Raw genomic sequence first — 68,412 nt, 5'->3', positions numbered from 1 at the left:
CTGACCAAACACAATAAGATTTGTGAGGAGCAGTTTTTAGTCAGACAGAAAGTGTTATTGGAAAGTAATGCCCCCCTGAAGACTAATGTAAAGAGGTGTGGTGATGGATCCTAGCCAGAGTGTTTGTGCAGCAGCTGGCAGGGAAGAGCGTGTCTTTTTTTTTTCCCTTAGCCACAACCTTCAGAGCTCAGCACAGGCCTGGCCACTGTGGCCCAGCAGCTGAAGCACAGGAAAACCACTGCAGGAATAACAAGTCCAAAATGTTGGATAAAATCAAGTCTCTATCCACAAAAGTCAAGAATCAACATGAAGAATGTCAATGTTTGCACAGGGGGAGAGAAAAAAACTATTAATATATACATTTATTCAGAGCCCGTGCAAGATCAAACAGCAAAATTGATCTGCTCTTCCTTCAACCCTTGCTCCTCTCCCTCTCCTCGATTCCCCTCCTCACCAAGAATCGACTTTCTACATGGGCCATCGCCATGACGACTCTGACATGGCCTGCTGTCACCTCTCTTCAGCGCAGAATGAGAGTTCATTTAAGTGCCTGGGGCTACAAAGAAAGAGTTTGGAAAATTGTAATCAGAGGAATGAATGGCAGCCAAAACAGCAAAGCTCAGCCAAACCCCCTTTTTTTTAAACTAAAAACTTGGTTTATTTAAACAAATCTGTCCAGTACTCGCTTATTGTTCCTGAGAAAGAGACATGTTCTCTAAACTCAAATCCCTGTTTATTTTCACTCCGGGTGGAGCTTGTTTTAAAACAATCTAATTAATTAAATTAATTTATAATGCATTCATCTAAATTCATTTAATATTTGACAGAAGTTCCCCAGCAATAACAGAACTCTGCAGCTGCAGTTTTTCATGGACGTTTCTTTAGATGCGATTAATGTTTGTGTCAATAATTTTTTTTTCCTTTGTTTGTTCATTAAAATGAATGTGTCACACACATATAGACACTTTGGTGAAATTAATATTGACCAAAAAAATTAAAAGAAAATGTAATAATTACAATATCTGAGTCTAAAATGTGTCCAAAATTGAATTGCCATGAGTCTGGTGGATAGTGGATGCTGTTCCATCAGCTGCATTTTCATTTAATTGCAAATGAAAGGTTTATATTCTGCAAAAGTAGCTTTGCACTTCGACAATAAAAAACATTTGTTTGTCGTGTTTCTTTAAAACGTGCAAAAGCCAAGCCTCCAAAACATGCATCAAGCAAAACAAAGTTCATATTTTACTAACATTTTTTAAAAACGTTGACTTCAAATGGGTTGAAATAAGACAGGGTTGGCAACATAGCAAAATAAGTATATGATGATCGAAGGCTCGTCCAAGTGAAAATCATTGGGTCCAGCCACTGGTTTCGTGAGTAGAAAAGGGAACGTCAGAGACAGCGTCACTAGTCCTATTAAGTGACCTCAACCCCCCTCTACTGGCCAGAACTCATCAACGCTGCATTTATTTTTAAAGCGACTCCACTGGCTCCACTGATCTTTGCTTCCCAGTCGTTGATTATCCATGGCAAGCCCCGAGCCATGTGACAGTGAAGAAGCCCGCTGACCAGCGTGTGGCCCCCGTGAGAGGCGGCCCTGGAGGTCAGCTGGTCGTTGTCCCGACGAGGCAGCCCTGCCGTGGGTCACCTGCTGGCCGCTTGCCTCTCGTTATTTATCTCTCCCTGACAGTCCATTGCTCTTCCTGTCATGGCCCCTTCCTCCTCGTGTCTTCCCCGAGTCTGGCATGGGCCATTCCATTTCCTTGCCAGCGCTGGATACCCAGGCCAAGGCGTGCAGCGCTGACCGACTGCAGGTCACATGACATCCAGCTTCAGTGGCCTCTTTACCGATGAGGGCGGGTTTGTCCGAAGAGCCGCTGTGGGGCTGCTCTCTCCGGGCCGTCAGAGGTGCAATTACTTCCCCAAGTTGGGCCGGGAACTGGACTTCTTGGCCCCTCATCTCCCCGCGGACGGCCCGGGACGCAGCGCCCCTTTCATTAGCGGAGCACTTTTTGGAGGAAGAGCCTGGAAAGTGGACGTAGAGATGCCTTGGCTGGCCGGTGATAAATTGCTCGCCTTGCAGACAAAGGCGGGGGCAGTTGGAGGATGACACTCAGAGGACATGAAGGGGATGAGGAAGTCACAAATACAGAGCAAGTGATGTGGGATCTTTTTTTTTTTCTGTAGTTAAAAATACCCCCGGCAGAAGGCAGCGACGATGAGCGCTTCATTTGGAGCCATGCTGCCTCTCTTTGACTTTAGGCCTTTAAGCCAGGCACACATCAAGGACAGCGCCCAAAGTGTGAAAAAGCGGCGCGCATTAACATCAATGTAGTGAAGAGTAATCACAGGAAAATAATTGCCCTGCTTTTTGCCCCGCCATTTAGACGTGAGAAAGTCTGTTGCTGATTCCTGTACGTTCCACGACCCCTCAGTGATCAGAGCCTCTAAGAAAGCGACATGGTGAGAAGAAAAAAAGAAGTGAATTTCTAATTAACATGTGGTCTCGCGAAAGTGCTCTTTGATTTATAATTCAGCATAGCAAGCATCTCTGCTACCCAAGGGGAGGCCATAGCTCGGAATTAGACCTGCGACTGGGAGTCTGCAGCGAGAGGAGCGGAGAAGCAGACTAATTTGTGCTCTGTTTGAGGTGCGTTTGAAAGGGAAGGAGACGTGAGGCCCATGCATACGTAGACCGGCTGGGCATTGATCATATGTCTCTGTTGGAGTTGCAGAAATTTCTACAAAGTTCCTCTCATTCTTTCTAATAAAGTCATGTTTAAAGAGCGACTTACCTTTGGAGGTAAGTTCGGAATTTCTTTTATCTCTGTTCAAAAGCATTCCTGTTCGACGGTCGTGTGATTCCTACATGAATCGCAGGTGTGTTTTGTCGGCGTGACTGAAACACAAGTGAATTTCAAATGAGCGTATTTTGAATGCACAGCAGAACTATTGAACGCTTAATCGACCGGTTCCATATTCAGGGGCCCTAAAAGAGCAGACTGTACCTGGACCAAGACAAACACCGTCCCACTTCCTGCGGTACTGGGCAGTCACAGTAAACACTGATCATTGAAATACTTACAGTAGGAAAGTAATATTTTATATTCACTTTTCGATATCTTTATGTTAGTTGACTTAAATATTTTTATATCATATCATTTTATTCTTATTTTTTATGTGATTTTTACAGCCTCAAATCACAATATTAATACACTTATGCTCTATGTCTTGTGATTATTGTGGTATATTTTGCAATGAAATGTAATTTATGCCCTTAGGCATAATAAAATACCACGCTTTTACTCTTGTATTTGATGCAATTGAGTGTTCTATTTCCTTTATTTTACATGTTTTATTATCTTGATTTCATCAGGCGACTTTAACAAACATGTATCGCTTCATAAAGATATTTATACGTGTTAATTATATTGCCTTTCTTCAGTCTAACTTCACCATAATATAATTGCTTTTATCGCTCTGAAAGTAGAAAAATATACTCTCATTTGCTATGATATGTGTCAGTTCTTTATGGAGCTGTGTGGTTTGAAGAATTTTTTTGGCCAAAGAAAAAGGTATTTCTCTTTACAGGACAGTGTTGCATCAGGAGCTTGTGACAGAACCCAAAGTATTCTCAGTTTCATGAAGAACTTGTTGCTGTATGGAAGTGTTTTCTGTGGGAATTGAAGTAACACCACATCGACTTCAACTGCATTTTTGATCAGGAAGTCTTCTCTGCCTGCAGTGGCCTCGATTTCCTCCTCTCGCTTTGGTACATGTCGGATTCTCTCTGGCTCCCCATGGGTGCAATGATCCCCTGATCATCCTATACTCTGACGCCCTTATAAAGCTAATGTGCTGATTTTACGTTTTGAACCTGCCATGATCCCCCACAATCCCCTCTGTTCCCCTTGGTTACGCTTTCAGGGAGGATCCGCTGGCCCTTTGATCAGAGTCCCCCGTTAAAGATTTAAAACGTCTCAATTCCTCACGATTGTTGGGGCCTCTGTGGTTTACTTTAAGCAGTTCCCCATGCCCCCTGTCCAAATTCAACAATCCTAAATGAGGCACCCTATCTCCCAGCTTCCCATCCCAGCGCTACTTTCAACTTCCCCCTGTTTAGGTGCCGCAACAGTAAGCCCTAGATTTTGTCTCCTCCATCTTTGTCAAGCCCATTTGCCAAATACAAAAAAGACCCAATAAGCTAGGTCTTCATCGCTGCTCTCCTAAGTAATCCTCAGATCTCCCACTCTCCCCCAAAAATCAATTCAAAGGTTGAGACGAGGTGAAACCGCATCTTAACTCATCGAGCTGGGAAGTGATAAAGTCTTAGGACCACTTTTTTTCTAAGCACCTTAGTTCCATGATGAAACTAATTGTCCTATTTCGTGGATCCTGGCGGATTTTTCTAAAGTGTCCTTCATCCACGCGTTGACAAGGGCGGGATTGAAGCAGATTACGCTCCGTACGTAGACGACTGGATCAAAACTTTACTAGGCAATTTTCACCACGGAGACAAGTTGCCGGGTCAATTGTTTTGGTGAAACAATAAAGTGTGTATTGACGATGAAAATGTCAAGTATGAATGTATGGGTGAAGAAACGGTGGCGTTTTGCAAAGTCAAAGAAGCACCTGAAGAAGAAATGTCAACACACATTTTTCAGGATCTCATTTCTCCTAACTTTTCTCTTAATATTTGGAAGCTGTGTTGAGGCTTCACACACTTTACAGGTCTGGCTGAAGGAGGGTGGTGTGCTGGGACAGCGGTAAATGTGCCAGCTGAATTTGGCTGGTGTCAGCCTGACAGAGCTTCAGAAGCAGTGGGGTAGGATGTTCCACTACAGCCCTCTGCCCTATGGTCCACCTTGATAATTAATATGTTGTCGTATCAAAGTTGAAGTCTCCGAAACGTCCCACTCTCACCCCTCTTATTGAAGAGCTGACCTCCAAGCATCTGAAGGTTGCTCGGCAAACTTGGCACGTGCATGAGCGAAAAACATCTGCTTTCCTCACAGGCAGAACCGACGCGGACCCCACGTCTCAGCTGGTTCCCACAGCCCAGCGAGAGAGCCCTTTCCCTGTCCTCGTGCGCTGACCCCTACATTTATAATTCCATCCCCACCACTGCTGAGACCCTTTAAGCCTCAGGCCCAGACCAGGACCTCTCCATCACCTCGCCGGTCGGCTGTCCGCGTGTAGCCGAGTGCCAGTGCGGTCACTTTACTGCTGAGAGGACTGCTTCTGTCTTGTTATCCCCACATCAGAGCCGGGCTGGAGAGATGGAGGGATGAGAGGGAAGAGTGGGGGAAGGCATCTGTGCACTTCCCACAAAGCGGCGACTGTTGGAACACGGACAGAAGCATCTGTCATCCCCTGTCTTCACACACTCACCTGCTGTCCAAGGGCCTGACTCTTTCTGTCTTCCTGCTCTTTACACCGCATACCCTCACCCCACCCCACCTGCTCCCCCCGTCAGCTTTCTCACAGCAAAGTGCAAAGCTCTTGGACGCCTCCTTTAGAAACTGCGTTGCGTGTCTATCATTTCAGCAACTATAAAGCTGTCGACAAAAACTATATAAATGGTGATAGGGCAGTTCAAATGGCCAAGGAGAGCTAGTTTGAACTCAGATGAACAGTTTCCATTTTAAATATACAGCCATGACGGCAAAGTTATTTTAACGTCAGCAGCACTGAAGGAACTCTGCTCATTGTTTGTGTTGGAAGAAGCTGCAGTTGATAAGAAGAAGTTTATGGGTCAGACACGATAGATCCAGAAAGAAGAATTTGGAGTGTCAATTTGACTTCATGTTGAATATTCATTTTTGCATATTGGTGACAAAAGCTTTGCGATTAATTCATCCTTATGAATCGCATTTTTTTTAAAAACACACATAAGGTTAAACGTCAGGAGAATCTGCTGCATAATGGCCACAGAAGTTTTTTGTACTTTTTTTAATATAAATGAATTTAATCATCATGGTTGTTATGGCTATGACGCCATCTTGTATGGTCTGGTGCATTTCCGTTTTATTTGTTAATAATAAGCCTTACTTTATACTTTTAAGTGGAATTAAATAATGATCATATTTAAGTCTGAGCTCTAATATTTCCATGGAAACATATAATTTCAAATAGCATTGTAGCTTATTTTCTTTTTCAATGTCTTCACACAGAGACTAAAATATGTTTCATGTTCTCTATTTCAGATAAACAGACACTTCTTTAACACGCATCTGATAGCTGAACTGTATTATATTGAGATACAGCAGCGGTGATGCGGCCCGTGCTTTGCCAAGTCCTCGGCAGTGAGGCAGTATTTATCAACAAACATGAGGTGTTAATGAATGTAATGACCTGCCTCGCCACTACTTTATCAATCTTCAGTGGCACGGCTGTCCATTGCCATAACATGCTAAAGTGTTGCCAGACGCTGAAAGGGAAAAATGCCAATCCCTGTTTATGACACACATAAAATACACACTCACTCTCAAGGACACCATCGCTCATGTAGGACCAAGAAGGTGCCCTTCTGCTGAGGCCAAAAATATGATTTAAGTTTGAGGGAAATTCATACTAAATGCTATTTCGTCCAGTGGTTTTAATAAGCACCTTAAGCAACTTTTTATTTTATTTATTTAACTTAACTCCTCTCAACGTAACAGAGACAAGTGATGGCTGAAACTCCTGTAGAATGACAAGCTGTGAGGAAGGGGTTTAATAAATAATGAATGAATGTTTTCGATACCGTATGTGACCATCTCCTCCAGATTTTTTTTCATCTTTTATTTTATGCACCTTTTTTTGGCAGTACCATATGCATTTACTGTAATTTCTGGACAATGATCAGATACTTTTTTCTTACGGCTTATAAAACAATGTGGCTAATATATGGATTTTTACAGGCTAAAGAGCGTCATGCTGCCAAAATATTGAACTGACTTTTCTACAGACAGCGCTGCTGCAGCTTATGTATGAACAAGATCTGTTTTCCTTCTTATATTTAGTAGGTGTGGCAAATATTCCGGTGCGCTCTATAGTCCAGAATTTACGGTAGTCCTGTCTAAACACAGGACTTAAAAAAGTCAACATTCATTAAGTTGAAAATAAATGACCATTTTTAAACCCATTAAATCCAAGAGTAACATTCAAATAATTCAGGCAAGCTGCGTTTGGTCCTCAAACTAATCATCACCACGCAGACTAAGAGCTTGTTTTCCTCAGTTGAGACTGTAACTTGGCAAAGTTGCCTCACCGCCATGCTGACCAGAGGTCAGTGCTAAAGAAGGGCAGCGATGTTTGAATGGCACTGGTCGTGGAGAAAGCAGCTTCTCTCAGCGTGTGACCGAGGACGTTGTGAAGGAACGAGTCAGGTTAACAAATGAGTGAGGAAATAAAGCAGGACTCTGTGGCCCTCTGAGACTGAGCGGTTTGGGATGCTTTGCCAACGTATCGTCTGGCAGGGTGAAAGATACACATTCAGTCATGTCCGCACACACACACATTGTCATCTCACGAAAGCTTCCTCCCCGGTCTCCTCTTGTTATGTGTCTGAGCAGGAACCCCACTAAGCTGGCTGGGGTCCAACACCAAGGTCTCTCACCTCACAGGCTGGGCAGGGGGCCTGCTACCTCCTCTGAGTTATTCCTGGGCATGGACCAGGCTGTACCTCTTTTTTTCTCATTTGCGCCCCTTTGGCCTCCTGTTTTCCCTGAACCCCCCTCTCTGGGACCATGGCTGTCCTTCATCCATCAGCACCTTCCCTTTTCTTGAGAACTCGCTCAGGCACACACACACACACTCAGACTCACTGACCACAAGTGAAGTTACCCTCATTTGTCCCCACCCAAACACCAGACTTTTGAAGAGATTTCAGTTGACTTTCATCTCCGGTTCGATGTCTGAAATACAAAGAGTTGGAGTTGAGCGCTTTATCTTTGTTGGCTGTGCAGTGAGACACTGAAATCCAGATCGCCATGAAGATATTGAATTAAACTGCAGTCACACTTTATTCAAAAACTGATTCTGTTAATTGATTTGTTTATTTCCTGATAAATTCTGTCCCTCTCGAGACGATGTCTAGTGTACTTTATTGATAATCTGGGGGTTTAATAAATAATAAATGAATGTTTTCGATACCGTATGTGACCATCTCCTCCAGATTTTTTTCCTCAAATATTTTATGCACCTTTTTGGCAGTACCATGTGTATTTACTGTAATTTCCAGACTATAATCAGGTACTTTTTTCTTCCGGCTTATACAACGATGTGGCTAATATATGGATTTTTACAGGCTAAAGAGCGTCATGCTGCACACAGGCGTTATATTGACCTTAAGCGCTTATCTTTGTTGGCTCTGCAGGGAGACACTGAAATCCAGATCACCATGAAGATATTGAATTAAACTGCAGTCACACTTTATTCAAAAAGTGATTTTGTTAATTGATTTATTTGTTGTTTATTTCCTGATAAATTCCGTCCCTCTCGAGACGATGTCTAGTGTACTTTATTAATAATCCAGATTTTTTTCCTCAAATATTTTATGCACCTTTTTGGCAGTACCATGTGTATTTACTGTAATTTCCAGACTATAATCAGGTACTTTTTTCTTCCAGCTTATACAACGATGTGGCTAATATATGGATTTTTACAGGCTAAAGAGCGTCATGCTGCACACAGGCGTTATATTGACCTTAAGCGCTTATCTTTGTTGGCTCTGCAGGGAGACACTGAAATCCAGATCACCATGAAGATATTGAATTAAATTTTTGTCACACTTTATTCAAAAAGTGAATCTGTAATTATGATTTATTTGTTGTTTATTTCCTGATAAATTCGAGATGGCGTCTAGTGTACTTTATTAATATTAAAATATTTCTAAGCACTTCAAGAGTGATTTTTATTCCATTCCAGGGGGAGCTCATGCAAACACGACTTATGAAGTGAAAGTGCCATGACAGTGACCGATTACTGAACGTCATTTTCCCGAACTAATCGAGAAGTAACTTTTTTAGGTCTGAAGTATGCATTCGGTTCTTCTCCATAGACGATCTATGTTGCAGCACAACCCCTTGCGTGTGTGACATCACGTTAATGACGCAATGAATATCATAATTTTTACGTGTTAACCTTAATCTATATGTTAGTCCTTAACAGCTAGCTCTTTTAAATAACGCTTGTCTCACGTGAATCTCGAGAAACGAACATAGCTGCCACCCCGTGATCCACATGAATGGTACGGTCCAGTGACGTAGTACTCGGGCGCGGAAAGCGTGTGTGTCAGAACGGGAAGGAGGAGTCGTGCGTGTTCTCTGGGTCCAGCACAGCAACGATATTGCGAACAAGTAACTTTTATTTGTTGTCTTTAGGACTCATGAAGAACTCTAAAGTCCCGCAGTGGGTTATTATGCGGGTTATGTTTGTCTGGTACCGCTATTAGCCTGCTAGCATCACCTAGCATCACCTTCCCTTTATTCACTTTGTGTTGTTTTGGTTCTCTAACATGTGTTTTCGCAGCACTGCCACCTTTCTACTCGGGTTTTATACACAACTCTGCTTACAGAGACGGCGTGTATGTGCGTGTGTGGATACATTGAACGTACCTGAATGTCATGCGTGTCTCCATCACCATCGCGTCGTTAATGTCTCGTCTGTTCTGATAGACGATAACATGGCTCGGGATTGGAAACCAGGCGATTTAATCTTCGCCAAGATGAAGGGTTACCCGCACTGGCCTGCAAGAGTAAGTCGACTGAAACAGGTGGTGACTATTCACGCCCCCAAAACACCACCTCAGCCAGGTGTGGTTGAGTTCAGGAGGGCGTCACCTTAGGTTGGATGAGAAAGCCGTTATTCCTCCCGCAAATTGTGATTGTGCTGTAACACTGAAACTTGAAAATTAATGTTTTAAAAGCAACTCTTAGCCATGATGTAAAGTATTTTGCAGAAGTACTTGTACTAGGATAGTTGATTATTGGAACTACCTGTTTTCTTTTTGACTCATGACAGCGTGCCTTTCATTTTAATGACAGTTATGATACTAACTGAAAGTGCCGTGTTTTTATTTTTAAATAAAATCAGGCCTTTTAAGACTTTTTATGGAATACTTTGTAATTCCTTAAAAAGCGTCCTGTTACCTAATTCTTTGCGCACAATGTTTTTAAAGTTAGACAAGACGTTATGTGTACAACATATGCAAATTGAAGCCTTTTTTTATTATGTAGTGTTTTGCAACCGTGAATTCGTGTCACTTGCGATCATGTTATCTGGCCGCTAGATGTCGCCATATCACAAACTATTAGCTGTCAGTTTCCATCCGTCTCCGTTCATTCTTTGACTTTGTATCCCGGCAGATTGAAGTCCCAGATGGTGCAGTGAAGCCCTCCAACCTCAAGTTCCCCATCTTCTTCTTCGGCACCCACGAAACGTCAGTGAGCAAATCTTCAACTTTATTTTAATGCTTATCCTCTCATGTGAATACGATTAGATTACACATTGGAATTGAACTGTCACTTGTGGCTCTGTGTTTCTACTGCAACACTTCATAGATTCTGTTTAATTTCAATTGTTGTCTGCTGTCCTGCAGTGCATTTCTGGGCCCAAAGGATATCTTTCCCTACCAACCAAACAAAAGCAAGTATGCGAAACCAAACAAGAGGAAAGGCTTCAACGAAGGATTGTGGGAGATTGAAAACAACCCCAAGGTTGAGCTCACTGCACCAAAGGTACATAGTCCCCATTGTTTTGTGTTGAAAACATTTTGGAACATTTCAAGATGCAAGTTAATTGTTGTTTTTTCTCAAGCCAACTCCGCCGAAAAATTTCCTCGATAAGTTTGGTGTCGCGAGCCCTGAAGACGATATGGACGACAAGGAAATGGAATCCAAAGTGAGCTTCGCATCTGTCCTTTAAGCCAGTTTGCTTGAGCTCCTTATTAACATGCTTGTGCTTCTTCACCTCAGCTTCATGTCTTCTAACATGAATCATCTGTCTCCTATTGACTCACTAATAAATCTGTCACCATGCTGGGAGGAATCACTCCAGACTTGTTAACCCTATCACACTGCATCCTGCGCTTTCTGGGGTGCATTTAGGTTCCAGGAAGTGAGACTAAGCTCGAGGCTGAAAATAAGGATGAGGAGGTGGAGGAGGAAGAGGAGGAGGAGGAGGAGGAAAGGTCTCAGGTTCCTGAGCAGGGTGCCCGTAACAAGGATGTAGGTACTGCATTTTGGGAGGCTTCACAGGTTTCCTTGCGCCTTAGGGGGGTTTGACGGTTTCACATTTGATCTTGTCTGTAGACCAAAGTTGCATCTGTTATTTAAAGGAAAGTGTTTTATTTACTGCACGCAATTATCTGCTCATGCTTTCCATTTCCTTTTCTCTTTATGTTGCACATGACTAACCTGCTGCTTACCATCGTCTGACCTTTTTGCACCATTTTTCCTGCAACGAAAACAAATTTCTTTTTTAAATAAAATTACAAAATTAGGTTAATGGCCCTTCAACTGCTGGTCGTGTCAAATATCAATTTCAATACCAAGAATTTGTAAATATAATGAAAGAAATAGTTGAATAACACATTATTTCCTATTGTAATTCATCTAGAGAGCTGTTGTTCTTTTCTGTCTCCTGTGTATATCCTCTGTTCAGAGCTATGCCGTAAAACAATTACTTGTTGGTGAGGAACCAAAATCCTTTCATGTTTCCCTGAATTTAAAATAGATTATGAATGTAATTTGTTATAATGGCTGATTCAACAAACGTGTTTTTATTTAAGTATGTGCAACAGGGTGAAAATATGTTTTCTTATAGATGCATTTTTATCAACCCCCGGAAAAGGGAAAAAAAATCTTTAATCTGTAGTTCTCCTTTTTAAACACGAGATGGTGTTATAACCACAAAACCGCGAAATGATTTCATAGACGCTGGATCAGCGACTATTTAGAATTAAAATCAAGTGATTTTAATATTATTATTTTCATTTTTTTGTGTTTTCAGAGTGAAGCAGAGACAGAGAAGGAGGATGCCTCAGCCCAACCAGCTAGTCCGTCTGGTGTGTGCAGAATAGTACGTTCTCGTTCAGAAGTCCACTGTATTGATGGCTTTTGTTTTTGTGTGGTGGAGCAGGTGAAGATGGTCCTCGACGAAGAGGAAGGAAACCCAGAACAGAGAAGCTTCTGCAGCAAGGCATTGGGAATGAAGTGTAAGCACACTCACGCCTATACAACAGCAGAAGTTTTCAAGCCATGTAAGAGATGCGCTCTGTTCTTCCATCCCTCAACGTCAGTGATCAGTCTGAGTTGGACAGGAAGCGCAAGAGGACAACCGATGACAAGTCCAAAGGTGAAGAGGAGAGGAAGAGGGATGACAGTAAAGGAAGAGACACTGAGGGCAAGGAACCTGAGGCTAAAAAGAAGAAGCAGAAAGAGGATTCTTCTGGCTCTGACGATGAAGAGGTGTCTTTTTAATGTCGACGCAAATCACATGAAACAATTGCTTGTACAAATGAGCTTGGAAATGTTTTCAGTGTGATAAGCAAAGGTGAAGTCTTAGTTTTCATGGAAACATTATCCTGCCACATCCACCTCAAAATACTTTTAATGAGGCTTTTCCCAGAAACATTTGTGATTTGATTTTCAGAAAAACCGGAGCCGAAAAAAGCACAATTCAGAAGTGGATAAAGACGGGAGGCGGCGGAGAGCTGAAGAGTAAGCCTTGGTTTGATGGTCTTGGTTGGAAGTTCAATCCAGTTGGTCTCCTTAATGCTGCACAGACCAAAACAACTCATTCCAAAATGTCCTTCGATGACATCTCCTCTGTAAGACAGCCTCTGTTGTTGCTGCTGTATTCTAGGTCGAGCAAAGACGATGGAAGAAAAAATGATGAGAAAATCGGTGCCAAGAAAAAAGGTGAGTGAACCTGTCTATATTTCCATTATTTTTCAATACTTCCATTTCGTCACTGAGTGATTTTGGTGGTGACATCAACACTGTTGTGGTACAGTGACTCCTTGAGATAAAGGAAATGTAGGAGAAACTTCATTGCAGTATGTCCTGCAGTCTGCTGGGCTGGAAGCCATAATAAAATGTGGGGTTCTTCCCCGCAGAGATGTCGACCGATTTGAAACTCCAGAGGCTTCACACTGAAATCAAGATATCACTGAAAATCGACAACCCTGTGAGTCACCCTCAATTGACTGCAACTACATTGTTTTCTCTTTTCTCCTGTAGTGAATTTGACCGGGTTCATTTTCTTTAATGGGAGGTGTAATGCAGGTTTTGTAGTTGGGAGGATGGGTCCTGCCAGCTGTGCCATCTGAAACCAACCCTCCTCTGGGAGTGTCACGATGCTAAAATCCAAAACAAAATGAGCCTACAACCATTGAGGAAAGTTGTTATCAGCTGTAAATGTTTCCAATGGATTGTTTCCAGTGATTTTATAGATATGAAAATTATGGATGCATATCTTTATGTAAGGCAGGGATACATCATGAATAGAGTATTTGTCTTGTATCCTTATCAATGAACTCCTACATTGAGTTTTTGCCTCATTTCTTTTGACTAAAAAATAGTTTCTCTATCCCGTGGTCTGTAGCAGAGTTTGCCCTCTGTGGGGAGTTGTTTTTTGGAGCTATTAGTCAGCACTGTTTTGAAGCAGTTCACAGTTTTCAGCATGATTCTAAACTCTTCAGTGACACCGGGCCTGCAAAGCAGACGCATAGTTTCTCTTTTTCATCGTTGCATGAGAAACACTCATGCGCTCATGTCTCAGACTGTCAGTGTGAGTGATCTCTTCTGCACCAGTGCTAATGTTCAAAGAGCATTTTAACTATTCATAGCATAATCATGTGTGTGACTCAGCGGTGTGTGACCTTACTGATTCGCTTGTACTTTACTGACATGACTAACCGACCTGACCACACGTGTGAGGAAAGTATTAGCAGGACAGACGATCAGTTAGTAAAGTAGCATGAGACCAAACTTCCTACTTCCTGTGTCTGTCTGTGTGTGGACCAATTCTTGACAAAACACTATCCTTGTGATGGCTTTGTGGCCACACTTGGTCGGACCCCACAAGGTAAAGCCTCAATTTGAGGATGAGGACTTCAACATAGCATGGTTATTATAATTGGGTTTCAGTTTGGTTCAGAGTCCTGGTTAAGTTTAGCAATGTGTTTTGGATGGTTAGGTTTAGGGGGAGAGGCAGGGGAAAGGAAAGGGCTATGGCAAAATATGACTGTGTCTTGTCTTGAGCACAAACAACACTGCAGTCGTCTGGATGCTGCCCTGATGCCTTTGATCTTCTGTGTCGTGTAAAATAGTCCTTTGATCCAAGGCAACTCCCCATTGATAGAAAGCTTCTCTCTCTGTACGAAGGATGTGAAGAAATGCTTGGACGCCCTGGACGAGATCGGCGCTCTACAGATCACGACCCACCAGCTGCAGAAACACACTGAACTATTTGTCACACTGAAGAAGGTGAGCTTACTTCCGTCCATGGTTCTCACTGATAAATACTTGGAATTAACTTTTTTTTTGCGCAGATTCGCAGATTCAAGGCGAGTCAGGACATCATGGACAAAGCCACCATGTTGTACAACAAGTTCAAGACCATGTTCCTGGTGGGAGAGGGCGACTGCATGCTCAGCCAGGTGCTCAACAAGTCTTTGGCGGAGCAGCGCCAGTACGAGGAAGCGAAGAAGAGAGTGGAGCAAGCCAAGGAAAACAACCAAGGTGCTTTGTGTTGTGGCAGTTCAGTGGCTTTTCACGCCGCCGAACTTTTCACTTTTATCGGGTCGCCAGTGGAGCGATCAGAGTAGAACACTGGCATTTAGCTTGGGGGGCGTCTGCAAAACATGAAAAAATGGACATCCGCTTCTCGATCGTAGCTTGGCTACCAGATGCTGCCATGTATCGGCGTAATCTCGTGGCCAAGCTACGATCGAGAAGCAGGCGTCCATTTTTTCATGTTTTGCAGACGCCCAGATGCCCCCCAAGCTGAAAGACTGGTAGAACACAACAGAGAGCAAATGATATTTATAAAAAGCAATAAAATGAGGAATAGACTTTGATAAAAAATAATAAATGCATAAAGTATAATTATATAAATTTATGGCTTGGGGAAGAAAGAGCTGAGTTGAAACGGTGGCGCTACTGTGATTCTACTCTCATTCATGGTCATGAACTTCTAGTCAAGGTACCAAAATTTGGCGGAAATTCTTCGTGAACTTAATGACCTCACCGGCCGCCACCTCCTACAACGCTTCCTCCGTTTCCTCTTTTGTGCAAAACTTCTTCCACAGCCGCCATGTTGGTTTTGGAGTGTGTTGCTGTCATAAGCTTTTGACTCTCGGATGCTCCCCTCCAATGTAAAGGAGCGCATGCAAGCATGTGCTCAGTGACGGTAACGTTGTTTGAAACAGATGGAAAAATGCACTCGAAACATAAGCTTCTATGAAAATCTAAAAGAGGACTGTGGGCTTGTATCTTGGAAAAACATCAGGCTTTTAACAAGGAAAAGGTTTTAATCTCTTCAATGGAGTCACTAGATCATCTGACGTTTTAATGAAACACTACTGAGGGCAGATGAGAAAGTTCATTGAAGAGTGGCTGTGTTTGCCGTTGAGTGTGTGAACAGCGTAGAAGCACATGTCCAAAAGAGTTTCACTGACTGGATGATGGCGAATGGTGCCACCGTCTTTTTTAGCCATGACCTGAGAAGTCCCACGTAAGACAGCGACCCTCTGTGGCCCCATGGCCCCCGCAGGATGTCACAGGATCTCTGAGGTCGACTTCTTGCCAGTGACTGGCTGTTATCTGCCACATCCTCACTTTTGTTACTCACATTCTCAATGGAAGCCCTCGTCCCATATCTGGCCTGATGTCGGCTGTGAAAAGGTCTCTTTCTTGCGCAAGGCACGACGAAAGGATGCTAATGGAGATTGGTCGCGGTGATGTCTGAGCCCCACACGTGTCATCACATGGTGCCACTGCAGGGGATTTCGGTGGAGGTTCTGACTTCAGCTATGTGCGTCTCTTTGCTGCAGACAAGACGGCTGACGGAGATGCAAGCCCTGAAGACAAAGCGCGGGAGAGCGAGAAGATGCAAGTTGAAGCTGCAGGACAAACGCTCAGGTGGCCGACACAAACAACTGAAATGCATCTGAAAGATCTGAGATAAAAGTGGATGGTGAAGACACCAGGCCGTTTCCCTGCCGAGGTTCTCCAGGCAACAGAGTAGGCCTCAGGATAGACAAGATTCTATCAGTTCTCTGGATTGGGAACTCCTCGATCGAGGACAGTTAAAGCATGTCATTTAGCGTTGCATTCCTGTAGCAGCCTATTGAAATGGCAGCATTACTAGATATCCTTCAGTAATACATGTTGCGAAAAGCCTATACGTTCACACCAACAGTCAAGCGACTGATATACATCTAAAGTTAATGTAGTGCTGCAATGCGGGCGTGGGGGATTTTTTTTTTGCACCCCCTATTGCCGCAAGCTTCAAGCGACATTCGTGGAATCAAAAGCTGAATTTGTGATGTTTTAGCCACTGAGATATGCAGGTAGAGAAAATGTATGACTAGATGAAGAAGGGGAGCTAATAGTAGTGGTGGGAATTTTCAATCTGATAACCTGCATCTTTTTTAGAGGGATGTATGAGGCGGGAGGAAAGTGGTTTTGGTGGGTTATAACCTGCGACTTCTCCGGGGTGAAGTTGCATTTGGAGTGGGCCTCCTGGTGTCTGATGAAGAACTGCATTTGCACCCTCAAGCCAGACCTTGGACACGCCCAAGTACTATACCGTGCATGTCACAAAGCAGATGATGTAGTTTAGTGGTTGCTTCTGAGCGTGTGGTTCTCACCAGGAAACAAGTGTTGCTTTAAGTGGTGTAAAGTTCTGGCATGTTCGGGGGAGGGGGGCGCTCTTGGGAGACGAGGGGATAATGGTGAACAGGATTGCCCGCTGAGTGTTGACGTACAGTGAGCTGAGCCAGAGGACGAACTGTGCCTTTGTTAGATGGCTGACGGCGAGTAGCATCATCCCTCAAAGATAACAAGCAGAGCTGCTGCCCCCTCACCCACTGCCTTCCACCACTCTTGCCTGTCAACCTGACCTCAGATGATAGAGATGTGTAACAACGATCTGGTTGCTTACTTTGTTTTCCAGCTGAACTATTGCTTTTCTCCGCAGTGTCTCCGAAAGTCTTGGGGAGTCGGTTTAAGAGTGCCATCATGCTGAAGGCCAGTCACGCTGCCACTCCACTGCTTTCCACCAAGCTCCTTAGGTTTTAGTTTGTGTGCCTGAGCTGTAAGTGAATAGAAACTAAATGATGTTCCGCGACCGTAGTGCTCTCACGCCATCAGCTTTCAACCATACGTTATTGAAATTCAACTGTTCTAAAACCAGAATTAGTCAAGCATGTTGAAGTGTTATTTTTAATATGTGACGTGTACATAAGAGTATTTTGTTGTCCGAGCTATTAACATGGAATAAAGTTGCACATGGAAGCTGGTCTTCATACCACTGAGCAATAACGGTATCAAGTGGGACCCTAGTTTGGGTCTGTTGGGTCACATTTAAGTTTTAATATGTCAATATAACTGTAGCTCAAAGTTTCAGAAGCAAGTGATGCATCATGAGAAAATGAAAAACTGATGTTGTGACCACATTTTGAGGGGAACATATCGGATTGATCCGGTGCATACTGTTGATGCAGTTGTACCATGGAACCAATACACAATGGCAGGTGACACATCGAAGCACAATTTATATTTGAGTGAAGTGAAATTTGAAAACATGCTGGTAGATAATAAAATAAAATAAAATCTGTTGAAAGTTTAGTTTGAAAGTGTGTAACACCTTTTGTTGGGATTTCCTAGTCCTTGGCTTCAACCCCACAACTCATAAGGCTGGAAATTAAGAACAATTTGGCCCACTACTTTAACTCTCAGGGTCTTCAAAGACAAAAAGTATGTTCCATGTGTAGCCAAAGTACTTGCGCTCAAGCTGTAGAGAAACATCAGCTCCGCTCCAAGTGCCTTGAAGTAACTCTTGACACTCAGTCTTCTTGAAAAAATAAAGTTTATTTCTCTCCCCAACGTAACACATGACTGCTTGAACAGAAGTTGCTTGAAAATAAATAGATAATTACGGGGTTCTAGTTGAAAGCTCCGCGGTCCACGTAGGCGAAGGCCTCGAACGTCCCCAGCTTGTTACCGTCCTTGTCGTAGTGCAGCATTCGAAAACACTTGTCGCAAAAGATACACGGATCGCTCGGTGCAAATTGGTCTTTGGTCGTGTACCACCTGCAAACATTTCATCCACCACGGGTTAGGGGTGTTGGAACCACTTCAAAGTCGACTCATATTCAGAGCCACTGAGACGACGTGTTCCAGGGCTCAATGGAAGATCAGGAAAATGGCTTCTGACATCATTTAACTGAGCATAACGTGGAATACTTGAGGCACACATACCCGCCCCATCTCTTCTTTTATTCCACATATTTTCCACCATATACATTATTTATTTGTAAAAATAAAATAAAATAAACGTATAGGCTAAAGAGAGTCATGCTGCCAAAATTCTGAGCCCCGTCACATCAAAACCGATGAAATCGCCGGTGTTTTATTGACCTTAAAGCGTTCAAAATGCGCCGGGGAGACGAGTAGCAGCAACTGAGACTGGCACATTTCGAGCGCTTTAATGTCAATAAAAGATGTGAGGATTCCGTTCAGATCACGGCCCAGTTTGTTTCATGAGTCGGTCTCCATGCTGGAGCCCACTTTCCAAACTAGTTTCGAAGTGATCCTCTTGCATTTTGAAGAGCCACTGACCTTTCTACGGTGCAGACAGCACCACTGCACCTGCGGCTAATTTATGAAGAAGATCTGTTTTCCTTCTTAAAGTGGGTGCACTCTATAGTCCGGTAAAGACGGTAATAGTATTGACAGCGCGAACCCACACTCACCTGGCAATGAATGTGTAGCAGACGGCGCACTTCTGCGTCACCGCTCGGTGTTTGTGAATGACCAGAGGATACTGCTGCTTGTCCAGACAGTCGTTCATGTGTAAAATTCTGCACCAAAGCACAGACAGACATTTCAGATGTGCGAAAGCAAGATTGGTCTCACATTTGTCATCTCACTCTGTGGTTGCCGTTGCTTACGACAGTGGAGTAAAGTGGGAAAAAAGCCAGGGCCAAACTGAAAGAGGGACGAAGGCTACGCCCCCATGAAGAGCGGTCTTGTGAAAGAATCTGATAAGTGGCTGACAACGAAGCGCTTGATTTCAAATGAGCGTCATGCTGAAGTGCTGTGAGGCAGACGGGTGGCCGATATAGTGGCGTTAAAACCACTGTAACATGACGTTAGAAACACGGTTGTGATTCCACCTCCACACATGATCGTGTGTGTTCCACTTCAGAAGCAGCTGCGACTCCTACCTTGGAGCTGCTTCAAATATAGAGCTGAAATCCTGCCGGTTAGTTACGGTGGCGTGTGGTCGAGTGTTCTCACACGAAAGGCTGAGAGGCGCAAAATACCAACATAACTTGTATAATAAAATCACGACTGATCACCGTTTGTTGACGCGTGAAATGAAAACTTCAACTCCTCAGTCAAAGCCCATCTCATCTAATCCTGACTGAATGAGAACCTAAAGAGTCAAAGAGCAACATCAATGAGAAGGCTCTTAGAAGGCTTGAGGCTTAGGCTTTAGAATAAAGCATTTTTTCAGAGCAGAGATTAATGTGGATTATAGTACAGCTTTAGCTAGAAAAACCAGTTTGTAGACAAACTGGTTTGAGAGTCTCCCCCCCTGGCAACGCAGCATTACTACACTTGCTCTTCTCCTCAGTCAAATAGCTTTGTTGAAGCAGCTTAATGCTTTAAAGAACTCCTCGTACTGAGATTCATGGAAGGTGTCCTTTGATCTCTGCTCGTCCTTCACAAGCCAATATCATCATCACACACCACTGGTATCCACTCTCACACCTGCCGAGGCCTCCATGCTACAAAGAAAGAGGGGTTCCCGTGCAAGATGCTCGCTTGTCGCACCTACAGCCAGCAGTTTCTGAAGACAATTCTTATCAAGCCAATCTGACTCCCAAGTGAGTCAAACAGCGTCGATTGTCAAGTGACTTTTGCGTCCTATGTTGACGCAGAGAGCAGCTTTCAGCATGTTTCAGGGCCCGCTGACAGGAGGGTTCACTCTGCATCGGCATCTCGGGGCCAAGTGAACCCTCTTGTCGGTCATGTTAGCCTCAGTTCTTGAGGAAGCGAGACTCAAGAGGAGAAACACATGACAATGTTGAGAAAGTAAAGGGAGGCAAAAAGACCATGAGAAATGCGCAGCCCTGGTGTGGGAATACATTGGCTTCAAACCTGCTGAGCGAGGTGAGCGCAGCTAGTTTGTCGAATCAAACGTTCAACAATCAATTAGCAGTTTCACTCGGTGTCCACTTTATTTACTGAGACAAGGAATGCATTTTTTTATTGTAGTTTAATGATTATCATTATTTTTTAAGATTAAGTATTAAGTATTTAAAAGACATGTTATGTCATTTTATATATATATATATATATATATATATATATATATATATATATATATATATATATATATAAAGCTTCAGTCCTCCCTCAACACAGCATAATTCCAAAAAAATGTCCTAGATCTACATGGTGATCCGGACCCCTCCCAAAGTGGAATCATCTGTGCCATTTTTGTGACATATTTCCTGAAAATTTCCTCCAAAACATTTCAAGCTTTTTTGAACACAGACAAACCAACCGTTGGAAACGTAACCTCCTCGGTGGAGGGATTTACCTGACGTCGGTGATGATGACCAGGTGCTCACAGTCCCCCTGGTGGCAGTACAAATACGGGTACCCCACTTTGACTTTCAGGTCCAGGAACCTGGTCTCCTCCATCTTGGCTTGCTGAAACTCTGGGAAGTTGTGGGATTTTGCCCATTCAATGGTGGTTCTGTGTGAAGAGTGAAGTGCTATCAGGTTTGCTTGACAAACAGTTTGGGATTTGAGGTGAACAACAGAATTTCCGGACTTTAAGATGCCACTTTTTTCTTGTGGTCTGAACCCTGCGGCTTATACGACGACGCAACTAGTGTATGAATTTTTACTGGCCTAATAGCGTCATGCTGCCAAAATATTGAGCCTTGTCACATCAAACCGATGACGTCACAGGTGTTTTATTGACATTAAAGCGCTCAAACTGCACTGTCTGCAGCTCCACCCAAAGAGCCGATCTCCTTAAGGACCGGAGACGAGAAGCAGCAGCTGAGACCGGCTGTGGTGTCTGAACTTCGGACATTCTGAGCGCTTTAATGTCAATAACAGATGTGAGGAGTTGATGATTCCAGTTCAGAACATGGCCCAGTTTGTTTCATGAGTCGGTCTCCATGCTGGAGCACGAAGGCTTACGTGCTGATGTCTTGGCACTCAGGAAACCTCATGTCGTTGTAGAAAACCCCCTCAAAAAAGAAGAACGCCGACTTGAAGAGATCCTGAAACAGAAAAGGAAGCTTCATTTATCTTGTACGTCTCCATGAAAGCGGGAAAGATGGCGGTTTTACTCACCTTGCTGATGAAGTCCGGTGCCACGTCAGGCGTGTTGCTGAACTCCCCGCACACCTGGATGTCACTCACGCAGCAAATGGCGTCCCGAAGGTCAGTCAGTGTGTGGGAGCCCATGACCAGGAAGCATGTGTGCGGCCTGACGATGGCAAACTGGAACAAAAGCTTCGAGTCAGCAAAGCCGCAGCACAAAAACGTTGGCAAGTCTCTGCTTACCTTCTCCCCGAGGCCTGGGTGGTAGACATTTATGGTGAGAAGAACATCTCCTTCTGCGACCAAGTCACAACCTCTGAAGGTTTGTCCGCGAACTACCAGGCGTTCCTGCAAGCAAAATCATATTATTATTATTATATAATAATAATTTAATTATTATTATTCCAGGGCTATTTATGACAGAAAACAATGACAAAAAAAGACTGACAATGAAGAGTGAAATAGTCTCAACTTATTTCAGCAGCAAAAAAACACCAGTGAAAATAAAATAAACCTGTGTTTCATGACTGGTATTGCATCCAGTGCTACCACAGTCCCACAGTTTTATTTTAATGTGCCTTCAGTCACAAAACCTTGAGGTACAGCAGCTCACCCACCATCTGCTCAGCCAAGTGGTCGTGTCTGTTCTTGCCAATTTTTAGCGACGCTTTGTAATCCTGTTTCTTTTTTCGTTGTCTGTTTCAAAAAAAAAAGAAACGGTAGTGAAACGGTCGGCTGATGAGATTTCAGTTTCACGTGAAGGTACTAGTCATACATCAGAGTCTTCAGTGTCGGGTTTGGTGGCACCACATCCGTTTCGGGCTCCTCGCCCTCCGGATGGCATCGGAGAGAGTCGAGACTTGAAAGGAGGAAAAAGATGAGTGAAGAAGTTGTGTATTGGAGACACCTTTGCCAGAAGACATTACACAACTGTGCCGTTTGTTTGATGACTCAAGTTCAAAGGGGTTTTAAATGAGTGGATGATGATGTCGCCTCAATGGTTTGGTAACTGACTGAGAGTGGTGAAATGCATGTGGCAGCACATGGCACTTTCAGGTCGCAGGGGAACTGATCTGAACATTCAATAAGATCATTGCTTATTTACTGTCCATTATGAGGAATAATGGCGTGATTTAGACTGATTTATAATGGTAAACTACAGGCTAATATGCTGCTAATACACTTATTAACCTCTTTGATCTGGGGCCCCACCTTTCCCAGAACATTTTATTTGTCATCAACAACCATATTTAATCTACTTACACGTAAACAAACCAAAACCTTGTGAAGTGACATGAAACCACGTGATCATCGCAAAGATATTTCTCATAGAAAAGTCCAACCAGCAGCAGAACCAGGTACATTTACTGAAGAAAAACAGAAGAAAAATACACTTGATGCAAACCGTTGAAAAAAAATTTTGAAAAAACTGAATAAAACCCTAAATAAAATAAATATAATAAATCCACGTCTAAATATCATAAAATAAAAATAATATATTTTATTTAAACTCCATAGAAGATTTAAGTAAGTGTAATTCAAAGTATCGCCATAAAATATTCTACCGGAAATTACTTTTAAAACTGCTTCAACAGGTGCTTTCATGAACTGTTTTCAGCAGCGGCATCACTTTCTTTATCATTTTTTCTTTGCATGAATTTCTCCATAGTTGGTAGCTATCACAGATTGCAATTCAGTGACACACTACTGTCATGTATTACTCGTGTATTACTCATGTATTAAAACCGAGCATCTGAGCGGCCCAACCATGGGCCCTGGCCGTATGTTTAAGAATCACTGGTCTAAATATCATCAATGGCATGTTGTTCTGTTCAAATTAAATATGAATTACATTCGTAATTTAGCAATAAATCCTTTTCACTTTGATAAAAATGTGGGGAGCGACTTGGGACTGATTTTCATAACAGCATTATATGAGAGGAAAACAAGTTTCAAGATGTGGCCAATGACCATCTTGATCATTCCATGATGAAATTCAGAACATTAGACAACAACAATCGGAGTTGTCTAGGAACTGGCGCACGATTCATTTCACCATTTCTTAAACTGAGATCAACATATTCACTCTTAACACAAGGACAACGAATGTAATTCCATGGCTGTGTCCGCACCTAAACCAAACCACGATGTTTGTTTTGTTTTTTTATCTAGATGAAAGAGGTTTTCAGTGGAATATTGGTAATGACAACTTTTTCCCCATTTGCTTCAGTTTGAGTAATACATCTTTGATGTTAGGTGATAAGAGATTATGAAGCGTGAAGCAAGCAAAACTACTATGAACATTGTTGTTGAATATATAGTAGAGGCCAAGAGTTTAGACCCACCTCTCATCCAATGTCTTTTCCTAATTTCCACAACTATTTACATAGTAGATTCTCACTGAAGGCATCAAAACTATGAATGAACATGTGGAATTATGCAGTAAACAAAGAAGTGTGTAAGTGCTCAAAACATGTATTCATATATTTCAGATTCTTCAAAACAGCTGCCCTTTGCTTACAGTAGGTTCCTACTTTGCTCAGTCTTCTCGCAATGAGCTTCATGATGTTGTCACATGATCAGGTTTTCCAGCAGGTGACTCCATCATGAAGCTCATGAAGGACTTCCAGCGTTGCCAACAAAGCAAAAGATCGGCACTTCGAGTCATCAAAAATATGAAACATACTTACAGTTATTCAACATTTTTTTTCTTCGCGACATCATTACATATATCCTGCTTCATATATTTGACGTCTTCAGTCTATATTTACAACGCAGAAAATGAAGAAAAAACACTGAATCAGAAGGTGTGTCCAAACCTTTGTTCTGTCCTAAAATGGATGAATGAAATGCAAGATAAAATAGAGAGGGAAGAAGGGATATCGTGAGGATTTTTTCCTCCATTTGATGTGAAATAGGTGGCGCTGTCACTGGTTGAAAATCAGCGTAGGGGATCCAATCCGAACCCCCTGAAGCCTAAGACCCCTACGCTCAACTGCACTGGCAGGAATCACTTTGACGGAGACTGTGCAGGGAAGAGTAAAGAATATCTGGAGAAGATCTATTCTGGGCCAGAAGAAATGAAAATTCATTGGAAACTCCGGTGGAAAAAGTGGGCCACAATGAGGAGTTTATTATTCACACAGCCCAGTGGACTGGTCAGGTTCTTATGCAAGGAAAATAAACATAACTCATTGTCTTCATAGTCCACGGATCTCCTTTGATGCAATTTATTACGTCCTGTAATTCTAAGGGACCAGTGTGCGCTTCTCTGCACAAAGCATTAAATGACAGCAATAAAACAATGTTTTCTTCTCTCTCTCTCTCTCTCTGTTTTATAAAAGTTATTCACTCTTCTGACAGCCGACGTCCCTTTAACAAAAATAGACATATTTTATGTGCATTTTATTTTTATTTTTTTATCATGGTTATGTATTGCTGGTCATTATTTTGTACTTTCAATAGCTGACTGATGCTCAATGAGCAACTTGTTCATACAATTTCTGATGTCCATAAGCATTTGTCGGGATGATGGAAACAGACAGAAGAGAAATAACCCGCCCCTTGTCATTCCTGATATGACCCTGGAATCTTGGATGAATTGAGGTCTTGAAATAGACCCGGTGCTCCTCAGATGGAAAACACCCTCCAGCCCTGTTGTCAGTGAGCTTTCATGGATACATGCACCGCTCCAGCGAGGCATTCCTGAGGTTCATTTCCGACCGAGGTTCACCACAATGTGATTTGAATTACAACTCGTCGGTCTATTTAAGCTTCTCTGTGTTTAAAGTCGCCTTGCGCGTTGAACACCGAGAGCACGACCGTGTTACTGTGTGGCCAGCGTCACGCGAACGTCGGTACCTGCAGACGCTCTTCAGCTCCGCCATGGTTTCGCCACTCAGCCCCATGTCTGCAGCGAAGTTGGCATGGAAACTTTCCTCGTCCTCCTTTTGGAACGAGTAGTGCCATGGCTTCAGTCGCTTTAGCCACTCGTTCCGAAACGACCCGATGTGAAACGGCTTGGTGTTGACGTCTATACACTCAAATTCCGGGATGTTTGACTCCGAGTCTGACGGCGCCGGCGGACACGCCGCCATGTTGGATAAACAGGAAGTCAGCTCACGCGATGGGTTGTGGGTAATGTAGTCGGGCGTACAGTACGATCATAATGTATTTTTTTATGCTAAATGTTTTGAGTCAGCCAAAAGTAGACGTATAAGAAAAATAATCCAATTATTGATTATTTATTGTTATGAATGTTGCCGTTCAATTTGAAACACTTACCTTGCGGAAAGGTGATTAGCCAAGAAATGTTGGTAGAATATAAGTCACAGTAACACAGGAAACATTGCCAAAAATGACTACTATACTTCAAGGATTTAAACTTTTTAAGTGCATGCAAGAACCACCTTCAGACAGTGGAATGGAATTTTATTTTATTTTTATTTATTTATTTATTTTTTAGTTCACTATAACCTTTATTGATAATACAACATCTGAGTCTAACTTTATCATTGACACCATTGACATTTCCCAGACAATTGTGTTTCTCCTTCCTTCCTGGTGTCACTTGCCTTAACTATTTGGAAGATTTTAAAACAAGATTGTTTTTAAATTATTCAAATAATTGCATTTTCCCATAATTATTTTGTGTGTCATCATAGTAGCATGAACACAAGCAATGGTGAAAAAAAAAAACTACAACCGGCCAGTTTCTCACTCCTGTACTGTTACTGGTTTTGCAGGCTTTAAAAAGCCTAATCCTAAAGTTTGTATTTGTTAAGTTGTGGGGTGAAAGGCGACAAAGCTTTCTTCTTGTCTTGTGTTTCTTATCATGACATGAGGGACCCGAATCTTTCCAGGTGGATTTTGCAGTCCTGTATTAATCATTGTCAACAGGTGGATGGTTCCAAACATGGAGAACAATAACAACAACCATGTCAAGTCCAGTATCACTGCTGCTGAAACTCTGGCTATAAATGCTGAGACAATTCCACCTTTACAAATTTGACTTCTCATTTTAAATTGCTCTGCTACACAAAACTCAAGAGCATCAGAATAAGTTTGGTCATTTCGTATTGGGACCAATTCAGAGGGCGATTTGTCATTTCCAGTTAACTAAGCTAATTCTGTTAAAAGCACTTCAGAGTAAGTTTGTCTTGCAGTCAGACCGATTCTCAGCTGTTTCCCAGATTTCGACTGCGTTACGAGAGGCACAATTGTATACCGTTCCAGCCAGTTATTATTACTATTTTTTAAATGGAAATTACTTCTTAATTTGGATTTCCCACAGAACTGAAATACATCAACTCTTGCGAGCGCACATCCAGTTGCATTTTCCCAGCTGGATGGAGTGGTCACTTCATTGCACTGTGTGGCTGTGATGTCACCCTCGGGGACTGCAGTTCTCTGTATCAGAGAAGTACAAGTGCGTTACGTGTCAGAGCTCAGGAACACAGGAGACTTCATGCTATGATGGATTATTGGTTTTCACTTGGTCAATTCATGCACGGTGGCGGGACATTGTCTTTTGAATGAGCTTCTAAATAACATTTTTGTAAGTTATATTTGAAAACAATGGAGGGGAGCAATACCAATTTTTTTTTGGCGGGGGGGGGGTGCATAAGGTACAGTCCTGAGTAATTTCTTGATCCAAAAATCTTCACAAAATCTTTCCTTTTTAAAAAAAAAAAAGGCGGCTGGTTACCTTCCTCCATGAGTAACCACAGAATGGTTGTAACTAGGGCCAATACTAAAATGTTTACTCACTGGAATTCACTTTGTAATTATTTGAAGGAGTTCACTGGAGTTCACCTTTAGGTGAGTCTTTCTCATGTGTGTTTGTGTCAGCCAAGATCAATAGGTCAGTCTGAACCTGGTTTGACCAGTGAAACAGGAAGTGCAGTGAAAAAGCCATGTTTTTTTTTTGCAGGATTGATCCAGTTCTTCAGTCTGAAGTGGAATTTTCCACTTTGCATGGACTTGCATGACGAGGTTGACTCCACTGACATCTGGCAACTGTCCTTATCAGCAGATCACCAGGCTTCACTGTGAGGTCTGATGTCTTCATTGGACAGGAAGTGGCCGACCCATGATGAAACGCTGACCATGGTTTTGAGAGATTATTTGACATGTGACATTAACTTTGAGTGGTGTGTTGGAATACCAGTAAGAGTGTTCAGCTTTCTACGTCCTGTCAGGATTTTGTGAGGGATGTGTTATTGGAGCTGGTTCAGGATTTACCAAGGGCTGTTTGGCCTTGTTTAGCACCACTTTAAACTGAAGTTTAAGTAAACATTTTTGAAATTGCACCTGTGTTATTCGGCTTCAATGCTTCAAGAGTTCAACAGGGATATTGTGCACCTGACTCGCCAGGACGCGTGAAATCGGCATCATCCAGTGAAGTAGGGAACACAGCATCTGCAGCGCACTGAAGATCACCAGACTATGGTTTGACTTAGGCTGCATTTGTGCTACAGTTATGTCCTCAACCTCTGCCGTGGCTTAGACATGCTCCTAAATCTCCAACAGTCTGGATCCGTTTTGGGAGATCCGCCTTCCATTTAAATAGCTGGTACCTTCTTAAAAATGCCTGTGTATCAGTAAATGCCAGATGAAACTCCGGGTGGGAAATGATGTTCCACACAGGGCCGCAGCACTGCAGGTCTTTGTTCAAACCTTTTCACCAGTCACGTGTCTGTGTGTGCTGGATAGGTTGGAACTGTCACCCGGCCAGACGGACACGGGGTCCTTGTCAGCACCAGCAGTAAAACCTCTCCTTGCGTCAGGTTGTTGACAGGATGGATTGCTGAAACAGGAGGTTCTTGATAATCACTGTACTCAAGTATAATGGTAATTGATTTGTCAGGTTAAAGTACACAGGGCTCTTTCAGGGGGAAGCTCAGCTCTGCAGGAGAGGAATAAAATCACGGATTTAGGATTAATTATTAGTATGTTTTGGGATAAATTAAGAGCAAATTATTGACAAAAAAAGTGTACCTCCTCAATAAAGTGACAGAAAACAGTATTCATTAAGGTTTCAATAAAGAAATAGAGTAAAATGATATGAAATGATATCAACGAAAGGTTGAAATGCAGATGCACGTAGTAAAAAACAAAAAGGTTCATTGTTAAAACCTATTTTTCTGCAAAGCGTTCGTATCAGATGATTTTTTTTTTATTATTATGCAACCTTCAGTTGAAGGTTATTTCAGATGATATCGAGAAAAAAAACATAAGGCAGACACCTCCCAGAGTAGGCTGACACGAATCACTGATTCTAAAAAATAAGATTTGTATAATGAATAAAAATAGCATTTGAAGACAGAGGGGCCACTATTGCCTTCAATCACTTCCAGCACAGCTCCATCAATGCATATTGAAAGCGGTGGAAAAGGCCCAAACCACCGGAAACAATCGGTTAAGCGGCGGCATCACATGCAGGCCTCGGTAACGCAAGGTGAGGGCCGCGCTCCAGGAGGGGGGGCGCTGTTTGTGCATTGACTTTTCCAATTAGTTTCCCCGTGTTTTGTAAGCGAGGTGTAGCCAAACTGGGGAGCGCATCCGAGGGAAGGGCTCGGCAAACCCCTCCCAAATTCACGCGCTTAAGTAGTGATCGGTCCCGGACGGGCTTCTACTGGACTGTCTGACTCGAGGCTGACACGCAGCACCGAGGTGATCGGTTGACTCACGATGGAGACGCTCTCACACACACAGGTAACGCGTTTCTGCGGTCTATTTCCATCGGTCCAGAATTAAAAGACAGTGTTCTCAGAGCCATTAGCTGCGTCTGGAAACACCTGCTGCTCCTGGCTCAGTGTCGGATTCCCGCGTTTTAATACAATTTCTGAAGCATACAATTCCTAAAATACGTTGTTTTTGTTCTTTCAGGTGGATTCCAAAAATTCCAAGCGGTATGTATTTTTGCACTTGCGTGGGTTTAATCCCCTTTTTTATTAAGGCACATTTCAGGACGTCACACGCTAAATATTTTTTCATAGCGTTTTAGTTCTTTTTCTGTACAGCTTTGTTTAATAAAATAAAAATGTGGCTTGCTTTTACTAATGTAATGACTTGTTACACATGAATGGGGGAGAAAAAGTTTTTTTTTTCTGGATTTGGAAGTCGCCACATTTAAGGCTTTTTATATTTAATATTGAGCAGCTGCATGAAAATGAGTCAGAAAACCAAAATCTGCGCTCATTATGCTGTTTAGTTCCCTTTTAAATAAAGAGCGATTTATCTTGAATGTCTTTTAATTTAATGGTTATTGAAATGAGAAATTTTCAGTGAGGCTTTTTAGTTTTTTTTTTATATCTGTTGCTCAATAGTTGCTTTCATCACACCACCAAAATGATTTGATCGTAATCAGCCGTTGTGCTTTGATCTCCATTACACAATTAAGTGTCTCACACCTCATTTAGTCATTGGACCTGTGTCATTGCCTCAGGTGAAACTCAACAATGTCCAAGTTTGTTTTTCACTTATTATGTCAGATTGAAATATTGTGAAGATTGAACGGCAATTGAGCATCAGTGAGGCGGTGCAACGTGTGGCAGCCAACAAGGCCTGAGATGTTCACCATTGAACACCTTCTGCTTTCGCCAGGACTCCTGAAATGGCCTTGGAGGACTCGTTGAAGGAATGCACCACCGCCCTGGAGCTTTTTCTCAACAACAGATTTGCTGATGCACTGGCTCTTTTGAAACCCTGGTACGCAACTCCGCACTTACACTCTTGTGTCTTTAATATCATTTCACAGCTCTTGAGTTTTGCAAAGGTCACAATGTCTGTGTGAAAGGAGTGCCTTTCCCCCCCCCTCCATCAGGAAAGATCAGAGCATGTACCACGCGATGGGCTACAGCAGCATTCTGGTGATGCAGGCAGGGATGACTTTTGACTCCAAAGATATGAACGCCGCTATGTCATCGCTGAATGAGTCCCTGCAGACGTGCCAGAGGTGAGGCTCGCTCAAAGCAATGTGTGTCCGTCAGATGCTGGAGTTCTTGTGACTGAAAGTGACACCGACACTTGCTTGAAATGAAAGGGTCCAAAAAAATGGAGGTGTACAGATTCACGTCCTTTACTTCAAGATGTCAATGATGTCCAGTGGCAGTGAAAACTGCACCTGGCTGAAATGATTTAAAGGCCTTTCAAAGGGTGTGTTCTGTATGAGCCGAAACAAAATCTTCATGGTGAGTTAGTATTCTGCTGACAAAGGCTGGAGGCAAGAGTTGTATATTTAAAGCCAGAAATGTATAAGAGGAATGTAGCCAGAGGAGGTTAGTGTGTCTGGCTGGAGCAGAAGGTGACTTCTTGCATGTATATATTGCATTTATATTTTAATGAAAATATACCATGGTTGAGGCTGTGTGTAGCTATGTAGGTAAATGGGGATAAAATCATAGGATTATCTAGTCAGACAATGAGTGACCACCATAAAAAAAATGTAATTTTTAATAAACACACAAACGCCTCCTTGAAAAAGAAGTCCCGTGATATTGATGGCACCTTTTTTAACATTGTAGATTCCGAAAGAGAACCGGAATAATGGAGTCTCTGGCCAGCTTCTGGTATCAACAGTCAACTGAAAGTTTCACTGAAGGTAAGTAATTGCCTTCAAGCCTTCCTTCAGTTGCAGGTGTGGCATTCTGGACTTTTACTGCAGTTCAATGAACTGCCTTGGTCTAAAGACCCCATCAACCTGTCAATGTTATTGGCAGTCTTTTCCGGTTATTGCCCCATATCTTCTTTGTTTGACATTCCAATTGGATTTTTGTTGTTTCTCACTTTGCGTGTCCTTTTTTAAAGGCATATTCATCTGTATCTCTGCATCCTGTCTTTTGTTTTTCATGCAGGCCTCAATACTGTCTGATATTCTTTGATATTTCACTCGCGCCTCTGTATAATGGTGAAATGCACAACAAATGAAGGTATCATTTTGGAAAAAGTTTCACCCATATTTCTTTATTGAGAAGAACTTGCTCCTCAGTTTTCCCTTTACTCTCCAGCTTAGGAGGCACATGTTTTCCGGTGAGGTTTAAACTAGTGGTGGGACTTTAACAAGTTAATTGCAACAAAAAAAAAATGCGTTAAAATATTTAATAATTTATTTTAATTTAACAGTTTGCTCCCCAGACAACATGGAACCTTTGTCAGTGCAGGAGTTCCTGGTCCACTGATCCCACTGATGCACAAGACACGTGGCAGCTAGGATGAGAATAACATCAACAAACATGGAGGAATCATCCCTGAACAAAAGCAAATAAAAGCAGCTGTTTGCTTTTGTTCAGGGAGGTTTTTCACTACAGAATGACCAGGGTTTCCACAACTCTGAATGTATTTGAAATTCTTATACACATATTTTCAAGACATTAAAAGAGCTTTAGTTTAAATAAGGTGATATAAAAACTTGAATATAGCCACCATCGTGATTTATTGTGCTATTGTCAAACTGATGCAAAATAAACAATATGTTTAAATGTATGTATGGCTCCATCATTTGATTCAGTAATATATCAAATTGTACAAACATTAACAAATTCTTTTATCGAATCCTGCATAGTTTAAACAAATTCTCCAACAGTTGTATTAAACTGCAGTTTGCTTCATTTTTCTTCCCCCCCTCCTGCAGAGGAGATGCACGCAGAGCTGTGTTATGCGGAGGTGCTGCTGCAGAAGGCCGCCCTCACCTTCTTGGGGGAGAGTATTATCAGCTTCATCAAAGGCGGAATGAAAATCCGAAACAGCTACCAGATCTACAAGTAAGAGGCAACACCTGCGGCTGCAACAACAGTAGCTGAGAAGTGCCATTTTCCCCTCCAGGGAATGCCAAGCCATGGCAAAGGTGGCGAGAGTGGAAAACAAGAGCTTGCGCAATCACTTCACCGGCGGTGTCAGCATGGGGATCGGCTCCTTCAATCTGGTGAGAACATTCCTGCCTAATTGGCGGAGCATTTGACTGATGCTTGATTGGGAGCAGTGACAAGAAGCTTGTCTCTGTATCACATGAATATAAAGAAGTGTTTAAGTGGCGACTAATGGAGTGTTGCTGGCTGACGCAGATGCTGTCTCTGCTGCCGTCCAGAGTCCTCAGGCTGATGGAGTTTTTGGGGTTTTCAGGAGACCGGGTGAGAGACGCTGCAGTGACTTTGGAGCGTTCCTGTTGTCTTGGTGTGGACGGGAGATGAATGGTTCAATGCTTTTTGCAGGAGCTGGGTCTGTCTGAGCTGCGGGAAGGAGCGGCCAGCACCAATCTGCGCTCCATTCTTTGTACCTTGACGCTTCTGATGTTTCATCTCTACATTTCAGTGATTCTAGGTGAGAAGATTGTTTCCCGGACGACTTCCTCTATTCACAACCAGTTGGCTCTTTATGTGTCAGTGTTCACCACTTCTATAAAGTTAGCTTCAATCCAGTGTGACCTGTATATCGACTGTGATACTTACTAGTCTAGTGTTGGTGAGCAAACTTCACTGCATTGATTCTTTCAGGCACCGGTGAAGCGAACCTCACTGAGGCTGAGAGCCTCTTGGCGCCGTACGTTGATAGGTTCCCTAACGTAAGTGGCCTTGTCTATCAAGTCATTTTGGAAGAAAGAAATGCTGAATTCTCATTGGAGAACAACAAAATATTGGTGTGATGCGGAAGTGTTTTAACCCTCCAGTAAATGTTCAACCCAGTAAAGTCAAAAGCTGTAGTGTTAATATTACACTTGAAAGTACTTAAGACAGTAGGGAGTAAATTACTGAAGTGTGTATAGAAAAACTACATATGCTTTTGTTTCTGCAGGGGGCGCTAATCCTCTTCTATGTCGCGAGAATTTCTCTGCTCAAAGGGAACTTCACATATGTCAGTATCTCCATTGGTGCATGACTGAACCAAAGCTGATCTTTGGTGCTGTAAGTGGTGTGTTTTTCGGACCCACAGGCCCAGGAGAAGTTCCTCGCGTGCATTGCTGCGCAACAGGAGTGGTGTCAGATTCACCACCTGTGTTACTGGGAGCTGATGTGGGCCTACTCTTTTGAGCAGAACTGGAAGGAGGCGTACCGTTATGCTAACCTGCTCTGCAAGGAGAGCAAGTGGTCTCAGGTAAACATGGACGACCCTGGAAATAAAATGGTGCTTTTTTTGATTTAATAGAAAATATACGGGATGGTTTGACCGACGTGCGTGAATACGCATGTTGGCTACAATGGTGCCCCAAAATGGCACCCGATTTACCTTTTATTTTCCAATTGGAAGTGATTGTAAAGATGCATCCATGGTAATTGGTCATCTATCTCTTCCCTTTTTTCTGGGTCCACCATCTCCAAACTTCTCCCCAGGTCCTTTTCTGACCTTGACCTTTCAGGTTACTCTCTATTAAATCCTGAGCATCATCAGCTCTGTTGTGTCTCACACAGTACGTCATGGCAGCTCTGCCCTCCAAACTTTCCTTTCACTCTTGCTATGATTCTCACTGTTAGTGGTTTCCACCCTGTCTCCACTCTCTTCTTCACCGTCTTCCTCTCATTGCAGTCCTTAAATTGGGACCAATTTCTTTTACCTTTTGTATTGATTCCAGATCAAATTTTATTTTTATTTACTCCACACCCATGTTCCTCAAAGTGACTGTCAACCTTACAACAACCTACCACCCCAAACAAACCTCAGTAAGATGCTAATTTCATCTGTAAAAAGCATTCAATGCATTCCACTCTAATTTACAAGCTTGTGTTTAGCTAACTGAGGTCAAATTCAGCCAAATGGTTGAGACATAATTGTAGCAAAGCACGCAGTTTAAATGAAGCATTCTTCTTTACTTGCAGGCAGTTTATTTGTTCCAGAAAGCGGCAATCCTGAGCATGCTGCTTGAAGAGGAAGTCATCGCACTGGGCGAAAATGTGTCCGAGCTTTTCAGGTATTTTTGGATTTGGATTTGAAGCGCTCTCAAAGTTGACTGACAGCTGCTCTTGGTTTTTAGACAGGTGGATGGTTTGAGGCTGAAAATCGCCGGCAAATCGATACCAACAGAGAAGTTTGCAGCGAAAAAGGCCCAGCGATATTCCTCTTCCAGCCCGGGGAAGCTGGTTGTTCCTGCCCTGGTGAGGACCAAAGTTCATCCAAGGTCAAGTATGTGAGTTTCTCATATGCTGCGTTTCTCAAAGGAAATGATGTACGTGTGGAATGGCTTCGCCATCGTTGGGAAGAGGGAAGATTTGACCAAGAACATTTTGTGTACCTTGGAGAAGGCTGAGGAGGAGCTGGAGCATGAGCCAAGTAAGAAATTGAAAATGTTATATTTGAAATAATTTTTCACTGTGATATTTTTTTTCCTTCCCCAGATCCGTCTGTGTATCACTTGGATGACAAGTGCGTAGTGCAGCTGCTGAAAGGCTTGTGTCTGAGACAGTTGGGACGACTGGTCCAAGCGGAGGCCTCCTTTAACTACGTTATATCATGGTGAGCAGCTTATCGGCTCAAGTGTGGTGAATATATTGGCTTTGAGGGAATGAATTGAAATGATCCCTTTTCCCCAAATGATTCAATTTTACTGAACAGAGATGAATGCCATCATATATTACAGGTTGAATGTTTTCAAAGTAAAACAACGTCCTTATCTTTTTTTTTTTTTGTCTCAGTGAAAGTGAAATCAAGCATGACAACTATTTGGTGCCGTTTACGATGTACGAGCTGGGTCTGTTGCACAAGCAAAAGGGCGACTTCGAGAAGGCCATCTCCGTCATGGAAAACATCAAGCAAGTCTTTTTCACCTTCACCCTTAAAGTTTGACACAATGACTAATATTACAGTGGAAAGATCATAGAAAAAAAGCGTTTTTGTTTACAAGAAAAACTAACAAACCAAGTCCTGTGTCTGTCAACGGTATCAGTATAAAACCCTACAAATAATGTAACCATCATCAAATTCATATTTTGTTGTCCTGCCATTTGAACACAGTAGAAAGCATGGGCCGTCTGAAAACTTTTCCTCCACAGTAGCAAATATCTAGTATGGATTTCAGTCATTCCCTTTGTTTTACTCTGAAGGTCATTGCTGACCTTGTTTAGATACTGAAGATGAAAAATAAATTCACTGTTTTTGCTTTTTTTGTTCATTTTCTAGGATGAACTACAAGGACTACAACATGGAGTCAAGGTTACATTTCCGCATCCATGCAGCCTTGAACACCATGGGCTCCTTCACATCCAAGCTGCCCCCCTCACGTATGCCAGCGTAAACGATACCTTGCCATTTCTGGTTTACATGGTGCACCACTCAGTTTTGAAAATGACCAATTTTACTCTCGACACTTGTGGGAACAATGACATCAATGTAATATCAAAAATGTTAAGGGTATAAATAGAAGTGTTTTAAATTTATTGTCTTGAATAAATAATAGGATATTAACTTTTAAATGGTGTATCGAGTCCAGCTAAAGTTATGTTTTTTTTAATTACACCTGTTTGAGGAGTCCTATACAAAAGTGTCGCACTTGTTTTATTTGCCACAAAATTGTACTGAAATCAGATTTCTAAAAAGTTGATTGTAAAAATTCTGGTTTTGTTCAAATGGTTGTAAAGTATTTAATCACTGTCAAGTATATCGATGCAAATATAACAAAATAAAGTTGTTTTTTTCTATAAGAAACTCATTCTTCACATGTTCTTGAACTGTAACCTGCGCGAGCGTCGCTTGACTCGGCGTAATGACGTCAGTTGTTAACCACGTGGTCGGCGTCAGCTGATTCGGTCGCGGAGGAAGAGGAAACAAGATGGAGTCGAACAGGGACGAAGCCGAAAGATGTATAAACATAGCGTCGAAAGCACTCGAGGCTGGTGACAGAGAGAAAGCGCTCAGGTTCCTGGAGAAAGCTGAGCGGCTTTTCCCAACCGCCAGAGCGAAAGGTGAAGCCGGTTGTCAACACGGTTTTATTTTGATTTTTAGTGAGCCAGGGAATAAACCATCTGTTAGCATGCTACTGACAGTGGCTGCTAACACTCGATTTACCCAACAGCTGCCAGTTTTCACCGTGATTTTGTATTTCTATTTGACTTTGCTATGACTGAAGTCCATGCTGAATGATGCTGTACTGTAATAGTATCTGAAGAAAGCGAAGAATGAAGAATAGCGTGAATGCTTCCGTCGTATTTGGATTAAATCTATTTAGGGCTCTGTAGCAATGAGGAATTATGCCTGGTGAAGGTGGCATGACTTCCATGTGTTGAATGGTAGTTGATCTCCGTTATGGCACTAAGATGAGGTGGAACAAGCAGCCATTCAATTGCTGCCAATGACCAATGTTGCGCCATACTTCAGTCTGGAGTAAAGGCTTGAATCCGTTTGGCAGCCGCTGCTCCGAACTATGTTAAGTAACAGATTTCAAGAAGAAGTGTGTCATGATGGAGATGTGTTTTTCTGGCACTTGTATTTAACCACCCGTTGAATGAGGCTTTGGAAATATTGAGGTTGACACTTGAAATGCCATTGAAAGTCAGGGCTTGAGTGATTCCATTTGATGTTTTTGCCACCATTTGTGAAGTTGCGTGACTGTTTGAAGTAAAACAAATAAAAGATATCTACAATTACATCACTACTAGACAGAATAACTTACTTCAGAGTTGGTGCTATTGGAGGGGGTTTTGTGCAGGGTGGTATCCTGGCAATTAAAAGCTGGATACAGATCGAGACTTATTGTGAGACCAAAAAAGTAAAAATACAAAGATGTATAAACATAGCGTCGAAAGCACTCGAGGCTGGTGACAGGGAGAAAGCTCTCAGGCTCCTAGAAAAAGCTGAACGGCTTTTCCCAACCGCCAGAGCGAAAGGTGAAGGTGGCTCTCAACACGGTTTTATTTTGGTTTGTTCACCATGTTCACCTTTTCTTGGCTTAGAGTGGGTGCTGTTGGAGGGGGTTTTGTGCAGTGTGGTATCCTGGCAATTGAAAGCTGGATACAGATCGAGACTTATTGTGAGACCAAAAAAAATAAAAATACAAAGATGTATTAACATAGTGCTTAAGTGTCAAGAAAATATGGGGGTTACATGTTCACCTTTTCTTGGCTTAGAGTTGGTGCTGTTGGAGGGGGTTTTGTGCAGAGGGATAAAATAAAAATACAAAAGATAATCTCATGTTAGTCCACCTTAGACATAACACGTAGGCGGGTCATTTGATGTGGAAGTTTACAAAGTTTCATGATTGTCTTTAAATTTCAGCATTGTTGGATACATTAATGAAAAATGGAAGCTCTGCTGCTAACGGTGCCCATCGGAGGAAAGCCGGTGGCACAGAAGGAAACGGTCGACAAGCAGGACAGGAGAGCCAAGACTTTGGAGGAGGCCAGTCTGCGAAGAGTTTCACTGCTGAACAAGTCGAAGGCGTTCAAAGGTATGAACATTTACAGCGCTGCGTACGTCCAACACAGCCGAAACTTCAGCCCTGGAGAGTGGCTTAAATCTGTGCTTAGTGTGCGCTTCTCATTTTTGATGTATCAATTTCCCGGCCAAAATTCAGGAAGAAAAAATTGCGGCGACTGTGGCTGTGATGTGCATTTTTGTGTAAAGGTCAGGAATCTAGTCAGGAATCTTTCCTCGGGGGAGGAAAGGTCAAGAGCTACATACCAATATATCAACTTAACTGCGGTCTATAATGCTCTTTTAAGTTAATTATAATGTTTGTCATCTGAACTTGTCCTGAAAGACAGAGAGAGATCTGTGTACTCAGACGTCATGTAGTTTTGCCTACCCAAAACGTTTCATTTACCAAAGCCATTCAGACTTTAGAAAAAAAGATAGAAGAAAAAAAAAAGTAAATTAAAATAAAAAAAAGTGTGTGTGTGTATAAATATAAACTTTACGTTTATTCAGTGGTTGTGTTCATCTTTCAGAATAAAACGGTGCAAGGACTACTATGAAGTGCTGGGTGTCAGCAAAGACGCCAATGAGGAGGAGCTAAAGAAAGCTTACAGAAAACTGGCACTCAAGTTTCATCCGGATAAAAATCATGCACCTGGAGCCACTGATGCTTTTAAAAGTATGTCCACGATCCATGCGTGACAAATCCAGCTGGTCAAATTCACGCTTCCGTATGCCGCGATTCATTGATGTCTCTGTCCGTCTCCGCCACAGAAATCGGAAATGCGTATGCGGTGCTGAGCAATTTGGATAAAAGGCGACAGTACGACGTTGGGGAGCACACCGGCGGCAGCGACCACACACACGAAGGAGGCTTCAATTTCCACAGAAGCTACGAGGCAGACGTCACTCCAGAGGACCTCTTCAACATGTTTTTCGGGGGTGGATTTCCTTCCTGTAAGCAAACAGCTATAGAACAAGCTAAGCTGTTAAGTAGTGATGGGTAGATGAGGTGTCATGACACAGTATTGCAGGGTTGATGTGCTTTTTCAGGACACTGTTTCATGAAGCCTCATCACTACAGTAGTCTCTTTTCACTGCAACCTGTTCCATCGTCATTTCTAGTTGAAAATGGCTGCGTCATATCAGTTAGATGAAAGAGCTTGTGTGTCACGAATGTGTGACGCGTCGGAAGGCAGGATGAAGGACGGGGGAAAGGAATACATAATGTCATGGTGTCCCAACTTCTGTCTGCAGCCAGTACACACACCTTCTCCAACGGCAGGACGAGCTACAGTCGTCACACCGACTACAGAGAAGAGAGAACAGATGAACGAGGGGATGTAAGTGAATGAGCCCCACTTTGACTCTTGTCATCTCGGCCATTGTTTCACTTACAAGCTAAAATACTGAGCATTTGTTTGACTGATCCTGCTTCAGAATGTTCCCCTGAGAGTCATTGATCAGTGTCATGGGCCACACTGGTTACAAGCTTATGTGACCTCAGACCCCTTTGCTGCTGTCTCAACCTCAGGCCTTCTCAACTTAATGAAACCTTTCCTTTGATTGATGGATGAGTGCTGTGTGAGGACAGGTGTGTTTGTTTTCCACTGGGTTGCTTGTTAACAGAAATGATAGGAAACGTTTATGTGCTTGTTGATCATTTGTTTTGGTCTCACACGCTTGAAGCTGACATTCTAATAGGAGTTGAACAGTGGAACAGTCCTCCTTGTTATTGAGTTAGTGCTGCCCCTGTCTGGTCGTAGCTGCTCCATGCAGCTAGAATTTTCTATTATCATACTTCATATTGAAGTTATGGTGATATGTGTCCTTTATTATTTTGAATGTTTTCTGTGCGGCAATATGGTTGTCACATCAATAGGTGTCTTAACACTTTATTCCCATGCAGCTGACCAAGTTGTGTTTGTTTTGCAGGGTGGCTTTTCTATGTTTCTTCAGCTGGTGCCCGTAGTGGTCCTAATTTTAGTGTCAATACTGAGTCAGATGATGGTTTCTCCTCCGCCCTACAGCCTCTACGCCAGACCGTGAGTCCAACAAACACACTGGGGTTCAGCGCTCATAAACATGAAAGGCGACACTCATGGGGAGGGAGGGAGGAGCTTAAACTGACACTCCACCGACATGCTTTATTTTAACCCCCATGTTTGACTGTGCATCACATCCCTGACTTGGTTTACTTTTCATTTCCCCCCAGGTCCACAGGTCAGACCGTCAAACGTCAGACCGAAAACCTGCGAGTCGACTACTTTGTCACCAAAGACTTCAAGTCAGAGTTTAGAGGCACCGCACTGCAACAAATTGAGAAAAACGTGGAGGAGGATTACGTCTCGAATCTCAGAAACAGCTGCTGGAAGGAGAAGCAGACAAGTAGGTGGCTTTTACGAAAACAAGGTGCTTCTAAGGAGAGAGAGACACACAAGCCGCTCATGTTTCCACTCCTCCCTCCAGAAACAGACCTGCTGTACGCCGCCAAAGTCTACCGTGATGACCGCATGCGCAAGAAGGCGGAGCTGATGACCATGGATAACTGCAAAGAGCTGGAAAGACTAAATAGTTTATTCAGGGGCGGATGAGAAGGACACTTGGTTTGGCTATAAATAGATGTGTGTGCTGTTGTTTTTTATAGAAACAAAAGCTAAACTAGAGGCAAAGACCTACTGACATAACTTAGCTCTTCTGATGTGTCCATTCCACCTGTTGCGATTGTCTTATAGAATTAATCGTCACACACTAGAGATTTTTATACACAGCTTTTGTTGCGTTTTTGTTTTCCAGCGACGAGACAGACAGGGACACTTGATTGTAAAGTCTTAGAGAAATGCTGTTTGGGACGCCGTGCCTCCGATGGACGCCGATGGACTGAAGTCATTACTTGAACATTCGCAGGATGGAGCATTCACTCAGCACTTGCCTCCACTTTATGAGACTATCACCTCTTAATCAGAAAATGTGATGCAGATGAACGAATGGATGCAGAACGAAATTGAATAATTATAGTTATTTATGCAAAGATGTACAATTTGTTTCATAACTTTTGAATTTTATGCTGTTATTTAAGTAATGTTTGAAGAAAGTGATTTTCTTCTTTGCCTGCCTGGAAATTGGAATAAAGTTGGACTATCCTAGTAGTTGGTAGTAGTTTTAGTTCAAACTTTGAATGAGAAAATATATGAAAGTGGAGTAAAGTGACGTCACACAAACAATGCTTAGCATATACCGTATTATTATTATAAAAAAAAAATCATTTTGTTGTGTGTATATTTTGAGACAGTTGTAAAGGGTTAGAAATATACAACACTTTCTTAAAATAGTAGCTTTTAATATTTGAAAGAAAAACTTATTTACATCCTGTAAATAAGTACTGCCCCCGCGACCCGGTAACGGATAAGCGGACGACGATGGATGGATGGAGGATGTCGTCGCGTGCTCGCAGTGGTTTATCGTCGGTCATGTGATCACTGGCAACCCGGAAGTAAGTTCTTGCGCTTCAGAAAGAAAACAAGCATGAAACCTCGGCACGACTGATCAGATGTTGCGTTTGAGGGCGGCGCTGGTTTCGGGTGGACGATGATACAACCTCGCCTCATCTGTGTTGTCGCCCTGTGTCTTGGTGGTTACGTGAGCTCGCTGAAAACCGAACCGCAGACTCCAGACTGGAGATTGACTCTGAAAACAATCCGGAACGGAATTCACAAGATTGACACGTACCTGAACGCAGCGTTAGACTTGTTCGGAGGAGATGACGGTTTGTGTCGCTATAAATGCAGTGACGGTAAGTTCGTTTTCGACTTTGCGAAGCAGTTTGTAAACAACCTACTTGACTATTCGAGTTTCCTACAAAACAAGGAAGCTCGCTGATGTACTCTCCTCCCAAGCAGGTTACAGACCTGTGGCTCGACCTGGGTACAAGCATCCGCCCCCGAACGGCTGTGGATCCCCGCTGTTTGGACTGCAGGTACGTCGGTACTTGGTTTGTCCAGGAGATGGCAGTGTTTGAACAGTGTTTTAGAAACAAATCTGACTTAAATCTCAGGCTCCAGATTAATTTAATAAAGCATGCCCAGAAAGAATGTGAAAATTTTAGAAATTATATATATATATATATATATATATATATATATATATATATATATATATATATATATATATATATATATATATATATAGAGAGAGAGAGAGAGAGAGAGAGAGAGAGAGTATGGTAACCTTATGTACTTTTTTTTGCTATTTTATGGAGAAATTTGGAGAAAAAGTACAGGATATTGGAGTTAGGTTGAGGATGGGTGGATCACCCAAATCCTCATCTGACTTTATGAGGATGAAACCTTCATTTCAGTTTGACATCGGTGTCCCATCCATGACCAAGTGCTGCAACCAGCACGACCGCTGCTACGACACCTGTGGCCAGGAGAAGCACGACTGTGACCAGCGGTTCCAGGACTGTCTGCAGACCATCTGCAGAAATGTGCAGCAGACTCTGGGCCTGGCCAAGAGTGTGCAAGGTGGGCGACGTGCTCCTCAAGCTCGCTGTGTTTTCAGGGCCTCTACACGTTGAGACATATGTTCATTCATTGAAACTTTTTTCGGATGATTTTAAATGCTTGCTGATTGTTTCCTTTCTCCTCTGTGCTGTCAGCGTGCGAGTCGGCAGTGACTGTCCTGTTCGACGCCGTCCTGCACCTGGGTTGCAAACCGTACCTGGACAGCCAGCGAGACTCCTGCGTGTGTCAGTATGAAGTGAAGAGCGAACTGTAGCAGCCATTCTGTCACCTGGACTATGGAGACTTCTCAACAGGACTGTAACAGTCGTGTCTCAGTGAGAAGAGCCCTTCATGTGTTCATATGTTCTGGATTATTTCAATGGATCGCACAGTTGGTTGTATAGGTTATAATCGTCCTTTTTGTATGAAACTGCTGTTGTTCTTGTAAAAAATGTGACGTGCATTTTAGTGATTAAACTGTATAAATGACCTTCATCATACAATAAATTGATATTTAAGCGTTTTGACTGCATGGCTGAGCTTCTCACTGTGATCTCAGAAGTAGAGTCCAGCAGGCAGGAAGTCATATCACCTGCTTGGACCTTGTTCACCCCACACAGGTCGTGACCACAGGTGAGTTGTGAATCACCAGGTTCCCTTTTCAGCTTAGTGCTGACTGCACTAATTTCATTATTATTATTGTTATGTAATGATGTACATTGCCACCCAAACTATAAGGTTAACAGTACAGAAATCCCGCTCATTATTTAGATTTTTTTATTTTATTTTATTCACTGAGTGTATGGAAAACTATCACAGATAAACTGTCGTGAGATTAAAAGCTTCTCCAAAACTGTGGCCTATTAAACTCTAAAAAGTTATGCGGCTCATAATTGACATTAACTTGTTTATTGTTGTTGACCTCTGTTTATAACTGGGTGTGAGCAACAGCCAAAGGTCACCAAAACACACCGGATGGATGGGTCAAGTCGTGTGTGCGCGTCATCCAACTGTGCTCATTCAGAAACTGAGAAGAATTTCTTGAATTGAATTATAGCCTGGAGCAGGCCGCACCCTCCAGTGTGCCTTTCATACTCGATGTATCTGAATTTTGCGACCTGAACATCGAACATTTTGACATCAGCGGAGACGTTTACTCGCCATTTTATCACAACTTTATTCCATTTTCATTGACGTTTCATGGTGATTTGGTTTGGGCTTTGCGGTAGTAAATATAACGACTATACCATAAATGAGCGGAACAGTTTGCTAAACTCTAATTGAAGAGCAGATTCTCCGCAGTTTCTTGCTTTAATTGTCTTGGAACCGAAGGAATTGAATCTAAAACAAACACGGAAGACTTCACGCCCTGTCGTTGATTGACAGCTGCCTCATCCAGTCACTGACAAGCCCTGGCTGGTCTAGCCAATCACTGACGAAGAGGCGGAGTCTTGCGTTTTCAACCCGTCTCCTGTCCCGAAGCGGAATCTTCGCTCAGGTGTGGACTGGACCGACACCAGAATCGCAATGGCTCACCCGGGAGAAGACTGCGTTACTCGTAAGAAATTTCAGAAACAAGTGCCTTGCTTTGTCCGTTGTCTGATTTAATTTAGAGCGCGCTCAACAAACACCGTTTTACAACTCTCAGTTTCCATTGTTTTCCAATAGTTTTCTCACCTCTCTCCGTGTGTCGTGAAGCCAGCGCCACAGCGACTGACAGCCGAGGTAAGAGCTCCATTACTACACCAACCCTGCTTCTTTTCAGTGCCTCTACTCTGAGTGTTGAGCGATAAGATTTATGTCATGAACAACACGGCCATTTTACTCCTGGTTATTGGTTGAAACTGGACGATCGTGACTCACCCTCCGCTTTACAACTGATCAACGATAAATCTACCTTCAGTCACTTTTGGGAAACGAGAATGGAACTTTATCCTGCTGTTGATCTTGCTTCAATAAATGTTTATTTATGTTTGTTTACAACCGCAGAAAGACTGCCTTCTGTTTATTTAAAATGAATCGGCTTCTTTAATAATAAATTATATATTTATGTAGATTATATATTTAGTTTGCTGGAGTGTATATATATATATATATATATATATATATATATATATATATGTATATATATATATATATGTATGTGTGTGTGTGTGTGTGTGTTTTCTTTCCCCCCAAAATTCCTTGTAGTGTTTTATTTTAATTACTATAAATGATAATAATAAAAAATATATATACAGCACACTCCTGCTTCCTAGTTGTCGTTGTTATTTACATTAATCTGAAGTTCTAATTTTCATGGATTGTGCAGTTTTACATTTACATACAGTATAAAAATGTCGATCATTTCTTGTTTTTTTTTTTTTTTCCGTCGTCACCTGAATTGCTGCCTTATCACCACAGAAACATACGTATCTGCAGTGTCGGGTGTCACTTGTGTTTCTTTTGCCGGCTGTCAACCAGCTATTGACGAAGAGACGACTCAACAATGGCGGCTTGACCTCCTGTCAATGCTGCTGATGCACCTGTAGTTCTGCTGCTTCAACAAACAGTCTCAACTTGGGGAAAAAAGGAACTGCTAAATCACGTCACTCTGACACACAATTTGTTCTCATGGCAACTGATGTTGATCATATTTGTCAAAATATATCGTAAAAATTTGTGAATACAGTTTAGGAACAAATAAGTGGCTAAGGAATTTTGGGGTGCGGAAAATAACCAGATTGTTGACTAAGAAGTGACATTAAAAATGTCAGGTGGATTTGGTGGAACACTGATGACAGACGTGGATTATTGTTGTGACTCTTGGGGTGAAAGACAGAGGTTAGAGAGGCGGGGCTATGGCTTCATTTTCAAAGCACTTGGTCTCACTGATGAACATGCGAAACCGGCGAATCCATCCACTCTGTGTCCTGGTTTCAATGACTCAATACACAGGTTTCGTGAGGGTGGACTCAGGACTTTGTGTGGGTTAGAAGAAAAAATAAATTAATAAAATAAAAAAAATCAGCTGTAAATCAAATCCAGAGCTTGTTTCTCAGAGGCAGAAGCCTTGAAAGAGCCAGACCCAAGATGATGTCATGATACTGGCAGACTTATGTATCTAAATATCTAACAAATAAAAACTATAAAAACAATTGATTTTATTGTTTAAAGTGTCAATGTTCTTGTTTCAGGGCGCAGCCATGGCATCACAGAGACTGATGCCTCCAGGTACCTTTCCTCCGTTCACATGACGGATGTGCTGCCTCCCCATCTCATGCCGAAGACCTCTGTTTTTGTGCAGTTTTTCAAATCTGGATCCAGCTGAAGAGTACAGGATGAACAACAAGAGGCGAGGCCTCGCGCTTATCTTTAACCAGGAGCGCTTCTTCTGGCGCCTCGGGATGCCCGACCGGCATGGCACCAACGCCGACCGGTACAACTTGGAGAGAAGGTAGGTCAGAATGGGTTCTGTAAAAAGTGAAGTGCTCCTCTCAGTCAAACTGTAACTCTTGTCTGTAGATTACAGGATCTGAAGTTTGAAGTGAAAGTATATGAGAACTACAAGCAGGTGGAGGTTTTGGATAAATTAAACGAAGGTAAAGTATTTTACAGTTACTTCCACGAACCGGATACATGCGGATTTTTGTTCGACTCGTAAACGTGGGTCTGTTCTCTCTCTTGTAGCTGCTCTCGCCGACCATTCCGATGCTGACTGTTTCCTCCTCGTCTTCCTGAGCCACGGTGAGGACGAACATGTCTACACCTACGACGGCAAGATCAGCATCCAGGACATCACGGCGCTGTTCAAAGGAGACAAGTGCCAGAGTCTAGTAGGGAAGCCGAAGATCTTCGTTCTACAGGTAACCATGGCGTATTTCATGACGTAGCAAGACATTGAGTGCGCGTTGTGTCGGCAGGCTTGTCGCGGAGACAAACACGACGAGCCCGTGTGCCCACCCGACGACGTGGACAGTGAAATGAACACAAACGAAGATGTGGTGGACGCCGGTGTCATCCGCACTCTGCCGGCCGGAGCTGATTTCATCATGTGCTACTCTGTCGCTGAAGGTAAATGGTTCAGAAATACACACCGATCTACTACCAAAAACACGGGATGCAGGAGTGACAGAACTATTGTCTGAGTAGTTCCAACGTTCCTTGAGAGGGACAGTAGAACAAAATGTCTCAGTGTTTACCTTCACCTGACTTGTCCGGCTTGACCCGTCACTTCAAGTTGTCACTCAAGACGCACAAACCTTTCCATCCCTTCATCCTGTTTCGCAGAAGTTTGATATTTTTTATCTCTGCTTTGTAGTAAACAGTATGATGACGGAAGGTAATATCGATAACACGTCGGTGCTTCCGTGAAGCTCATGTCGACCTCATAAAATGACTTCCCGGGCCAGATTTGGCCCCCGTGCCTCATGTTTGAACGATCGCCCAGTGTAATTGGTTTCATCTCCGCCGAAGGTTATTATTCCCACCGAGAGACGATGAACGGATCCTGGTACATCCAAGACTTGTGCGAGCTGCTTCAGAAGTACGGAGATTCTCTGGAGTTCACGGAGCTGCTGACGCTGGTCAACAGAAAGGTGTCGATGAGGAGCGTTTTGAGAAGTAATGACAAAAGCTCCATAGGTAAGAAGCAGGTTCCGTGTTTCGCGTCCATGCTCACAAAGAAGCTCTACTTCCGTCCAAAGAAGTAAAAGAAGGTTCATGTTATGGATGTCGGGGCTGGATGACTGTGTCGCGTAGTAATAGCAAAGTAGTAACAAAGCATTCCAGGTTTTACATGAACTGTTTGTATTAAGGCTGAAAACATGCCAGGAGATGCTGCAAGTTAAACTCATGTAACCAGATTGAAAACTTCATATTTGATGAAAAGGGAATTTGTGTTTTGATACTTAAATCACCACCAGCGATGCGGGATCTCAGGGAGCACCTTTGACCATCACGTCTTCATGAAATGCCTTTTTAATTCATCGCCCTGCAGCGTCAGATAAAATCGGCATCATTAGAAAGATTGTAAACGATACGCGGAATGAGGAGGAACTCCATATTAAAACGTGTCTGAAAGATTGGGTGATCTTTGTCTTCATGGCTTTGTTTCTTTCTTATGGCTTGGGCTGGATCTGCTCCAGTGGAAGCTGCAGCTCCGTTGGGTAACGTAGACGCCTCAGTTCCTCCTCCACCTGGGTGTTTTGAAAATGCTCATTGGACGTTTGGAATCTTCATTGCCAACACGTGCGAACAAACCTGAGCCAGTTCGTCTTTCAGTTGGTTGTATTTGGTCACATTGAAGTGCTTCTTACTGGCCCCTTTGTAGAAGTAGCGCAGGAACTGTCGGTCCTTCACGTCCGGATATACGTAATCCTGAAAAGACAAATTCAGTTCAGTCGCCGGAGCTGCTGCCGAGGGCCGACTGGACTGACCTGCTTGGTGAGGACGTAGTAGGCGAAGGCTCCCATGCTGGTGGCGTAGGTTATGAAGTAGGTGACCGGCTCCATCACGTCCCACGAGTAGACCCACCAGGTGAGCCACGCCAGCGCTCCGCCTTGGACCGACAGCAGAGCCAGCCCCGTCCACACCGCTCTGGAGGAGTGGAACTCCGCCGACTTGCTCAATTGCGCCACCATCTGTCAAGTTTTGCTCCAGTTAACCAGAGAAGACGAACCCTGTGCTTAAAAGCCGATTCACCTCCTCCAGTGGGGACAGTTCCTTCTTGAGGCTGTCCATTCGCTCCAGCAGCTGACGCTCCTGCAGGAAGTGATGCTCCGGCAGGTGGAGAGCCGTGTGGAGCAGGTGCACCACGTGCTTCATGTCCTCCAGCTCCGCTGCGTCACTGGACGCCCCCACTTCAGGCGCAGGAGAGAGGTTTTTAACCCGGACTCATGTTGCTTTGACTCCCAACCCTACCTTTCTCTGGAGAGCGGACGTTATAAACCGCGTCGTTGATGACCAGCTGGAAGTCATTGCCCAGCAAAGACTCGATCATCGTGGTGCTTGACACTCGCTCGCCATCTGCCACATCACAGACACATTTCCTTTAATACAAACCTACTTCAAAACCTCATGACTGAAACCCTACAACTGTGTCAGCGCACGCTGATGTATTTGACTAGCTGAAGTTAGACGCGTGAAAGCTAGAAACTGGATTTCCTAAAATAAGTAAAAAGTATTGCTACACTGTTCAATACATGTGAGACCAATAATATGTGTCTCAGTTATGGCCAAATATTCTATTGTAAGTAGGCAAGGATTATCAATTTGTTGTTGGCACAACAAAACTGGAAAATTCCCATCATGCAGTTCTGATTTTGATCCAGGGGGTTTCCGACTTTACGTAGCAAGGCCCCGTGTTCCCCTGTGGTTAGCAGTGTGGTCACAGGAGTGGAGCTTCATGGTGAAAGTGCAGAACATGTCTGTGATTTTGGAGGAGACCATTGTCCTGGAGGATGTGCCGGATCTTCCATCAGCACCTGGACACCTTTTTGGATTGCTGTACGCTATCTCATATACTTTTGACAACACTTTTGAGATATTTCAACATGTCTTTAGTTCTGATTGTACACAGCGTGCGCAGTCGCTGCAGAAGAAACGCCTTTAAACCAATGGAGTTGGCAAATCAGATCTGTTCTTCTCAACCGTTCCACTGTTATTGGTTCATCATCATTTTCTTTTCTTTTTTCAATCTTTACTCTACCATGTAATTGATGCCTATATACCTGTGGTGGTTAACAACTGAGCAGATGTGTCATGTTGGCACATTATTTTAAATTTAAACATTCAACGTTGTACATTATTAAGCACGTGTGCTTTTCTTGACAGTTTTTTGCACAACAAAATAAAAGCGTGGAAATGCTGAATTGGAATTTTATATTTATTTGAATTCAGGTAACTTAACTATATTATGAAGTTGGCAAAATAAAGAATTAATCGCAATAGCAATTCACAGAACAAGCACAAATAAAAAATCTTACTGCAGAGGGTTGCCTTGAAAGTTTAAGTTATCTGAATTTATCTTTTTTACAGTGTCTAGTCAAGAGGTGGTTGGAATGTCAACAAGGCCTTTATCAGCTACAGACATTTTCTTGCAACAGGTCTGTCCAGTCTTCAAACCCTGAGCCCCACTTGATGGGTTTGAACAGTCCACAGTAGGTGTGTGACTCATCAGGGGAACAACAGTGCAAACCTGAAACTCACACCAAATTCTCAGCAGCCCAAAGGGACAACTCTTCTCTGCCGCCCCACGACCAGACCAGCCAGTTTCAGACGACACAGCGAGAATGTTCTCTGGTCCAGTGTGTTTGAAGAGTGCTGGGATTTATTTACCTTTGGACAGAACGGAGGCCACGGCGCCGGGGTCTTCTGTCTGCAGGTCAGAGATCAGGTCTCCCACGCTCATCAGCATGGGCCGGAGGAAGAACTGGCACCTCTCCTTCCTCGACGGCAGCGGGGTCTCCAGAACCAAGCGGCCATATTTGTACCTCAGCGAAGCATCTGCGGAATAGTCACGAATGCGTTTTGTTTTCCCCGACTCTCCATTCACTTTGAACTGAGAAACTCCCCGCATGCTTCGGTGTAGTAACACGACAGTACCAGTGGAGGGCGACAGCGTGCTACAGAATCGCCAACATCCTGGTTGAAGAACTCTCTGTTGAACCTGAGAGAAACAGAGAGAAGACAACAGGGAAGGTTCAATGCAGTGTGTTGCTTAAGTGCATCCCTCCCTCGGTAAACCTCCATGTTGGCAGCAACCAGGGCGTATACAAGCCAGAACATCCTGCAAAGAAGGATGCGACACACAGAATCGACTGAACTTTCCACCCGTCCGTTTATTCGGATTCTACACAGACTACAATCTTATGGTGCTGGAAAACTTGAATTCACTTCTCTGGTGTCCAAATTTGTCGGATTCAGAGCCAGGGAGCAGCGTCTGTACATGACCCCCGGGCACATCTCGCTCCTCTTGTCAGCATATTTACTGTCTTGCTTGAACTGAAGATGCTTTCTGCCTGCTGTTTTTGGTTCACATCTCATGTTTTTTTTGCTGAGTATACGGCGTGTGAGTTGAATTCCAAGTCAGTGTTTCAATGCACTCATTTCTTGTGAATCATCTGTGAACTAAACACCGTTTTTGATTCAGTCAACTGATAATATCTTATATTAATGAGCTGCCGTGACAAGACAGTTGCATAAAATCCACTAATCCAATTAAGAAACATTCATTTAAGTCATATTACTTCTTCATTTACTGGCAGGCGAATTACCCTGCCAAATAACAGGAGGGTATTTATTATATATTGTTGAGAATATAAAACAGTTTGTTCAGTGGAGAATGTCACGTTCTGTCTGAAGGTGGGAACTGGTGCAGCCTTGTTCGATCAATAACAAATTAAAAGGGAACCAAAGCGCTGCCTATGTGAATGGACTGTCAAAGCCGAGTGTCAGAGCAGAAGTCAGACGTGAATGACACACCATCATCAGTTTATTAGCCGTGAAGAGGCTGTTGAATTATTGTTTAACAAACTACAGTCGTGTCACTGGTGAATGACCAGTTCCACATGAGATACATTGAACTGACAGGGATATGTTGCCATGGCAAGCTGTTTTATGTTGGTAACATCCTACTTAATGTCTCATCTTCAATACGTTAGTGTGGTGAAGAGCTGAGCCCTTTTTTCTGACACAAACTCTGTGGTAAAAACTAGGGATGCTCCGATCAGGTTATGCTGCCGATCACCGATACCCATCACGTGGATTGACAATGAATTTGTCATCAAAATGTTGAGACCTTCTGTGTAAACATGAACCATTAAATCATTTTAATTCAGACACATTTTCATATACATCTTCAAGAGGGCAAAAAAATAGAAAAAAAAAACATTGCAGAATGCAGCAACTATTCTATCAAAAGGACAACTGAAAAACATTTCATTTGATGTGAGACGTTGCTGTTTACTGAGTCTCCTAAGACTTTGCTATGTCTGTGATATATTTACATACTGGCCGCTTGTAGCGGGAGTCTGAAACAGAGAGCACTGCATTTATGGAAGTTTCCACTCTGGACGTTTTCAAAAGTTTCAGATTCAGGTGGCTCACGAACGCTGCACCCGACTCCAAAACACCAATTGATTCAGTCGTTTTGTCGAGAAACGCTGCTCATCTAGCTCGGTGAAATGAATAATTATTTCTTGGGCAATTAGCTTTGCGTTCCAAATGTCACGCCCAGTCTGGCGGATGTTGCTAAGCATCAGCTGCGCTAATTACCTGGTGCTATTAGGAACCAGCGATCTCACTTTCATGAGCTCGGAAAACTCTCCATGTGGCGTCAAGTGCCGGAGCTTAAATTGGTATTTAATTTTAACGCACTTCCTTGCACAGCATTTTCCCGTGCATGTGCTGCAGGATGCTTCTTCACGGCAGACTGTTGCTTCACAGCTGCTGCTTCACAGCGAGTCGGGAGGAGCGGACACATCACAACCAGCAGGGCTTCATCAGAGCGCCAGCTGTCACATGTGACAGGTTGTTGTGATCGGCAAGGACAAGTAGTGAGCGGCATTCACCGGTCGCACTGAAATCGGCCGATCACGATTAGTGACCGATCGACTGGAGCCTCCCTAGTAAAAACACGATCAGACAAATTGAGTTTCGTAGCGAGAGGGTGAGAGGCTGGGCTACCCGGGAGGGACTGAGAGTAGAACTGCCCAGGGTTTCCGCCAGAATTGTTTGCCCCCCCAAAAATGTGATAGAGAAACAGAGGGGAACATTGTCAACGTTTGTCCCTTTCTGAGTTGGAGACAGGAAAAACGCTAGTTTTTAATCATGAGACGCATATCTCCCTCCAATCTGCAGCTTTCCTCACGCGGTCCATCTCTCCATATGCCAATCTGGAATGTGCGATTTGAGTTCCGCCAGCAACTCTCTTCAGTCATTACAATGTTTCTTTTGGGAATTTTCCATGTTCATGTCCTCCTCCATGATACTTGACTTGTCATCCATTTGTTTTGATGTTTCCACTTCGATTTAATATGTTTGATCACTCTAAAAAGAGATTGTTTTTCTGATGGTGTGGCAGCTCTCATTTCAGCCATGGCTGTGCGCTACGCTAGTTTATATGTAGTGGAAACCTTGCTGCCGCCCCCCCACCTGGAGAGAAGCTGGGAAGGAAGTCAGGGCCTCTGTATTTCAGATGCTGCCCCCACAACCTGACTTCTGATGGATGGGGAATTTTTACAACCATCGTTTCAGCTTCAGCAACTGAAACCATCAATGTTTTGGACATTTTAATTGTGTTTTGTCAGGTTAGATTAAGGTTATCGCCACAAAATCACATTAATACTAAACAATAAAAGCATAAATTACTTACAACACAGACAATACATTGTTTCAACACATCAGCTCAGCAAGACATCTCATTTTTGACTTGAACATGGCAAACAATTGTTCAAAGCATCCACTCTGAAAGATAGAGTGATGGTCGTAAACTCAAATTCTGCTTTATTATTCATTGATCTTGCATTGGTCACCTTCCACGTACAAGTGGCTCAGTAATCCGTATCAAATCAACAGCTGTATTATCAGTCAGCTCCCGTTCAGAGCTGCATCATCATGCATCACCAGTGGGGCTTCTCCTGATACGTCCCCCCTCGTGAACCCCATCAAACCCTCTGTCTATATGCTAATGAACTTCAACAGATCCTGAAGTTTTCGGGTCCATCACACTGTTAAGAGGATTCCTTTCACTAAAAATCAGCGCAGTGCGAGTAATAAGATTTACTATTCATGATCTTGAGGCAGAAGTGTGGTTGTCGAGCCTTTAATGGACCAAAGGGTGTCCAGACTTTTCTGTGGGCCAACCTTCCTACCAGATGAATTTTTGATCGCATGAATTAAAAGTTGTTCGTTGCCCTCAAGTGTAACTCAAACATACCATAATATCTTTAATATCTGAAGGTTTTCTTCATGCTATACCATGAAGGAAATAAGACTTGCACAAGCTGAATATGATCTGCTTTGTGTAAAACAAAAAGCTAGCTTCATCGTCTGCCTGCCTGGGAAAGAATTAATGTCACACCCCATGAAACCAGGGCCTCAAATGACCCGCAGCTGGACTTTAGACACCCATGTCGAGTCATTGACAGTGTAGGTACCAAATCTGTCTGATTCAATTTTAAAAAACTGCCGAATATCACGTCATCATTCTGCGTACCCACAAGGGTTGGGCGATACGGACAAAAAAGTTATCGCGATAAATACACTTTCATTCTATTCCATGTGTTGGACACAACTTGTCTCCAGCATCATTATTTGTTTATGTTTAAATATAATAGTTAACTAAGTGTAGAGTTGAGAAATTCAATGCTTCACACAGACAGCTCTGCCAGCTTTATTTAGGGGTTAAATTGAGCCGTCCGTCTGCTGTATCTCATGTCTCTCTACAGTTGACTTTAACTATGGAGCAGTCTGGACACATTTCCTCCATGCTATTGAAGAAATATGAGAATTAATGATCATTTAGTCATGTTGTATTCTTCAAATCATGATACAAACTGTCAGTCCTTTGTCTTGTGTGATGAAAAACCTTTTCACAATTCTCTCTCCTAAAATGTTTGTTTTCCATTGCCTTATTGAAGATTTCACTAATACTTTGACCGCTTTAGAATTTGTTGATGGTCCCAAACTGACGCCGGGTTTTGGCATTAGCGCTGCCTGTGAGCGTGTGTCCGCGACCAGTGAACCCTAATGGGAAGAGGACGCCACTGCAAATAATGGAGCGGAGCTCTGTCCAATATCCAACTATTTTCACCGCAGTGTTTGGTCAAGGCTCCAGGGCAGCATGTGTTGATGTGAACCAAGGCAGACGATTGTATTAGAAAACCTAAGAGGACCACTCGAGCTAATAAAATAAACACGGACCCAGTGACTACAATCGTGAACCAAAGTCCACCACACTCTCCACAACTGTTACACGCTGACGTTGGGTGTCAAACGCTGTTGCGATCTCGTCATGTTCACGTGTGCAAGTCCAATGCAGCAAGTGAGCCGCGTGTTTATCAAACTTATCGTGAGATGCAGAATTGTCATTGTGGAGATTGTGTTTGGCGGTATATGGTGTAAGATAAGTTATCGCTCATCCCTACTTCCCACGTTCGGTAAGTGGACAGATCTGGTCTATACACCTAAACACCAGCCTGAATGCAGTAAAAGAAACGCATGCAAGGGCCGAGCATCTCACTTGTTTCTTGACACAAGAAGAAACTATTGATTTCAACGAAGGAAGTCATGGAAACCAGAAGCTCAACTCTGACGAACGCTGTATAGCAATTCCACTTGTTAATAAATGCACTTCTTAATGATGCTAGATTAAACAGACTGGCTCTCCCACAGATGGAGCAACTGTAAGAAGACAAACTCAAGTAAGCACAGATGGCTGCCACTTTATACTGTGACGAATAACTGTCTGCTTAATGTGACAGGAAGAAGAAGCCCAGTGGATGACTAGTGAACACATTATGAAGAAACCACCAACACGGTTCAGACGCCACAGGATGAGTGTGCGGAAGTGTCCGATGTGCAAAAGAGATATTCATTTTAAATGACTTCATCACACGCACCCAACCAGGTTTTAAGTGTAAACATTGGTCTGAGAGTTTAAGCCATAAGAAATGTGTGTCGCATCACTTGGTAACACTTAAACTAAATGTCCTTGAAACTATGACGGTGCCATTATTCAGTCCACTCTTGACCCCAGCCAGCAAAAACACTTCCACCGTGTTCAGCAGCCTGGAACAGAATTACAGAGTCCAACATTCCATCTGTGGCCGCAGCGCTTCATTTAACCGAGAAGTGAAATTGCAGTGAACGCTGAGGACTGTGAAGTCTATATTGTTACAGCGCTGGTTTATCAGAGAAGGTCCAGCAGTCCTACACTTCACCTCGGTAATGTGAGAGAGGTCGAGCAGCCTGGGCCAGAGCACTATTCGTCTTGTAAATGGAAGCGTGCGATTATCAACCGGGGACCGCTCAACAGCCGAGTGACCGCTGCATTTATATTCAACGGTGATACACGCTGACTGCACCTGGATACTGTGGTCCGACACTGTGCTGCTTAGGAGCCGCAATGAATTACCACCGAGCTCATGGTTGCGTTTTATCACGTTCCCTTTCCGATTATTTTAAGGACAGTTTAAACTGCCGTTGTCTATGAAAGGGAAAATAATGAGCTACAGTCAAGGGCCACAGTAGAGAGGGGTCGAAAACAATACATTAATATTTCAGTTTTCAGGCAGTCAAGCACAAAAAAATAAAACAGGGTTAAACAAAAGTGAAATGTTGGTCTTTTGGCTCTAAATACAGCATGATAGCAACAAGTATTGAAAATAATTATCTTGAACTAGCAATGTGTAATTTTTAGGGGCTTTTTAAAAACATGATTATTTGCATGAAATGGGAGGTGAAATAGTTACTGTTAATTTATGAAATAATCTGTTTTCGGGTCAAGATAAAAATCAATAACTCACGTATTAATTATTATTGAAGTAGATCTTCAAAATAAACTGTAATGAACTGATGCAACATTTTCATTTGCCATAATACAGCTCCTTCTTTATATTAATAGCCTCAGAATACCAGGTCACACCCACACAAAGACAATGACACATCACCGCAAGACCTCTTCAACATACACGAACAGCCCAGGCAGGTCTGAGCACGACGGCCCGTGACTCATGCTGCCAACAGCAAGGAAACACCACAAATAACCAGAGACTCTGCTTCCCTCTCATGCAATCACCATGACTTGGAAGACATACATTTAATCCACAGTACAGTTTAGCATATGGTAGCTCATGTTTGCATTCAATGAAAATGCACTGAAAATGAACCTTTTAAGCCACGCTTTCCCAAAATGTATCAAATCTAAACAGGTCAGTTCTTCTTCTAGAAGCATGAACAGTCTTTCCTAATATTAGGTACAGAAAAGGCATCATAATAATGAGCAAATAAATGTTTGATATATATCATTTATTTATGTATTCAGTTTTTTAAATTGTCATGTTGGTAGGATCAAAATGTCTCTTGGTTTCTCATCCATAAATGAGAAAATATATTAATAAATAAATATGGAAAATATGGCAATGACATAAAGCATGATGCTGTAATTATGTTATTTCATTTATGCTTTCATTTCAGCCTTTATTCAGCCATTTATCCACTTATTCATTATTTTATTTCTGAATTTATTAATTAATGTATTAATTTCTAATGTCCGTTTTTTTTGCCCTGTCAAAGGGCAAAGCTTGAATACTAAACTTTGTGTCAATGATGTTGATGCTCTTGGCTGATGATCTAGTTTTTGGGCTACAGTCAATTTGATTTCAACTATGTATTTTTAGATCTTAGGGGCCGCAAAAAAATGACGTGGCGGGTGTGTTCATGTATATGACTCAGCAGGCACAGATGTTTTTCCTGAAGCTATCGGACTGCATCTACATTGTTGGACTTGTCTATTTAGGACTTACTACTCTACTTCTGTTGGTTTATGTTAAAGGTGGAAAAGGGACCGTGGTCCAGGTAGTCAAGTATCTTCAGTAAAAGGTAAAGTTCAAATTACGAGTTGATGTATGATGTGAATGAAGAGTTCCTGGGGGACAGAAACGCTTTAAAAGATGAGGTTGCACTGGCATCTGGAGAAGAAAGAAAAATCTTTTGAAGCAGTCAACGGAGATGAGGAGGGGGGCACATCCTTGAGAAGATGACTTGAGGTGCAGTGGCCCTCCGTTTTCGAACAGATAAGGGGAAGAATGGTGGGGATGTTTCCCGTCTGCTAAACATGTCCTTCCCACCTGTCTGCATTCTTCTACAGCTACCGGCAAAGCCATCTGCTCCTCATCGCCAAATAACCGCCACATTCATGATTACTTATGCAGCTCATGTGCCCCTTCAGCACTGCATAGCTATTTTGTAAAATACCATCAGTGGAACAAGGGAAGACAAGAGGAGAAAAGTAACCGGTGACAAACGAGGCACTTGGTGCTCCGCGCTAGAGCTGAACCAGTCTTCACCCAAGAGCGATAATGACAGCTAAGGTGGATTGAAGTGGAGGGCTTTTCTCAGCACTCTCCAGACAGGATGCTCTGTTATCAGCGCTGTCATCACTCAGCTGTAAACTGCTGCATGGGGCGCACTGAATGATAGATAGATTCTCTTGCCAGCTTACAGGGCTGGGAGCCACTCAGCAGTTTTTGGCACATGTCCCCGGCTCACAACGTGAAATATTATGCATGAATCATTCGAGACAAGAGGTAAAGCGCGATCGATGACCTGGAGACCAGGGTGAAAAAAAAATAACAGCAGAAGAAATTTAATTACTCGGGTTGCTGCCTGAATGTGGAGTAAGCAGTCGTTCGCTGAAAAGTAATTCCACTGATGCCAACGTCCAACTGATTGTGCGAACAGTTCCGAAGAAAACAGCAGCGGCTGCACTGTGAATTTGTCTGCAAGAGTTTTTGGGATCTAATTTATGGCTCGATTGCGTTGCGTAATTTGGTTTTTTATGTGCATACTGATTCTGTCCTGGGATGTTCACTCACCCTACCTCACAAGACTTTCACATCCCCATCTCGCTCCTGAGTGAAGCCGGATCACATACTGTATGTGTATTGCTGCAGCCGCAAGACACACCACAGTTGCTATTTATTTTTAGATTAATATAATATAATGATGATGAAATTTCATTTCAAGAATTTGGGATCAACTTTCCTGGGGAATCAGGTTTCTCCCCAGGATTTGGGGGTGTATATTAGGAGAAAGACTTGGGACACTGTTCACAGTCCTATTAACAGTCTTGCTTGAGGAGAGGAGTCAACAGATGAAGAGGTAGCATTCTCATTGCAAGTCACACTTACCAAGGTATTGACAAAAACAGCAGAAAAGTCCCCTTTAAGGTGGAAAAATCTCAGTGTAGAGGGACAAAACCACCACAGCAGTAGGAATAACTCAGCTTTTGGGCAGAGATAGGTATTGATGCAGAGAGTGCAGGCATGGTGGAACGGTTGGAGAGGATTGACTTGCTGTAGCAAGCATTTCCAGATGGGAAAAACAGTTCAGAAAACCTTTACTGAATCTTCCAAATATCTTACTATTTATACTTCTACTAGCGCTACTACTACTACTAATTATTACTCATGTCTAACTAACATAGTCACCATTTGCCAGCAAGGACGAACAAACACAGAGGCAGCAAAAAAAGGTGCATATTTAAGGTGATTCTGTCATCAGAAAAAAATGAGTAAATCAGCTACAAGTCTTCAAAAACCCATTTTTGTGAGGTCATAATCTTGCCAATCTTGTCTTTGTCCTTTTGCAAGTCACTTGACGTGTTTCATAACTTAGATGTGTTGAACGCTGCAGAAACCCTGGCCTCTGAAATATTGAAATACTGTATTTCATCCCCTGCTGGGACTGAGTGCATGGCCTAAAAGCCATACTGTGGTATTTATTGAATCGCTTCATGCTACAGTCTGATTTGTACATGCTAGTCATGCGGTAAATGTGTGCACATCGAGTTGAAACTGGACACGTTGAATCATCACATGCCAGTGAAACAAAAAGTGAGTGATCGACCTCGTTCAAATCCCAATAAATGAAGGCTTGTGGGTACTTTGTGTTGTTTCAAACAGCTAGTATTTGACAGATTTAACAACCGCACAATTGTGTTTGTGAAGCTAAAGCTATAAGCTGTCATGCTCGCTTACATCAGCATTCAACAGTATTCAGTGGAAGTACTACCCCTTCCTCCTTTACTCTAATGTCATCCTGAATAATTCTAAACAAATACACAACACACAACTCAACAAAAAATACACAATCTCATTTCCATCCTAATACTCGCATATGATTGGGTAGCAACAAATATCTAGTCAGCCAGACACATATTGTGTCACAAAATTGTCTGCACAGCTATTTACCCATTATAATGGAGTATGAAGATTCTGTCGCTGCCGCTGAGCCGATTCTTGGCATGAGGCGACACACAGAGAAAATGTTTTCAGTTGCCTGCAGCCCAGTATGACACATCACAAGCCAGCAGAGCTCAGCAGGATAAAATAATAGAGTAGCTGAAAAGGAGGAAAAGGGTCTCACACAAAAGGTGCACTATCTTCCATATTATGCGGAACCTTGTTTGACACACAATTGAGGTACAGACCAATGAGATCGTGAAACAGAAATCGAAGTAGCCACTCTTTGGTTGAATCATATTCCCTTAGGTCACATCCCTTCATATGGACACTGTGATAAGGTCAGAACAAGTCATGCCTGTGAGGCCTCACTATTTTAGCATGCATTCCTACGGTTTGTCTAAAGGTCATCAAATATGAAAAAAATCTGGCATCGACCAAAGATTCTCAAAACTGATTTGCATTGTAAAAGTGAATATAAAAGCCTTTCTAGATTTTTCTCCCTTATAGATTTGTTTAAAACTGGCAGAACGCTCCGTTGCATATTGCGATGTCACTCACACTCACGTTTTTATGAGGAAAATGCGGAATGGTTAAAATGTGTGTCACATGCTAAATGCTACCGAAACTTGGCACTGAATGGTCGATGCATATCTTTATACTCACTACTACTGAAACATTTTGGTCAGTGCCATTTACATGACCTATACATATCAAATATAACGTATTATTAAGTCGCCCACCTTGACAAAAACTGTTCACTGCCTTGAGTGCATTTTTTTTTTTAAAGCGAGTGCACAGGTTGGCAAACACACCACCACATCTGATTGTAGTATTGCAGTACCTATACTAATATATAAAAATGTGGACATTAGTTGTACAATGTTTATTGATGTATAATGTTTCAAAAAATGAGGCAGTTTTGGCAAATACTCCACTGTAGTCTTTGACTTGTCCATTGTGATATATTCCTGTCGGCCTCTCCTCTTGCAGTACATAGTATGAAACTGAAAAAAAAAAAAAGCATCCTCATGCAACTTTCACCGACCGAAATATGAAGTAGAGCTTTGAAACAATAATATTAGAGTGTGGCTGCCTGATGGATTGGCCACCTGAGGTGGTCCTTACTTCCCTCTGAAACAGCCACTGGGACACACTTAAGAGCTCCAGCACGTTCAGGTTATTGCCTCAAAACAAACCAAAAAAACATCCAGTGCATTGGCAAATGGTCTACCAAGATGAGGTGTGATCTTATTACACATCAGCGTCCCATCCTGGGACAAGGTAATAGCACCATCAATCTGGCACAATGCTCAGCGGCAGCAGAGGACCGAGCACAAACTTCCCAGCACACTGTGGGGATGTCCTCGGTTATTACTATACAAACCACATTGATTCTCATTCTAGCTGAGAGAAATCTCTTCCCAGCTGCAGTCTGGCTGACAGACAATATTCTCCTTGCAACATGATGAGTGTGGACATACCTCTCGGCAACTGAAGTGTCATTAAGCGTCGCATGCGTGGCATGTAATATTTAGCGTCCGATCACTGTAAAATCAGATGTTCAGTTTCGTGCTCAACTGGATTATGAATGTCAGCTGATGAATGTGTCTTTCAAATCAATACAATATTTATTTGAACTACTCTTGATACGGGGGAAATTGTATACTTATTTTGAAGAGTTAGTTAATAAACTGCAGCATCAAGTTTATGAGTTAATCCGAGAAACACAATGTATAAATGGATTACAAAAGAATGTCACATCATTTACACATATTAAAACTTGCTGACACCTCAAGTTAAATAACAAGCAGGAGCACACCTGGCTCCAATTTTAATCCACTCCACCCAGTGTTGCTCAATAAATACTCATACGGATGCACAACCAAACAAAAACCCTATCCACATCTGACTGCTTTACTGTAAGTGGTTTGCACCTGCACTGACCTCAATATTCTTCATCAAAATGTCGCTGTAAGAAGAAAGATTTCTATTCATTCCAGCCTATATTGTCAGCAAAGAATGAGGAGAACAAACCCTAAAGACACATGATCAAACATCCATATATTCTGGAATACGTTGCGGAAAAACAACTCCTCAAGTTTGCTTGAAACTCTTGGACACTCCCTCTGCAGCTCTCAGTGCGGTACTTTGCATAAACAAGCAACTCCAGTCTGTTGGTTTCTATCATGGAGAGGCTGCTGCAGGTTGAATGAGGTGTTCATGTGCAGCTCTTTCCGACGTCTAACCGACTGGACATAATAAGAAAACTAGCTGTGTAATGAGTGAGCCAGCCAAACTTGATAGTCAGTGCAATGGTTAATGTCCAGCTATCAAATGTAGGTCATGGGATTGACTGAAAAGATGACAGGAAAAAGCAGCAGAAAGGGTTCAATTATGCGGAAAAGGCAGTTGAGAAGTCGGCAAACTCTCAGTGGCTTAGCCTGACAATAAAGCATGCTTCAGTCGCTGTTCAAGGTTTTCTTCCATGACTATCAATCAAGCCAGAGGCCATAATCTGTTCATGCTGCAAAACTAAAGCAAGGCGGGATGAGATGAACGCTGTTTCTGCTCCGGCAGCGAGATGAGACGGGCAGTGTTGGCTCAGAAGGATCTGTGCAGCTTCTTGTTATGGGGCCATAAAACCGACAGCGAAAGAGACAAGTCATTTCAAGTGACAAAGAGGAGACAGGAGATAAGTTACCAAACTCATATCGGAGGAATATTAGGGATTCAGGGGTGGTGATGAAAGTCAATTTGATGACCATTTCTATATTAATTTATTGTCACAGTTCGCCAGCTTGGGCCAGGAAATGACTTCCGTTACCCTGGAATCTGAATCCAGATGGCTGGGTGGCTGTGGCTTCCACACCAAATACTTACTCTACCACCTGTAAGTATTTGTCTGTGTTGTCGCGTTCTACTTGCAAAGGATGGAACCATCACAAAAGACACCATGTACTCAGGCATTGGCATAGAATCCCTTAACTCAGTAAATTTCAGGAAATTAAAATGAATAAATATGCTGTTTTCAGAATGAACCTGCTTTTAATAATGACATTTTTATGGAACTAGGTTGGATGATCTTTGTGAAGCCAGTGGAGGTCTGGCATATACAAGATACCTTCACTCATATGCTTCTTTCATTTGCTCTGTAAAATTATTCAATATTAACAATATGTTGTAACTAAACATTAGAGCAACAGCAAAAATTAAAAAAATAAAAAGCTAATATCATATTACAAATTTTGTGGCCCGAAACAAAAACAAAACACACCTACTTTCTTTTCTTAGTTTCCGGTAACAACACAAATGTACTTTTCATTTTGTGCATTGGAATTCGTTTTACTGTATCAATAAGCATTTTTCTTCATCTTCTGATGTTGTCAAACCTTCTCTACAAAGATTATGAAGCTATCTTTGTAGCATTAGCATCACATAACAAACGCAATTGTTACAAATCACCCGACTGCAAACAACGCCAGAAGCACTGGACGTATCTTGTGTTGTGACACGCGAGAAAGAGCTACCTCAGCAAACAAACGTTCTTTACCTTGGGAAGGAACGAAGTCGTCGGAGTTGCCCTCAAAGCGAAGCAGACACTTCCTAAAAGTCTGCCGGCAACTTTGCCGACCATTCTTGCTGGAGCCATTTGTCAGGGGTTTGCTGAGTTGAAGCCCGATAGTTGTTGAAGCATTGCCGGGAACGGCGTCCCACTGAAAGTCTCTGTTATCAGTCCGGATGACAACGCGCGAGCCGATGGCTGCACAACCGAGCGAGCCACAGCCCAGTTCACATTTCCTCCTGACAACAAGCAGAACGGCCAGCACCAGGCTCCACTCCCTCGTTCGACCGTCCCTTCCCAGTCTGGTTCCTCCGATGTGAACAGGCGACGCTAAGTTGGCCTCGAATTTGTTCTGTCAGGCTGCAACACTGCCATCTTGCTGCCAGAAGTAATTCGAGTGCAGAAAATGATAGCGTTTAGGAAGAATACCCACTTCGTACTTGCATGTTATACTGTGTTTTGGTGAGCTTTCAGTTTTGTAAATACTTTTCATTTCTCCAATAGGAACAACAGTAATGATTTTAATGTACTTAAATCAGCGACCATCGACTTTTAAGCGGGAAAAGAGAACTACGCATCTTCCATTGTGTAGGAACCGCAACAGGTTTGATGGGTGTTGTCAATTTGTCACAATTTCACTATATATGATGGCCTATTTTCTAACCCAAATATACAGTATGTTCAAAACTCTCTCGTCCGGAATGACACACATAGGCAACACCAATGTTAGTTTTAATTTTGATGCCATTGTCAAGTACCATAGCTTGTAAGAACAGAACGTTCATACCGTGGTTACCAAGCTGTACACAAGTTGTCTATGGCTCAGTGTTGCTGTGTCTTTTGGTTTAGATCCAGCCATGAATACCGGATATGCACTATAACACAACCGGATGTGCACTATAACTGCCATGAGCGCCAGCTCTTTTACCCTGAAAAGTGCCACTTTGGGGTTCGCTCTCATCAATTCTGCCCAAATGTATTTCATTACAGGACATTTCTTTACCTTGCTGTGAGAATCGTCCCCTCACCTGCACCGTGGCACTCACAAGGCCGGACCGTGGCCCCTGCAGCATCAGACAGGTGATCGCAGGGTTTCTTACCTTTAAGCAGTTTATTTTATTAGGATATTTGCTCTCTTCAATATATTATTCCAGCCATTCATTTAAAAGTCTTTTTTTCTGGCTTGAGCACCAACCCCGCCAAACGTCCGTGCATGCGGTTGTCGACGCGTACGAGTCCGTACTTAAGATATTATCGATTTAAAATTTGTTTTAACAATAACCTGAGTGCAATGGGCTCAAACGGACAGCAGATGGCAGTGGCGCTACAGAGTTTAAATAACACGTCGAGGACACAAAGAAGAGCATTCATCCTAATGATAAACGAGAAATCCTTAACATTTCAGTGTCCACAATTGCCATCAGCGTGGAATTAATCCATTGATACGATTGCATGTTGCATTTTAGGAAATCCAAAAGTCAGTTTTCTGTTGAAGCCCGATGAAAATCAGCGGGGGGAGGTTTAGAACGAACCTACAGAACACCTCCGGCATGAAATGACTTCTTTGGCAGTTTCCAAGTAGCCCTGAAAGTTTAATTGAAATATGCTCATTTTATTCGTTATTCTAGTTATTCGAGCAATAAACACGGCTTGTAATGCGTAACATAACAAGAGAAACTACTGACCTCAACTACTCTGTTTAGATTGTTACCCACTTTGACCTTTTTCTGCTAATAATAGATACTAGTTAAGTTTGAGAGTGAACAACACAATCACCGTTTTGTGGTGTTGTCCATATATCGCTGCCCAATACTGTTCAATCGAACTGCATGCAAACGCTTAATTGTTGACAAGTACATGTTAATATATGCATGGCATCTAACAAGATGGATAGATTGCTTTTCTGGCTCCCTTCTTGGCAGTGATTTGTCTTCTGTGTAATCAATTGAACCAACAAGTCAGCAAATTACTTCCCTAATGAAATGTAAGAGAATTAAATTATTAATATCGGAATATATAAATCTGTCTTGTCTAAGAAATAATCATATTCCCTGACTAAAGAAGGAGGCGTTTAACCACATGTGAAGGTTTGAAAGTGACCCGTCTTCTTTAGCTGAATGCTGCCCTAGAGAACATTGTGAATAAAAGTAAAGGGCTGCTCATGATTCATGTTGGCAGTTGTTTGTTTACCTACTGTCTTGTGCTATGCTACACAGATCAGCGATCCGAGTCCAGGCAGATTGCTTGTCATCAATACTCCCCCGGAGATGATGAAGGAGGATGAAGGGAAGACTGGATCGATACCCTCCTGCAAGCAGGTCACATTCCTTTTTTTGGAGCTGGACAAGCTTCTTTACATGTTTTTAGGTTGATGAATCACGTTCACAATCGTATTAATGTTAGTTAATTAATGAAATCCTCATCATGCGTGACGTTGTTAGCTCTCCAGGAATTGCTCTCTTCATCATGGACATCCTGACTACCTGCGCTTCCACTAGCTTGCAGAGTTCTTATCGAATCTGATCAGTTCTCCCAATGCATCCACCTCGATGGCCAATACAACACACTGATTAAGAGATAAATCTTGCAAGGGTCTGCACCCCGGTCTCCTTCCACACACAGCTGTACAACCCAGGTCTCCGCCAGACAGTCCCATGAAGGCTAGGACTGGTGTCCTGCTTGGTGCAAGCATACACTATTTCCCGATGAGGATCTTGACATATAGACTTGCAGGACCTTCTCTGCCACTGCCTGTGCAGTGGAACTGGGTTAATGGCTGCTCTGAACAGACTTCTCTGTCGGTACAATTTTCCTCCTAACTCTTACAACCAACCAGGAACTGTTTGTTGTTGTTTATTTTTAATTTATGATGTAATTGTATTATTACTTCCCAATATTTACTGCTGCTTTTGTGTTTTCCAGGTTTGCAAATATTGCATCGGGTCAAACCCATGCATTCCTGCACCAAAGAAAATCTTCCTGAGGTGAGTGACGTTACTCATGTTTAGTACTGTAGCTGAGGATTTTAGATACTGTGGACAGAACGCAGCAGTCAATAATAACAAGGTTTCAAGTGCAGCATAATGGTTGGTTTATTTCCTCTCTCTGCTTTTACTTCAATTCTCACCCGCACACCGGCGCGATCGCCCAAAAACACATACACGCCCCCTTGCCAACTATGGCAACTCCGCAAGGACAAAATTACCTGTTAAAGTACTGCTGCCATCTTGTGTTCTGACAATGCTACTGCAGCTTGTTGCGATAAGCCCCTGACTGTAACAGAAAATTTGCTTTGGGCTGGTTTCAGTTGAGTGAAGTTGAAGGCGCAACTGGATGTGCCCTGTTGTCTTTTTCATTGTCAACAGTAAAAGATGGTTAAAACCTTGCCTCAAGGCCACAAAACAATACGTCCAACACATGCACTGTGTCATTAAACTTTCAAAAAAGACTGATAGACATCCAGAGCAGAGATGGTTCAGAGTGTTGCTCGAGGTCATGGTGCTGTGGTGAATGTCATTCACTCCCCAGTGTAGACTGGACTGTGATTTTGGAAACATGCTTCTCTTGGACTTGGACCATGGCATTTACACACAATTGTTCCACAAACTTCCTGGTAACAGAGTCCCACAGTGTACTGGCGCATCCTCACAAGTTATTACTGGTCTGTGGTGGATTTCATTATTGAAACATAATTCATTAAACAAAGGCATCTTTTGGTTTGGATTCAGTTATAAAACCAGATAACAGCATTCCAGAAACATTCTAAAATGGCTCCCGCAGGACTGTTGGCTTTTTCAGATTTGATGTTTTTGCATTTGCGTGGGAGTAGACAGAGGCATTTTAAATGATATGGAGAAATGGCAGCGGTGGTTGTTTGAAGTGCAGAGATTGCTGCGTTGAGGTAATTGTGTCTGACTGGTCGTGATAATGATGAAGCACAGATCCGATCAGCTGCGGAGGCCGTGACTCACACCCCCTGCTGCTCATCTACACTTTTTTTCTCTTCTAATTGACCAAGCTGTCTCTCCTCTGAGCCCCTTTGTTATTATTTATTAATAATTCATTGATAAATTATTCACAGCCTTGGACTCACACTGTTAATTGAGCCGTGTGTGTGTGTGTGCGTGTGTGTGTTTCTTTGTGCGCCAGAGGGAGAGAAATGGATTTCAGATTGTAGCCCTCTTAGGTGCTTTAGGGTGACAAAACCCGAGTGAGGAGGTGTTTGATACTCTGACCTACAGTTTAACCTTTGAATATATATATCTTCCTTTTCTAAAATTGATAAACAAAAACCAAAACAAAACAGAAGTACTGTATATTATGAATTTTTTGTACTGCAGTTCTATCAAGTAGTCTACTTTCTGTAGTCTGTGTCAGCTACTGCGGGTGAGAGGCAGGGGCCTCCCTGGACTGGTTGCTACCAACAGACCACCACTCACACTCACTTGGAATTTAGAGTCGTGAAGTCAGTGTCCAATGGTTTTTGGACTGTAGGAACCGAATACAGAATGGATTCTCTCGTCATTGTTCAAGCCATTGCAAAAAAGCAGACATATGTATTAAAAGCAGACAATGTATTTCAAACTACAGTTTAACCCTAGTCAATGTTGTTCTGAGTAGTTTTGAAAGTGCGTGTTTTCTGTTTTCTGATGGTGTTTCCGCTTAAAATGATTTTAAAGCTCACGTTTGTTCTCGCTTTATTATTTCCTGTCCGCTAGAGGGCAGTATATTATCAATACTGCGCTGCCCTGCTCTGTAGGCTCTTGGAAGCTCGTTACAGGATGTTAGATACGGGTGATATTTATTAAATAATAATGATAAAAAAAAAGTTTTGCATTTTGCATCTCCACAGCTGCATTGCAGCAGCGTGTTGTACTGCAGTGTTGTGTTGTCTAAGTACTAGTTTGCTGTTTGAAATAGAACACTGTACCATTTTGACTAAATAAAATCGGAGTCAAACTCCGTGTTTAAACGTTTTAAATTAATTTTTTTGCTCACAAAACAGTAGCATGTGTCAATGACAATTGGGACTGTTTGTAGTCTAGAGTTTCACTTCAAAAACTTCAGTGTGGTGATCAATTTTCACAAGATATGAGGGATTTGAGCTTCTGGAACAGACATAGAAATATGATTGCACACTGAGGCAGTCAACATATTGTGTTGTTAAAATGTCAAAAATGTCAGTGAGTAAAAAGGAACAGGAACTACACCTAAAAGACATGACTGTGCTCCTGTTATTCACTGTTAAATTGTATGGGACACTTCTTTGTCGCTTGGTGTTTGTCATCATGGGTTGTCATCGCAAGTCAGCCTCCTGGCCTTTTGCCCACCTTGATCATTCTCCCTAGTCACCTGCCATCTTCATGTCCTTCTTAATTGCGTCCATGAGTTTTCTCTTCCTCTTCTACAGCATCCAATTTAACATTTTCCATCCATCGTGTCACTTGTGTCTCCTCTCCACAAACTTCATACCATCTGCAAACATCGTGATAGTCATC

General features: G+C 42.6%; 7 protein-coding genes across 11 annotated transcripts; 5 read left to right on the top strand and 2 right to left on the bottom strand.

Moving 5' to 3' along the window:
- Positions 1-9,248: 9,248 nt before the first annotated feature.
- On the top strand, positions 9,249-18,466 carry psip1a (PC4 and SFRS1 interacting protein 1a). Of its 4 annotated transcripts, none has more exons than XM_053857313.1 (16): positions 9,249-9,341; positions 9,660-9,739; positions 10,350-10,423; positions 10,583-10,721; positions 10,801-10,884; positions 11,091-11,210; positions 11,995-12,049; positions 12,121-12,199; positions 12,284-12,452; positions 12,637-12,704; positions 12,850-12,905; positions 13,103-13,173; positions 14,373-14,474; positions 14,540-14,729; positions 16,043-16,130; positions 17,191-18,466. In XM_053857313.1, the coding sequence occupies exons 2-16, from the start codon at positions 9,668-9,670 to the stop codon at positions 17,219-17,221; spliced, it is 1,398 nt and encodes a 465-aa protein (XP_053713288.1). In that variant the 5' UTR covers positions 9,249-9,341; positions 9,660-9,667; the 3' UTR covers positions 17,222-18,466. The 4 variants fall into 4 exon arrangements, with proteins under 4 accessions (XP_053713288.1, XP_053713289.1, XP_053713290.1 ...); XM_053857314.1 differs by having other exon boundaries at positions 12,124-12,199; positions 17,191-18,256; XM_053857315.1 differs by lacking the exon at positions 11,091-11,210 and having other exon boundaries at positions 17,191-18,256.
- On the bottom strand, positions 18,063-25,663 carry snapc3 (small nuclear RNA activating complex, polypeptide 3). The gene is made up of 9 exons (XM_053857317.1): positions 25,428-25,663; positions 22,342-22,425; positions 22,184-22,262; positions 21,810-21,914; positions 21,597-21,746; positions 21,441-21,523; positions 20,827-20,985; positions 18,968-19,075; positions 18,063-18,305 (listed from the first exon to the last, which is right to left on the bottom strand). The coding sequence occupies exons 1-9, from the start codon at positions 25,661-25,663 to the stop codon at positions 18,158-18,160; spliced, it is 1,152 nt and encodes a 383-aa protein (XP_053713292.1). The 3' UTR covers positions 18,063-18,157.
- A 3,538-nt stretch (positions 25,664-29,201) lies between these two features.
- On the top strand, positions 29,202-35,941 carry LOC128754085 (tetratricopeptide repeat protein 39B-like). Its single transcript, XM_053856419.1, has 18 exons — positions 29,202-29,282; positions 29,457-29,479; positions 30,174-30,278; positions 30,394-30,525; positions 31,094-31,170; positions 32,200-32,329; positions 32,391-32,490; positions 32,630-32,695; positions 32,777-32,885; positions 33,059-33,126; positions 33,357-33,416; positions 33,495-33,656; positions 34,376-34,467; positions 34,531-34,651; positions 34,715-34,826; positions 34,892-35,009; positions 35,189-35,305; positions 35,673-35,941. Exons 1-18 carry the CDS (start codon positions 29,259-29,261, stop codon positions 35,785-35,787), a joined length of 1,731 nt encoding a protein of 576 aa, XP_053712394.1. The 5' UTR covers positions 29,202-29,258; the 3' UTR covers positions 35,788-35,941.
- Positions 35,942-36,307: 366 nt separating this feature from the next.
- Positions 36,308-41,062, top strand: dnajb14 (DnaJ heat shock protein family (Hsp40) member B14). Of its 2 annotated transcripts, none has more exons than XM_053855819.1 (8): positions 36,308-36,454; positions 37,764-37,935; positions 38,435-38,580; positions 38,676-38,858; positions 39,159-39,244; positions 39,837-39,946; positions 40,117-40,289; positions 40,371-41,062. In XM_053855819.1, the coding sequence occupies exons 1-8, from the start codon at positions 36,322-36,324 to the stop codon at positions 40,493-40,495; spliced, it is 1,128 nt and encodes a 375-aa protein (XP_053711794.1). In that variant the 5' UTR covers positions 36,308-36,321; the 3' UTR covers positions 40,496-41,062. The 2 variants fall into 2 exon arrangements, with proteins under 2 accessions (XP_053711794.1, XP_053711795.1); XM_053855820.1 differs by lacking the exon at positions 36,308-36,454 and adding an exon at positions 36,501-37,375.
- A 312-nt stretch (positions 41,063-41,374) lies between these two features.
- Positions 41,375-42,918, top strand: pla2g12a (phospholipase A2, group XIIA). Its single transcript, XM_053855821.1, has 4 exons — positions 41,375-41,694; positions 41,801-41,877; positions 42,259-42,424; positions 42,559-42,918. The coding sequence occupies exons 1-4, from the start codon at positions 41,490-41,492 to the stop codon at positions 42,675-42,677; spliced, it is 567 nt and encodes a 188-aa protein (XP_053711796.1). The 5' UTR covers positions 41,375-41,489; the 3' UTR covers positions 42,678-42,918.
- Positions 42,919-43,875: 957 nt separating this feature from the next.
- On the top strand, positions 43,876-49,176 carry LOC128754945 (caspase-6-like). Its single transcript, XM_053857954.1, has 8 exons — positions 43,876-43,961; positions 44,072-44,128; positions 45,580-45,616; positions 45,690-45,839; positions 45,908-45,984; positions 46,073-46,248; positions 46,306-46,456; positions 46,859-49,176. Exons 1-8 carry the CDS (start codon positions 43,931-43,933, stop codon positions 47,092-47,094), a joined length of 915 nt encoding a protein of 304 aa, XP_053713929.1. The 5' UTR covers positions 43,876-43,930; the 3' UTR covers positions 47,095-49,176.
- LOC128754944 (calcium uniporter regulatory subunit MCUb, mitochondrial-like) lies at positions 46,083-63,235 on the bottom strand. Its single transcript, XM_053857953.1, has 8 exons — positions 62,903-63,235; positions 49,988-50,051; positions 49,721-49,888; positions 48,305-48,409; positions 48,086-48,243; positions 47,821-48,024; positions 47,645-47,761; positions 46,083-47,580 (listed from the first exon to the last, which is right to left on the bottom strand). Exons 1-8 carry the CDS (start codon positions 62,999-63,001, stop codon positions 47,503-47,505), a joined length of 993 nt encoding a protein of 330 aa, XP_053713928.1. The 5' UTR covers positions 63,002-63,235; the 3' UTR covers positions 46,083-47,502.
- Positions 63,236-68,412: the final 5,177 nt, after the last annotated feature.

The sequence above is a fragment of the Synchiropus splendidus genome, chromosome 2, assembly GCF_027744825.2.
Source record: "Synchiropus splendidus isolate RoL2022-P1 chromosome 2, RoL_Sspl_1.0, whole genome shotgun sequence".
NCBI classification, from domain to species: domain Eukaryota; kingdom Metazoa; phylum Chordata; class Actinopteri; order Syngnathiformes; family Callionymidae; genus Synchiropus; species Synchiropus splendidus.
This window is presented reverse-complemented; position numbering and strand designations above follow the sequence as displayed.

What these genes read in the sequence shown, in the direction of transcription:
- psip1a (XM_053857313.1), top strand. Translation starts at nt 9,668, where the DNA reads ATGGCTCGGGATTGGAAACCAGGCGATTTAATCTTCGCCAAGATGAAG. An exon ending in CAAGGCATTGGGAATGAAGT is followed by an intron (nt 12,200 to 12,283) that starts GTAAGCACACTC and finishes CCTCAACGTCAG; the next exon opens with TGATCAGTCTGAGTTGGACA. An exon ending in AATCGGTGCCAAGAAAAAAG is followed by an intron (nt 12,906 to 13,102) that starts GTGAGTGAACCT and finishes TCTTCCCCGCAG; the next exon opens with AGATGTCGACCGATTTGAAA.
- LOC128754944 (XM_053857953.1), bottom strand. Translation starts at nt 63,001, where the DNA reads ATGGCTCCAGCAAGAATGGTCGGCAAAGTTGCCGGCAGACTTTTAGGA. An exon ending in AACTGTCCCCACTGGAGGAG is followed by an intron (nt 48,025 to 48,085) that starts GTGAATCGGCTT and finishes AAAACTTGACAG; the next exon opens with ATGGTGGCGCAATTGAGCAA. An exon ending in TGAAAGACGAACTGGCTCAG is followed by an intron (nt 47,581 to 47,644) that starts GTTTGTTCGCAC and finishes CAAAACACCCAG; the next exon opens with GTGGAGGAGGAACTGAGGCG.
- LOC128754085 (XM_053856419.1), top strand. Translation starts at nt 29,259, where the DNA reads ATGGAGACGCTCTCACACACACAG. An exon ending in TCCCTGCAGACGTGCCAGAG is followed by an intron (nt 30,526 to 31,093) that starts GTGAGGCTCGCT and finishes TTAACATTGTAG; the next exon opens with ATTCCGAAAGAGAACCGGAA. An exon ending in GGATCGGCTCCTTCAATCTG is followed by an intron (nt 32,491 to 32,629) that starts GTGAGAACATTC and finishes TGGCTGACGCAG; the next exon opens with ATGCTGTCTCTGCTGCCGTC.
- pla2g12a (XM_053855821.1), top strand. Translation starts at nt 41,490, where the DNA reads ATGATACAACCTCGCCTCATCTGTGTTGTCGCCCTGTGTCTTGGTGGT. An exon ending in TCGCTATAAATGCAGTGACG is followed by an intron (nt 41,695 to 41,800) that starts GTAAGTTCGTTT and finishes CCTCCCAAGCAG; the next exon opens with GTTACAGACCTGTGGCTCGA. An exon ending in CCTGGCCAAGAGTGTGCAAG is followed by an intron (nt 42,425 to 42,558) that starts GTGGGCGACGTG and finishes CTGTGCTGTCAG; the next exon opens with CGTGCGAGTCGGCAGTGACT.
- snapc3 (XM_053857317.1), bottom strand. Translation starts at nt 25,663, where the DNA reads ATGGCGGCGTGTCCGCCGGCGCCGTCAGACTCGGAGTCAAACATCCCG. An exon ending in GAGTGCCAAGACATCAGCAC is followed by an intron (nt 20,986 to 21,440) that starts GTAAGCCTTCGT and finishes CTCTTCACACAG; the next exon opens with AACCACCATTGAATGGGCAA. An exon ending in TGCTACACATTCATTGCCAG is followed by an intron (nt 18,306 to 18,967) that starts GTGAGTGTGGGT and finishes AAATGTTTGCAG; the next exon opens with GTGGTACACGACCAAAGACC.
- dnajb14 (XM_053855819.1), top strand. Translation starts at nt 36,322, where the DNA reads ATGGAGTCGAACAGGGACGAAGCCGAAAGATGTATAAACATAGCGTCG. An exon ending in CGGGGGTGGATTTCCTTCCT is followed by an intron (nt 38,859 to 39,158) that starts GTAAGCAAACAG and finishes TTCTGTCTGCAG; the next exon opens with CCAGTACACACACCTTCTCC. An exon ending in GAACAGATGAACGAGGGGAT is followed by an intron (nt 39,245 to 39,836) that starts GTAAGTGAATGA and finishes TTTGTTTTGCAG; the next exon opens with GGTGGCTTTTCTATGTTTCT.
- LOC128754945 (XM_053857954.1), top strand. Translation starts at nt 43,931, where the DNA reads ATGGCTCACCCGGGAGAAGACTGCGTTACTC. An exon ending in CGGTACAACTTGGAGAGAAG is followed by an intron (nt 45,840 to 45,907) that starts GTAGGTCAGAAT and finishes TCTTGTCTGTAG; the next exon opens with ATTACAGGATCTGAAGTTTG. An exon ending in GTGCTACTCTGTCGCTGAAG is followed by an intron (nt 46,457 to 46,858) that starts GTAAATGGTTCA and finishes TCTCCGCCGAAG; the next exon opens with GTTATTATTCCCACCGAGAG.